The following is a 72,089-nucleotide window of genomic DNA, read 5'->3' on the forward strand; positions in this document are numbered from 1 at the left end:
TCATCTTTCACTCCATTCAGGCTTCCGCCCCCACACTCCACCCAAAGAATGCTCATTAAACTCACTAGTAGCCTCCCTGTCACCAACCCCAATGGCTGGTTTAGTCCTCATCTTACCTCTCCTTAAGCACTATTTTATAATGTTCAAAATTCTTTCTTTTTGTTAATACTTTTCACATTTCTCCCCTCACTTTCCATAGCGCACACTGTCCTAACTTTACTCCTACTTCTCTGGCCGCTGATTTTCCTGTCTACGTTGCAGGCTCTTCCACCCCTAACCACCCATTCATCATTGGCCCCAATGTATTCTCACTCTATAATTTCTCCCCAGGGATTTAACCAGTCTACACAACTTTACCGACTGCCTCAAATGGCTCTGAACATAGGCCTCTGCTCTGAGCTCCCAACTGCACATGCGCCATCTCTCCTTAGACATCTTAGAGGCAAGCTCCCGTGCACCGGGTTGGAGTCTTGTTGTTAGCTATTTGGGCAGAGGTGAAGGGGTAGAGATGCAGTGTTATCTGTGGATCAGGAACTCTTCCAAGGCCTATTTCCCCCTTGCTCAGCTTCTTAGGTAGCTTCTCCCCCATTATGGGGGAGATTCCGCTCCAGAGTCCTCCAAAGTATCTTCAGTGGTTGCCTGCATCTCTGACTCTGCTGTGCTCTAAATGAAGGAGGGGTCAGTTTCTGAAACCCATGCTGTGACTGAGGCATATGTTTCAGGACATCCTTAGACATCTCCTTAGGCATCTTAAAGGTGCACTGTGTCATCTGTGTCATATTCTCGGCATCAGCAACACTTGGGCCCTTTTGAATCAGTGTGTGTGCGTGCTCAGTCACTTCAGTCATGTCTGACTCTTTGCAACCCTGTGGACCATAGCCTGCCAGGCTCCTCTGTCCATGGGATTCTTCAGGCAAGAATACTGGAGTAGGTTGCTGTTCCCTTCTCCAGGGGATTGTCCTGATCCAGGGATCGAACCCACCAATCTCATGTCTCCCGCATCTGCAGGCACGTTCTTTATCACTAGCACCACCTACATCATGTCCAGTACTAAAGTCATGACCTCATGACCCATCCTATCTGCTAGAAACTGATATTTCTCTAATGTCATAGGGAATGATAGCTTCAGCCATTCAAGATTAAGTTAAAACCTAGGAGTCGCCTCTGACATTTCTTCTCCCTCAACCCCTACATTCAATCTGTTAACAGGTCTTGCATATTCTCTTATAATATCTCTCAAGTCAACCTGATTTTCTTTACCTCCTTGTTGCCTGTCCCAACTTTAGTGCAAGCTGCCATTAATATCATATCTCATGTGAACTACCCCAGTAGTCTTCTACCTGGATTCTACATTCAACCTGGAACTCACAAAGAAAAGTTTTTGCACAATATTAATCAGGATAGCTGCAAAAACCCTTAGTTAAACATTTGCAAATATAATTAAGCAATATATTGAAAAAGAACTGTACATCATAATTAGATAAGGCTTAGTCCATAAATGCAAAGTTGATTCAATATTCCAAAAATCTGTCAATGTAATCCACCCCATAGTAGGCTAAAGAAGAACACATATTGATTGATGCACAAAGGCATTTGACAAAATTCAATATTTGTTCATGGTAAAAAAAACTCTTGAATAGAGGAGAACTTCTTCAACTAGATAAAGAAGATTGTGTCTGATTCTTTGTGACCCCATGGACTGTAGCCCGCAAGGCTCCTCTGTCCACGGGGATTCTCCAGGCAAGAATACTAGAATGGGTTTCCATGACCTCCTCTAGGGGATCTTCCCAACCCAGGGATCAAACCTAGGTCTCCCTCATTGCAGGTGGTGTCTTTACAGTCTGAGCCACCAGGGAAGCCCATAGAAAATCTACAGATAATATTATATTTAGTGGTAAAAGACTGAATGCTTTCCCATAAGGTTGAGCATAAACAAGGATGCCCACTAGCATTACTCTTATTCATAGTGTGAGAAGTTCTAGCCTGTGGCATAAAGCAAGAAAAGGAAGTTTAAAAATATAGATCAGATAGGAAGAAATAAAACTCTTTCTATTTGTACATGACATGACTATCTATATAGACAATTCAGAGGAATACAGACATATTTTTTAAATCCTAGAACTAATAAATGAGTTCAGCAAGGATGTAGCCTATAATATAAACATATATAATCAATTGGACCTCTATATACTGGCAATGAATATGTAGACACTGAAATTAAAAAAGACAGTTTCTGGAAAAAAAACACAAAATATTTAGGCATAAGTCTAAAAAACATGTATAGGTTTCATATGCTGAAAACTACACAGTGCTTATGAAAAGAAATCTAAGAATTTCTAAATAAATGGAGAAATATGCCTTCCTCTAGACTGGAAGACTCAATGTAGTATATCTCCCAAAATTAACGTGTAAAGTGAAGTCACTCAGTCATGTCTGACTCTTTGCGACCCCTTGGACGGTAGCCTACCAGGCTCCACGTTCCATGGGATTTTCCAGGCAAGAATACTGGAGTGGGCTGCCATTTCCTTCTCCAGGGGATCTTCCCAACCCAGGGATCGAACCTGGGTCTCCAGCAGACAGACGCTTTACCATCTGAGCCACTAGGAAAACCCCAAATTAATGTATAGGTTTAATGCAAATGCTATTAAAATCCCATTATTTTTGGTCGTGTATATATAAGTAGTAGTATATTAAAAATTATATGAAAAGGCAAAAAAACTAGAATAGCAAAAGCAAAATGGATAAAGAAGAATAAAATAAGAGGAATTAGTCTACCTGATTTCAAGATTTACTGTGTTCCTAGAGTGATCAATGCAAAGAAATAGAGGAAAACAACAAAATGGGAAAGACCAGAGATCTCTAGAAGAAAATTAGAGATACCAAGGGAACATTTCATGCAAAGATGGGCACAATAAAAGACAGAAATGGTATGGACCTAACAGAAGCAGAAGATATTAAGAACAGGTGGCAAGAATACACAGAAGAACTATTTGAAAAAGATCTTCATGACCCAGATCACGATGGTGTGATCATTCACCTAGAGCTAGACATCCTGGAATGCGAAGTCAAGTGGGCCTCAAGAAGCATCACGACGAACAAAGCTAGTGGAGGTGATCACTCCACAATACTGAGGATAAACTAAAATGAAAACTAGAAAGTTTCATAAAAAATTAGACTTAGTTTTTAGGCAGTTTCTTGAAAAATTCAACATGTGACTATTACACAACCCAAACAATTGCATTCCTGAGCATTTATTTCAGAAAATATTAAAACATATTCACAGAAAAACATTTACATGAATACATTTAGCAGCTTCTTCATAATACTTAGAAGTGGAAACAACCCAGATGTTCCTCAGTGGGTGAATGGCTACACAGACTGCATGCAATGAATCACTACTCCGCAATGAAGCAACAACAAAAATAAAACTACTGATACAAGCAACAACTTGAATGACTCCTTAACAGTTCTAAAGAGTGAAAAAAAGCCACTCCCCAAATGTTACATGTATGATTCCATTTATGTAACATTCTTGAAATGACAAAATTATAGAACCCGAACCAGATTAAGCACATGCTGAGAAAAAGATGGAAGTGAGTGTGACTATAAAAATCAACGTGAGTGATCCTTTTCAGTGGTTGAGTCCTTTATTTTGACTGTACTAATCTCAGTATACTGGTGGTAACACTATACTTCATTATAATAATAATAATACAGTATATTGGAGGAATGAATGAAGGTTATATGTGATCTTGCTATATTATTTCTTACAAATGCATGTGAATCTAGAATTATCTCAAAATAATGTTAAATCTAAAATATCAATCTATAGTATCTCTTCCTATTTTCTAAAATATTTCAATAGCTATAATATTTAGAATAAAGACAAAATTAACTAACTTGGTATGGGCTTCCCTGATAGCTCAGTCGGTAAAGAATCTGCCTCCAGTGGGGGAGACCTGGGTTAGATCCCTGGGTTGGGAAGATCACCTGGAGAAGGGAAAAGCTACCCACTCCAGTATTCTGGCCTGGAGAACTCAATGGACAGTCCATGGGGTCGCAAAGAGGCAGACACGACTGACCGACTTTCACTTCACTTCACTAACTTGGTATGCAAGTCCTTTTTGGCCTAGAGTCATCTCTCCAGCCTCATCTTACGTCTTTCTTTTCTTGCTAATTGCACTCTAGCCACAGAAAAGTTGAAGCTTTGAAACTATTCTCTGACTCTCTGAGTCTTTGCACTCTGTTTCCCTCATCTGAAATGTTCTCATCCTTGCTTCCTTCCTCCCTCTCAACCATCATCTCCCTCTCAACCATTTTTTCTGAGCTCACTCCCGTGCTTCTTTCTTGGGAAAGGCTTCTCTGACCCACAGTTCTATTAAAGTTATTTCAATAATTGTTTAAAAAAGTGTATGACTCCCTTCAGAGTCTTGTGTATGCTGCATGCATTGGCTAGTGTGATTATTTGGTTGGTGTTTATTTCTGCTATTAGATCACAAATTCCACGAGCCAATTCTTGTTCACAAATACGTTCCTAGATTCTATCTTGAAATGTAGCTTTTTAAAATTATATTTTATTTTTAATTGGAGGATCATACATCACATGAAGCAGCTACAGGTATACATATGTCCCCTCCCTCTTAAGCCTCCCACCCACCTATCTCCCTATCCCACACCTCTAGGTTGTCATTGATCCCCTGTGTCATACAGCCAATTCCTACTGGCTATCTATTTTACATATGATAATGTATATGCTTCAATGCTACTCTCTCAAATCATCCCACTTTCTCCCTCCCCCACTGTGTCCAAAAGTCTGTTTTCTATGTCTACATCTCTGCTGCTGCCCTGTAGATAGGTTCATCAAACATATTTCTAAATTTCATATATATCCATTAATATATATTTGTTTTTCTCTTTTTGACAGTTCACTCTGTATAATAGGCAGTAGGTACATCCACGTCGGTAGAACCAATGCAAATGGGTTCTTTTTATAGTTGAGTAATATTCCATTGTATATATGTTCCATAACTTCTTGATCAATTCATTTGTCGATGGACATCTAGGTTGCCTCCATGTCTTAGCTATTGTAAACAGTGCTGCTATGAACGCTGGAATGCATGAATGTTTTCAAATTAGCATTTTAGTATTTTCTAAATATACATCCAGGAGTAGAATTGCTGGAACATAGTAGCTCTATTTTTAGTTTTTTGAGGAACATTCATACTGTTTTCCAAAGTGGCCGTACAACTTTATATTTCTATCAACCGTACACAGGGTTTTCCTTTCTCCACATCCTCTCCAACATTTGTTATTTATAGACTTTTTTGATGATGGCCATTATGTCAAGCTTGTTTTAGAAAAGGCAGAGGAACCAGAGATCAAATTGCCAACATCCTCTGGATCATGGAAAAAGCAAGAGAGCTCCAGAAAAACATTTATTTCTGCTTTATTGACTATGTCAAAGCCTTTGACTGTGTGGATCACAATAAACTGTGGAAAATTCTCAAAGAGATGGGAATACCAGACCACCTGATCTGCCTCTTGAGAAACCTGTATGCAGGTCAGGAAGCAACAGTTAGAACTGGACATGGAACAACAGACTGGTTCCAAATAGGAAAAGGAGTAACGTCAAGGCTGTATATTGTCACCCTGCTTTTTTAACTTATGTGCAGAATACATCATGAGAAATGCTGGACTGGAAGAAACACAAGCTGGAATCAAGATTGCCAGGAGAAATATCAATCACCTCAGATATGCAGATGACACCACTCTTATGAAAGAAAGTGAAGAGAAGCTAAAAAGCCTCTTGATGAAAGTGAAAGAGGAGAGCGAAAAAGTTGGCCTAAAGCTCAACATTCAGAAAACGAAGATCATGGCATCTGGTCCCATTACTTCATGGCAAATAGATGGGGAAACAGTGGAAACAGTGTCAGACTTTATTTTTGGGGGCTCCAAAATCACTGCAGATGGTGATTGCAGCCATGAAATTAAAAGACGCTTACTCCTTGGAAGAAAAGTTATGACCAACCTAGACAGCATATTCAAAAGCAGAGACATTACTTGGCCGACTAAGGTCCATCTAGTCAAGGCTATGGTTTTTCCTGTGGTCATGTATGGATGTGAGAGTTGGACTGTGAAGAAGGCTGAGCACCAAAGAATTGATGCTTTTGAACTGAGGTGTTGGAGAAGACTTTTGAGAGTCCCTTGGACTGCAAGGAGATCCAACCAGCCCATTCTGAAGGAGATCAGCCCTGGGATTTCTTTGGAAGGAATGAGGCTAAAGCTGAAACTCCAGTACTTTGGCCACCTCATGAGAAGAGCTGACTCACTGGAAAAAACTCTGATGCTGGGAGGGATTGGGGGCTGGAGGAGAAGGGGACGACAGAGGATGAGATGGCTGGATGGCATCACAGACTCGATGGACGTGAGTCTGAGTGAACTCCGGGAGATGGTGATGAACAGGGAGGCCTGGTGTGCTGCAATTCATGGAGTCGCAAAGAGTCGGACATGACTTAGTGACTGAACTGAATTTATCTAGCAATTTAACTAGCAATTTATCTTTCTTAAAAGGAGCGAAAATTAAGAAATTTCTTTAACTGATACCTGGTCAAGTGGCTGCACTGGGAAGAAATGTTAGAGTGGTAACATGGGGACCATGATGGGGCAGATGGATTGCTTATAGAAGCACCAACAATCATGGTTTTCTTCTAAATAGAGTAGCAAGACAACCTCTAATTTGTAATCTTAAATAGATTATAGATAAATGAAAAAGGCCAGTAATCATATACTAAGAGTAATCAACAACACATCAAAAATTGGCTACATAAGAACTCATTTGAAGTGAAGTCTCACAAAACAAGGCATGCAGCATTTTTCTTTTCATAACCTGCTTGCAAACCACCTGTGGTGATTTCAGAAAATACTCTATTTTTGGTTTACCAAAAATTCCAGTTACCCAAAGTGCCCATGTGGTTTGCCATACCTCTAGACACAGGTTTAATGTCTCTCCCTCTGTCTTGGCTAGTTCAGCATAATATAATCCTCCTTCAGAAGATGATTTTTGTTTCCAGTCAGAATGATGTTTGTACAGAAATGCTTGTTCTCTGGGTCATTTTTTCTTGGAGGTTTTACATCCTACCATGGTTACTAATGAAGAAACACATCACTATAACATCAGTGTCTGTGTGAGAAAAGGACCTCAGCTGATCCTGACCTTCCTGCCCAGTTGTATCCCCATAAAGCTAACCCCACTAGTTTTTCATTCACTTCAACGTCAGCCATGTGGTTCTCTGGGTTCTTGTCCCTGACAAGACTATGAGTCAGCCAATTTTGCCCTAGGCTCCATCACGATGACCTCCAGCATCTTTCAGATGGCATTCATTGATGAGAGAGTGATGTGAGATGGGGACCATGTGGCAGTTAGGTTCTATAAAGTGTATTAAGTTTGTTAGACAGCAGGCAACTTGGTAGCACCTCTCGAGCCCAGATATGCTTCTGTCGATGATGAGATTAGGGGCATCAGTGGCTTGGTAGATAGACAGCACAAGCAAGCTTTTAACTGAAAGACATTTATTTAGACAAACCCACAGCAAACATTATCCTCAATGGTGAAAAATTGAAAGCATTTCCCCTAAAGTCAGGAACAAGACAAGGGTGTCCACTTTCACCGCTACTATTCAACATAGTTCTGGAAGTTTTGGCCACAGCAATCAGAGCAGAAAAAGAAATAAAAGGAATCCAAATTGGAAAAGAAGAAGTAAAACTCTCACTGTTTGCAGATGACATGATCCTCTACATGGAAAACCCTAAAGACTCTACCAGAAAATTACTAGAGCTCATCAATGAATATAGTAAAGTTGCAGGATATAAAATCAACACTCAGAAATCCCTTGCATTCCTATACACTAATAATGAGAAAGTAGAAAAAGAAATTAAGGAAACAATTCCATTCACCATTGCAACAAAAAGAATAAAATACTTAGGAATATATCTACCTAAAGAAACTAAAGACCTATATATAGAAAACTATAAAAGACTGATGAAAGAAATCAAAGAGGACACTAATAGATGGAGAAATATACCATGTTCATGGATCAGAAGAATCAATATAGTGAAAATGAGTATACTACCCAAAGCAATTTACAAATTCAATGCAATCCCTATCAAGCTACCAGCCATATTTTTCACAGAGCTAGAACAAATAATTTCAAGATTTGTATGGAAATACAAAAAACCTTGAATTGCCAAAGCAATCTTGAGAAAGAAGAATGGAACTGGAGGAATCAACTTGCCTGACTTCAGGCTCTACTACAAAGCCACAGTCATCAAAACAGTATGGTACTGGCACAAAGACAGACATACAGATCAATGGAACAAAATAGAAAGCCCAGAGATAAATCCACACACATATGGACACCTTATCTTTGACAAAGGAGGCAAGAATATACAATGGAGTAAAGACAATCTCTTTAACAAGTGGTGCTGGGAAAACTGGTCAACCACTTGTAAAAGAATGAAACTAGATCACTTTCTAACACCGCACACAAAAATAAACTCAAAATGGATTAAAGATCTAAATGTAAGACCAGAAACTATAAAACTCCTAGAGGAGAACATAGGCAAAACACTCTCCGACATAAATCACAGCAGGATCCTCTATGACCCACCTCCCAGAATTCTGGAAATAAAAGCAAAAATAAACAAATGGGATCTAATTAAAATTAAAAGCTTCTGCACAACAAAGGAAACTATAAGCAAGGTGAAAAGACAGCCTTCTGAATGGGAGAAAATAATAGCAAATGAAGCAACTGACAAACAACTAATCTCAAAAATATACAAGCAACTTATGCAGCTCAATTCCAGAAAAATAAACGACCCAATCAAAAAATGGGCCAAAGAACTAAATAGACATTTCTCCAAAGAAGACATACGGATGGCTAACAAACACATGAAAAGATGCTCAACATCACTCATTATCAGAGAAATGCAAATCAAAACCACAATGAGGTACCACTTCACACCAGTCAGAATGGCTGCGATCCAAAAATCTGCAAGCAACAAATGCTGGAGAGGGTGTGGAGAAAAGGGAACCCTCCTACACTGTTGGTGGGAATGCAAACTAGTACAGCCACTATGGAGAACAGTGTGGAGATTCCTTAAAAAATTGCAAATAGAACTACCTTATGACCCAGCAATGCCACTGCTGGGCATACACACCAAGGAAACCAGAATTGAAAGAGACACATGTACCCCAATGTTCATTGCAGCACTGTTTATAATAGCCAGGACATGGAAACAACCTAGATGTCCATCAGCAGATGAATGGATAAGAAAGCTGTGGTACATGTACACAATGGAGTATTACTCAGCCATTAAAAAGAATTCATTTGAATCAGTTCTGATGAGATGGATGAAACTGGAGCCGATTATACAGAGTGAAGTAAGCCAGAAAGAAAAACACCAATACAGTATACTAACACATATATATGGAATTTAGAAAGATAGCAATGACGACCCTGTATGCAAGACAGGAAAAAAGACACAGCGGTGTATAACGGACTTTTGGAGTCAGAGGGAGAGGCAGAGGGTGGGATGATTTGGGAGAATGGCATTCTATCATGTATACTATCATGTAAGAATTGAATCGCCAGTCTATGTCTGACGCAGGATACAGCATGCTTGGGGCTGGTGCATGGGGATGACCCAGAGAGATGTTATGGGGAGGGAGGTGGGAGGGGGGGTTCATGTTTGGGAACACATGTAAGAATTAAAGATTTTAAAATTAAATAAAAAACAAAACAACAAAAAAAAATAAATAAATCCTTAAAGATAAAAAAAAAAAAAAGACATTTATTTAGAAACTGGCCTTCCCTGATAGCTCAGCAGGTCAAGAAACCGCATGTAATGCATGAGACAGAGGATAGGCAGGTTTGATCCCTGGGTTGGGAAAAGCCCCTGAAGTAGGAAATGACAAGCCATTCCAGCATTTCTTGCCTGAGAAATCCCATGGACTGAGGAATCTGGCAGGCTACAGTCCAATGGGTCACAAAGCATTGGACAAAACTGAGCAACTAAGCAGCAGGATTTAAAAATTGCTTTTGAATCATTTTATTTCTATTTTCTCTTATATTTGCTGCTTATTCTGATTATCTCCTATTATACTAAACTGATATATTATAATTTTTGTCTCCAAATTTACTCTTAGAAGTATACCCTGTTCCTAATGATAGTATTGTATTTGTTGGGGGTCCGAAACAATGGAACCAAAAGAATCCGAGCAGGCACATCAGATGTTGCTATTATACCTTCCAACACTGGATTTATCAGCCTGCCTTCATGGTATCTCCCTGGATCATATGGACTTTTCTATTTCATGTAAAGAGCCCAATTCCAGCTGCCCATGATGTATGGGCTTTGGCCTAGAGTATGAGCTCTCTGAGACATTAAGCCCTAGTTCTAGAGGTATGTATCAGATGTTATCCCAATTTCACTTTCTACTCAGAGTTGGGTTCTCTCTGTTTTTGCTCTTTGAAGATTTTGCTTTTATTTCTTTTTAAAATTACATTTATTAGTTTATTTGTTGTGCCAGGTCTTAGTTGCAGCATGTGGAATCTAGTTCCCTGACGATGGATTGAACCCAGGCCCCCTGCCTTAGAAAAGGAAGAAAAGAAAAGAAAGAAAGTGAAGTCACTCAGTCGTGTTGGACTCTTTGCGACCCCATGGACTGTAGCCCATCAGGCTCCTCTGTCCATGGAATTTTCCAGGCAAGAATACTGGAGTGGGTTGCCATTTCCTTCTCCAGGGGATCTTCCTGACCCAGGGATAAAACCCTAGTCTCTCGCATTGCAGGCAGACACTTTACCATCTGAGCCACCAGGGAAGCCCGGTGCCTTGGGAGCATGGAATCTTAGCCACTGGATCACCAGGGAAGTCCCTACTTTTATTTTTTAATCATATTATTATTATTAGATTTTTCTGGAATTTCTATGTGTTCAGAGTGAGAGTACAGAGTTCTTGCAACATTTCAGTTTTCTATCTGAACCAGAAGCTTAAATAGATGATCCCTTGATCTCAACTGCTAGTATCAGGAAAGGAGGGGCAGACTGGCTAAGACTTTATCCAGTCCCCCTGGGACAAATCAATGATAGTAATACCACACCATAAAGTAGAAACATGTTTGCCCCCTCTGTGAGTGACACAATCAACCTCCTGATTGTTGGGTGCATATCATTTACCACAGTGACGTGAAGGAAGGTTTTTATTATTTCTATTCTCCATTTAGATTTATTCATCTAAAAGTATCAAGATGGAAAATGCTCCGTTTATTACATATTCTAAATCTGACTTGCAACATGCTCAGAAAGACATGTCTCTGATCTTATATAACATTAAAATTTTTTGCAAAATGAGGAAAATAACCATCTTTAGACATAAAACTTGGATTATCTGATAGCTTGGATATCCATGTAACAAGAATGAGCAGCATGTTCCTATACCTACTTGATGATTAACGAAAGTATGGAAATAACAATACAAAAAAGATTCCTCTTAATAAGGTTTGCTGTAGATTTTGCTTGTTTTTCTTTGTTTTAGTCATTAGTAGTAGTTTCAAATGGAGAAGGCAATGGCACCCCACTCCAGTACTCTTGCCTGGCAAATCCCATGGATGGAGGAGCCTGGTGGGCTGCAGTCCATGGGGTCACTAAGAGTTGGCACGACTAAGCAGCTTCACTTTCACTTTTCACTTTCATGCATTGGAGAAGGAAAGGGCAACCCACCCCAGTGTTCTTGCCTGGAGAATCCCAGGGACAGGGGAGCCTGGTGGGCTACCATCTATGGGGTCACACAGAGTTGGACATGACTGAAGCAACTTAGCAGCAGCAGTAGTTTCAAAACAGCCTAAACAATTGGTGAATGGAAGAGCTGCAATTATATGAAAGGTTCTAGTCATCAAATTAGTTATTGTCAGGAGAATGGTTTCAATTTAACATTCCAGAGTCCACATAACTGGATATCATCTTGTCTATAAAAAGAAAACTCATGCCTAGAGCGGAAAAATGAGTGTTTGCCTAAGCACTTAGGAAACAGAGCCATAAACCTTGTACACATATAGAGATACCAAGATGCCTTGGGAACTATGGCAGATATTCATCGTATTCCTAAGGGGATTCCCAAGCCCATTCACATTGGCAGGCTCTTTGCAAAGCACCTATCATTTTTTTTTTTTCTGTTTTTATTTTATTTTTTTTTTAATTTTAAAATCTTTAATTCTTAGCACCTATCATTTAAACAAATTTAAGATCAACTTCTTAATATCTCATTCCTAAGAACTGAGAATTTTGTCCTCTATTTCTAACACAGCCTATGCATTTCTTTAATAACACCTAATGGCTTCTGTCTGCTCACTTTAATTTCAAGTGTGCTTAGACGAATGTACTGTTAGAAATTTAAATAATTCAGCAATACACATCAGGCAAAGAGTATACATGCACTATAAGCCTGTAATAACTGATGTTTGTAGAATTATTTTATTTTTTAAAACATCTGCTCATTTGGTCCTCATGGTAATACTATAAGGGTTAATTTTTAAATTTATTTATTTTTAATTGAAGGGTAATCGTGTTGGTCTCTTGTCATACATCAGCATGAATCAGCCATAGGTATACACAGGCCCCCTAAAGAGAGGGCGGGACACATGGAAAGTGGCATGGAAACACATGCAGTTAGCAAATGTAAAGCAGACAGCCAGTGGGAATTTGCTGTCTGACTCAGGGAACTCACACCTGGGCTCTGGGACAGACCAGAGGGGTGGGATGGGGTGGGGCATGGAGGCTATAAGGGGTTAACTCTTATCACTCAGTCCTGAAAGCTCAGAAGCCTCTAAAGCATTTAATCCACTAACATAATCTCCCACTAAATATTTATTGAATGAATGAAGTAGCAGGAATACTAATTCAGAGTTTCACAGACTTATTTGAATCCTGGTCCACCAACTTAAAATTTTTCCAACAGGTAAGTCCATTAATATTTCTGAATCCCAGTTTTCTCACTGATAAATAGAAATTAATGATACTTGATTCACATATGGCATTAATGAACTATGGGATGTGAATGTCTCTTGTACAGGATCTGGCACATGGTATGTACTTAATACAAATTTGTTGAATAACTGAATTTGCAACTAAGGGTTATCTGACAGTTGTAACTCCTCCATGTTTAGCCTCGGGTTGGTTACAATGTTTTCAGTTTTCTTCTATGCATCTAATAATTAACAATATGAATATTCTAGCCTTGTTCTCCTTCCTGGGGATCAAAGGTTTGGCTTTACCAATATGGCCATGAGAAGGGTCAAATATATGGAGGAATAAATTAAGTATGCTGATCTGAACACAGCTTCAAATAAATGTATTTCATGAATCAACTTCCAGCTACTATTGGTTATCTGGAGTATTGCACTGGGAACAATTCCAAGGACAGCTTGGTTTAACAGGGGAAAAACTCCCATGTGTCTTCAGCAATAATTGCCACGGGTACAGGAATCGAAGCTGTAACCTATCTTTGCCTTACTCATAATGGGACATTGCTATACAAAGAACTTTTGAGCCTTGTATAGCATGGGGAACTCTGCTTAATGTTCTGTAATAACCTAAATGGGAAAATAATTTGAAGACTAGATACATGTATATGTATAACTGAATCTCTTTGCTACGTGTGCTTAGTCGCTCATTCGTGTCTGTCTCTTTGTAACTCCATGGACTCCTCAGCCACGCTCCTCTGTCCATGGGGATTCTCCAGGCAAAAATTACTGGAGTGGGTTGCCATGCCCTCCTCCAGGGGATCTTCCCAACCCAGGAATTGATCCCAGGTCTCCTGTATCACAGATGGATTCTCACCGTCTGAGTCACGGGGGAAGCTCATATGTTAGTCCAGTGTTTGTCATATTAGGGTCCTTGGACTCCTGGGTGTCTGTGAAGTTCCTCAATTTCTTCATGGTAACTAACCTTAATTTTGTATTTTTCTTTCTGATGATACTAATGTAATATATGTGCTGGTTTACCTGAATGAGCACTTGAGTGTGGTGCTGGGATTTTAGTTTCCACATTGGTGTGTGTGTTTATAGCCATATGGATGCCAAATAGTCCTGCTTTAATTGACTTGTGAGATCAAGAAAGAAACAGAGGAGGATTTACTAAGTAATGAAGCGTTCAAGCCAAATGAGGTACAAGTGATCTCAAGGACCACTACACGGACTAACATTTCACAGTTGTTTGAATACAATACCGACAATAAAGAAAAGTCCCAGCAAAACAGCCCTTATATAGCTTATAGTAACATGCCATGCTAAATTAAAGAGAACAATGCAGAAGCAGTTATTAGCATATGGATATTGCAAGACAATGATTTAATTTCAACAAACATCATTTGTCACACAAAATTAATGACTTTCATTTGGATTGCATTTTTTGTAGTTTTGATTAATTTAAGGTATAAATCTGTCTTGATTTGAGTTGTATAGGAGCTATTAATATATGGAGCTTAAACAGTTTAATTTTATGCATATTTAAGTAATACAAAAATAATTCAGTTCAAATTTGGGAGTTCTAGAATTATGTTCCCTTTGTGAAGAGTATATTACTCCAGGTTAAGAAACAGTGCTATTTTCTTTTATTTAACAATTGACATTTGCTGTTGGTAACAGAGCAGATGGATAATTAATATATTTAGAATGTCTAAGTATTCTTAATTTACTATCACATAACAAGCATAGGAGCTCAGCAAACAATCTTAAAACCCTAACATTCCATCAGAAAAAAAGTGGCCCAACCTCTACAGAATTCTAAGTCCCTTTCTATTGTTTGAGAACTTAATTTGATTCATTTTCAACAACTGAAAAAGAACTGGTAATACATAAATGATTTCTAGTAACCATATGATATTTTAGTCTCATGAAAAGCTTCACAAGTTAGAAGCCATGGTTGTAACTAAAGGTTTTTTTTTTTTACAGCCAGAGTACTCTGAGTCAAAATTCCTAATGTGTTATTTATACCTGTGTGACCTTGGATAACATGTACTTCTCAAAGAACCTCAGTAAGATATGAAAACAATATTAGTACCTACTTCAGGCTGTTGTTATGAACATTACCAGGTGATTTATGTGAAATGATCCAGAAAAGAGAGTAAAGCATGGTTTTCTTTACTGTCCTTTTCTCTTTATGATTTGATAGAAAGTTTTCTGGACTAGGAGTAAGAGATGTGCTTCACTGTGGCTCTCATATAGTTTTGTGTAGCTCACTCAATATCCCAGGTTCCTCATCTGCAATATGAGGTTGTTAATCCAATGATTTTCCTACTTTCTCATGTGGCTAAATTGCTTAGTCCCCTGATATCTCCACGGGAAAGAACATATATCATTGAAATATAAGTCTATCCTATCTGATCTGAAATTCTGAGAGTCAATTGTGTTTTAGAATTCGGAAATGTTTGAATTTTAGAAAGGTTCACAGTATATATGCTGCTAAGTCACTTCAGTCGTATCTGACTCTGTGTGACCCCATAGACAGAAGCCCATCAGGCCCCCCCGGGATTCTCCAGGCAAGAACACTGGAGTAGGTGGCCATTTCCTTCTCCAATGGATGAAAGTGAAAAGTGAAAGTGAAGTCGATCAGTCGTGTCCGACTCTTAGCGACCCTATGGACTGCAGCCTACCAGGCTTCTCTGTCCATGGGATTTTCCAGGCAAGAGTACTGGAGTGGGGTACCATTGCCTTCTTCATCACAGTATATATACCAGATATTAAATAATAGACCCAACAAGATCTGGAGCAAAAACTTATAATCAGATACATCAGTATTTCTGCAATAAAAATATAGGAATAGTGATACAAAGTAGGATATATATAAAAAACTATAAATCACCTCATATTTGCTTATGCTGAGTGTTTGCTACTAAATGAGTTTTGTTGAAAAAGTTACACAAAACTTTCGGGTTTTCATAAGTTTTAGACTAGTTACAGATATATGTTTGTGGACCTCTGAATCTACTGTGTCTCTCACTGTCTAGCTGTGTGAAATCAAGTCACTCTGCCTCTACAGACCTCAGTCTCTTTATTTAGAAAATCAAAGTTTCAGTAAGATGTCATCTAGGGTTCCTTTTAAGAGTAATAGTCCATTCATTTTAAATGAAAAGAAACTGTGTGCACTATTAGTTTTCACTATTGTATAACTTAACTCATTCTTTCAATGAACAAATACTTATCAATACTTATTACACGTCAGCATGTTTCTATGTCTCATGGACCCTGTGGTGAACAATTCTGTTCTTACTGAACTTATCTTCTGGGTAGAAGGAAGCCTGACAAACAATTACAGATAAGTGAAAAAGATAGTCTCTAATATTGATTGATGCTATAATGAAATAAATGAGGATGGCATTATAGTGACTGATAGACAGTCTATTTCCAGTTCATTAGTTAGGAAGACATCTGTGGAGGTGACACTTGAGCTGGGATCTGAAGGATGAAGAGTCAGTTCCATGAAAATCGAGAGGCAGAGCATTCAGAAGGAAGAGATGGTCGAAGCCCAAAGACACGAAATAGGCCTGTGGAGCTAAAACATAGGAATCTAAGGAGAGAATGGCAGAAGGTGAAACTATAGGGAAGGGTAGGGGCAAGATGACGTTAGATTTCGCAGGTCATGGTAATGAAAGAATGAATGAAATAAAACTTTTGCTTTAAGAATGCTCATATAAGACCTAATGATTTCAAGAGACCTTACTCAAAACATGAGCTTAAAGCTCAACATTCAGAACAGGAAGATCATGGCATCCGGTCCCATCACTTCATGGGAAATAGATGGGGAAACAGTGGAAACAGAGTCAGACTTTATTTTGGGGGGCTCCAAAATCACTGCAGATAGTGACTGCAGCCATGAAATTAAAAGACACTTACTCCTTGGAAGGAAAGTTATGGCCAACCTAGATAGCATATTCAAAAGCAGAGACATTACTTTGCCGACTAAGGTCCGTCTAGTCAAGGCTATGGTTTTCCCTGTGGTCATGTATGGATGTGAGAGTTGGTCTGTGAAGAAGGCTGAGCCCCGAAGAATTGATGCTTTTGAACTGTGGTGTTGGAGAAGACTCTTGAGAGTCCCTTGGACTGCAAGGAGATCCCACCAGTCCATTCTGAAGGAGATCAGCCCTGGGTGTTCTTTGGAAGGAATGATGCTAAAGCTGAAACTCCAGTACTTTGGCCACCTCATGCAAAAAGTTGACTCATTGGAAAAGACTCTGATGCTGGGAAGGATTGAGGGCAGGAGGAGAAGGGGACGACAGAGGATGAGATAGCTGGATGGCATCACAGACTCAATGAACGTGAGTCTGAGCAAACTCCGGGAGATGGCAATGGACAGAGAGGCCTGGCATGCTGCGATTCATGGGGTCGCAAAGAGTCGGACACAACTGAGTGACTGAACTGAACTGAACTGAACTCAAAACAGAAAAACTTTAGCTCAAAAAGAGAGAAACTATAGCTCAGAAGAGAGAAACTTTTATTCTGTCTCAAGGAAAAGTTAAAATGATAATAGAATGCAATGATACCACATAAAAACTTCAGAGAAAAATCAAGAGTCATAAGAAATAAAATAAATGCAATCAATCGTGTATTGATCGGGGTGCTAAAGCAAATTGCTTCCACTCATCTCTTAGACTATTGTATCGAAACAAACCATAAATATTCTTCATCAGCAACAATATTAGAATAACTCTCTGGCAGCACATATTCATGTATTATAGGTTAAGTCCAAGATTCAGACAAACAAAAGGAAAAACAAGAAGCAATATTACACTGGAAAGATTCGGATTTTAAACATTGGAAGACATCACTTAAATTCAATGTAGAAAACTTCTCTTCTGCTCTTAATAACACAGAGCTATTAATTTCTTTCTAAAAACATTTTATTGTCCACTACTAGTATTTATTGAATCACATCAATTCCACTCTACAATTCTAAAAAATCATGAAAAATAAACCAGATTTTTAAATGGTCAGAACTCAAAAGATGGGGGCTATCATTGTGAAGCTCTATAAATGAAGCAGAGTTCACACAGCTTAGAAGAGAAACTGACATTCCAGAACCTATTGTTTACAATGTCCTATCTTCCTAGGGTCAAGTGGTGGGCAAGTGACCAAAAGACCAGATTCAAGCCCATCTCTGCTCTGCCACAGTTCTTGAAGGAATACCCTATACAAAGCTTTTCCCAGAAATCATGTGATTTCTTGAATTAACTTAACTCAAGGAATTCTGACCATGAATCTAGGATTGCTCTCAGCATTATAAACAAGGAAAACAAGCTAGTGTACCTAAAGTTAAAAATATTTAAAATTTGAGGCAATAGGGCTAAAACATATGAAACAATGATTGACACAATCTCAAATATATTTGAAAGCTTAAAAATGTGACTGTGAGTAAAATGAAGATTTAGGCCCCACTTTCTATGCTATAATAGCAACTGATCTTCTTATATGCCTTTGCTTAAAACAAAAGAATAATATATTTTCTCTCTTATGAAGACACAGTAAAAACAATCTTTCCAATCTGTGTTGTTATTGTTGTTCAGTTGGTAAGTCATGTCTGACTCTGCAATCTGTACCCACCAGGATAAAGACACACTGATAATATATTTAAGTTCTAGTAATAAAAGGATGTGTCAGCATCCTTACCACCTAAAGACCATAAATAGCACAGCCTGCTCAGGCTCCTGAAAGATGTTCTGAGAGTTCACACCCAATTCCATTAAGTGCTAGTCCCAACCTGATTTATATACGATTAGGAGATACACGTGTCCTTGGATTGTCCTCTCCCTAAAACATATTAATGAGCTAGTAAGGCAGCTCTACACTGCACCTTTCAAACCTTTTCTTCTATCATAATTTCTCTCTCTCCTACTTACATTGTCTAAAGGGAGAATAATTTCATTTATATATATGCTGAGCTCTCAACACTGACTCAAATGGATTGCTCCAAAATTCATCCTAGAACTTGACTCAGAGATCTATTTTGCAAGGTAATTCACTTATGGTCTGCCTCAAAGTCTAAATTTTGGCACGATGATTTATTCACATTGAAGGGAAAGAAAACAAACAAATAAGAAAGATGCTAATTGTTTTCTTCCCAAGGCAAAACATTCTTTTATTTACTTTTTAATCATGTACTGAGACTAAGACACATTTTCTCATGCATTTTGCCTCATGAAGAAGTTTCCAAATTAGAAAAATCTAGTCTCAAAAAAAAAAAAAAAAATCGCTGATTCTCAACATAGGCACTATTGCCATTTTGGTCAAGAAAATGTTTCATTGTGTAAGTTGGTCTCACATATTTGAAGGGTACTTATTTTCCTTGGGCTTTATCCACTAACTGCCAAGAATGTCTCCAGTCAGGGTGAAAACACACCACTCTCTTCCCACCTCCAAAGTACACATTTCAAAACAACTGCACAAGGTTGTAACGACCCAGGTTGAGAATCTTTCAGTTCAGTTCAGTTCAGTCACTCAGTGATGTTCGACTCTTTGTGACCCTATGAATCACAGCACACCAGGCCTCCCTGTCCATCACCAACTCCCAGAGTTCACCCAAACTTATGTCCATTGACTTGGTATGCCATCCAACCAGCTCATCCTCTGTCGTCCCCTTCTCCTCCCGCCCCCAATCCCTCCCAGGATCAGGGCATTTTCCAATGAGAACCTTTACAACTACCTAATTCAGAAATAAACAAATAGAGACAAGGAAATATTTGATGCTTTGCTCAAAGATACAGAGCTAGTAGATATAAAAATGTGACTTTCCATTTAATGTTATTTCTATTTTTCTCTGCAGAGAACTATTTCATAAAGTCAATCATACAGAGTAAAATGATATCTTGGGATGTAATCTAAGACTGATTCTACAGAGACATAATCCAAAGTAAAAATATATCTTCAAAAACTGATGAAAACATGTGACTTTTTACTGACTTAATGGACATGAGTTTGAGCAAATTCAGGAGACAGTGAAGGACAGGGAAGCCTGGCGCACTGCAGTCCAATCACAAAGAGTCAGACAAGACTTAGCGACTGAACAATAACAAAAGTAACCTATTTAAAATTAGATTAATAACGAATTGGAAAGAGTGAGAGAGCAAGTAAATATAGGTTAGAATGTTTTCTTGGACTTTAAGTAGGTGTATGAACTTAAGGAATCCTTACATGATGTCTCCAGATCCCAGTTTCTCCATACTAAAATGACACATTTGAGTCATATTATTCTTAAAGACTTGCCCTCTGTTAGAAATGCCTACCTTTATTCAATCTGTCTTATACTATACAAAGATAATTATGTGAATTTCATATTCTTACAAAACCCCTCTATTTATACAAATTTTTCTACTACAGACAGGGAGTAGTTTTCTGGTGAAACAAATAACCTAGGAAACAAGACTATATCATGTATATCCAATGGTACAATTCATTCCTTCATCAAACATTTGCAACTATGAGTATGCTTTATTGTTGCACATTGTTGGCACACATAGGAATTAGATACTTTCATTGATATCAAGGAAACCATAGCCTGATCAAGGGATTTTTAATATATATATAAACAAATTACTAAAAGGCAAATAAACAGGTATTATAATTATAAATATAGTTATTATACTAAGCAATACATTGTACTTACCACTAAACATTTATTTGCTGATTAAACAGATACATCATTATGGATATGAAATACTAAAATACTTTAGAAAGAATAATATTCTAGTTAATAAACAACTTAAGGTGATACAACATCCAATGAGCATTTACCCCCATAACTCCTGCCTTCTAAAGTGAACATAAAAATAATAATAATTATGGGTTTTAGAGTCAGAAAAAACTTGGACTGAATTCTAGCATTCCCATTTAGAAGTTAGGTGGCCTTTGACAAATTCCATCATACTTATAGCTTGAATCATCATTTTTAAAGTAAGGAGAATTGTTGAAAGCAATAAATAAAGTCAATCATATAAAATGACAAGTTCACAGAATGTTCTTATAAATATTAAGTATCTTTCCTTTTTCAGTGTGGAAAAATTTAGTCTTTCACATGCGTTCAGTAGTAGCATTTTTATGGAAGATTTTATTTTCCAAAAATACTTGTAATCTGTTTCTATTCCACATGCTCTTGTAGAATCTTGTCACTTTCCTATTAAGAAGTAGAGTCTATGTCCCCTTCTCTTGAACTCGGGCAGTCCTCTGTGACATGGCTCAATTAATAGAATATGATGAAAGTGATTCTATATTCAAGACAGTCTTACAAGGAGAGGTAGCTTCTGCCTAGCTTGCTCTCCCTCTTAGAGTATGTATCCTTGTACCCTAACAAACAACACATAATATTTTAGATGCCTTGATGGAGCTATGGTGGAAAGACTGCATAGAGAAATTACATAAACTTAGAAACAGCAAAAGAACCCAAGCTAGAAAAAGATATTCAACAACCAGATGAAAATGTTCAAAACCCTAAATGTTCTCATTGTTATTAACAGTCTAAGTCAAAGCACAGGATAACAATAAGAAATAAACAGCTCTTCTCACCTAATAATTTGAAAATTATCAGTGAAATTGCTTTAAATAATAAACAATAGGCATAAGTGAAAACTTGGAGAATAAAACAAAAATCTTCAAATATAAAAGGAAAGAAATACCCATAAGAGAAAAAAAGAATTTTGAAACAGAATTGTAAGCTTCCTATTCTTTAGTTCATATGTACCTTGCAGCTATTTTGTTAAGCTGTATTCACTATTGTTTTAGAAATGCAATGAAAAATATAAACTAATGTGATACACTGAGAGATAATATTTATGCAGGCAGAAGTAGGGAAAATACTGAATTATGAAAAAGTACCCATGTTGTTACATTATTAGAAGCTTAAAACACTAGAGCAGGTAATTTTTGTCCTCAAAAAAATTTGGTGGAAAATACACTAGGTTATTACTCATGATGTCAGCACTTTTGCCTAAATTAATTTATATATCAAAATATAGCTTCTCTTCAAAATACAGGACTCCAAAATCAAGAAACCTAGGTATTTTCAATAAAACAAATAAACAACAAGAACAACTATAATAAGGATGGACTGGGAGAAGTACTAAAAATTATAAATTTAGGAGTTAGGCTAGAGGATAAATTATGGCTTCATTCAATGCCATCTGTGTAGCCTTGGGCAAGATGCTTAACTTTTCTCAGACTTAATTTCCCACATAAAAGCAGTAAAATAATACCTTTACTCAACAGATTATTGTAAAGAGTAAGTGGAAAATATATAAAGTTCTTAACATAGAACATAGTACATATTTGGAGCTTAATGTTTGAGTTCCTTTCAAGCTATCTCTATAGACACAGACCTAGGCAAGAGTACTGCAGTGGATTGCCACTTCCTTCTCCAGAGGATCTTCCCAACCCAGGGATCAAACCCAGGTCTCCTGCATTGTAGGCAGACGCTCTTACTGTCTGAGCCACCAGGGAAATCCAGAAAAGACAAGGTGTAACTTAAAGATGACTTTAAGGGGCTTCCCTGGTAGCTAAAATGGTAAAGAATCCACCTGCAATACAGGAGATTCCAGTTTGATTCCTGGATCAGGAAGATCCCCTAAAGGAGGGTGTGGCAACCCACTCCAGTATTCTTGCCTGGAAACTCCCCAAGGACAGAGAAGCCTGGCTACGGTCCATGGGGTTGCAAAGAGTCAGACACAACTAACCACTGCACAGTGTGAAAAGATGACTTACTTTCACCAGAAACTTACACTGTGTCTAATTCACCAGTGAAACCATCTGATCCTGGCTCTTTTTCTACTGTTGAGAATTTCCGATTACTAATTCAGTCTCCTTATTTGAAAAGTTCGTTCAGATTTTCCATATTTCCACATGATTCAGTAAGGTGTATGTTTCTGGGAATTTAGCCATGCCTTTTCAGTTCAGTTCAGTTCAGTCGCTCAGTCGTGTCTGACTCTTTGCAACCCCATGAATCGCAGCACGCCAGCCTCCCTGTCCATTGCTAAATCCCGGAGTTCACTCAGAATCACGTCCATCGAGTCAGTGATGCCATCCAGCCATCTCATCCTCTGTCGTCCCCTTCTCCTCCTGCCTCCAATCCCTCCCAGCATTAAAGTCTTTTCCAGTGAGTCAACTCTTCGCATGAGGTGGCCAAAGTACTGGAGTTTCAGCTTTAGCATCAGTCCTTCCAAAGAACACCCAGGACTGATCTCCTTCAGAATGGACTGGTTGGATCTCCTTGCAGTCCAAGGGACTCTCAAGAGTCTTCTCCAACACCACAGTTCAAAAGCATAAATTCTTTGGTGCTCAGCCTTCTTCACAGACCAACTCTCACATCCATACATGACACTGGAAAAACCATAGCTTTGACTAGATGGACCTTAGTTGGCAAAGTAATGTCTCTGCTTTTCAATATACTATCTAGGTTGGTCATAACTTTTCTTCCAAGGAGTAAGCGTCTTTTAATTTCATGGCTGCAATCACCATCTGCAGTGATTTTGGAGCCCCCCAAAATAAAGTCTGACACTGTTTCCACTGTTTCCCCATCTATTTCCCATGAAGTGATGGGACCGGATACCACGATCTTCATTTTCTGGTTATCCAATTTGCTGGCACAATAGTCTCTCATGCTCTTTTGTATTTCTGTGGTATCAGTTGTCATGTCTCCTTTTTCACTTATGATTTTAATTATTTGAGTCTTCTCTCTTTATTTTTACTAAACACTTAAAGAAGAATTAAGGCAAATCCTTCTTAAACTCTTCCAAAAATTGAAGAGAAGGGAACACTCTCAGAATCATTCTAAAAGGCCACCACTATTCTGCTTGAAAAGCAGATAATTATACTACAAGGGAAAAAAAACCCTATAGTCCAATATGCCTGATCAGTATAAATGCAAAATTTTTCAACAGAATACCAGCAAACAAAATTCAACAGCAGACAAGAAGGATCACACACTATGATCAACTGAATCTTATGCAAGAATGGTTCAGCATATGCAATCAATAAATGTGATATGTCACATTAATATAATGAAAGATAAAAATGATATGATCACCTCAACAGATGCAGAAAAGCATCTGGTAAAATTCACACCCTACCATAATATAAACACCCAAGGAATGGGGTATGGAAAGAATATACCTAAACATAATAAAGCTCATATATGATAAATCCACAGTTAACATCATACTGAATGGTAAAAGGTTGAAAGCATTTCTTCAAAGATCAGGAGTAAGATAAAGGTGCCCACTCTCACCACTCCTTTTCAACACAGTCCTGGAAGTCCTAGCCAGATCAATTAGACAACAGAAATGTTTAAAAGGCATCTAAATTGAAAAAGAAGTAAAATTTTCCTTCTTTGCAGAGGATATGATCTTATATAGAGGAAATTCTAAAGATTTCATAAAAAACTATTAGAACTAATGAGCAAATTCAGTTAAGTTACAGGACATAAAATCAACATACAGAAACCAGTTGTATTTCTACACACTAACAACAAATACCTGAAAAAGAAACATAGTAAACATTCTGGGCATTTATCCAAAGAAAATGCAAACATTAACTTGAAAAGATACATGCATACTTGATTCACTCCAGCACAATTTACAATAGCTAAGACATGAAAATAACCTTAAGTTTTCACTGACAAATCAACACATAAAGAAAATATAGCTTATACATAAAATAGAATATTACCCAGTCATAAAAAGAATGAAATCTTTACATTTGCAACAACCAAGATGGACAATGAGAGTATTGTACTAAGTGAAATGAGTCAGACAAAAAGACAAATACCGTATCATCTGAATTACAAGTGGAAATCTAAAAACAATAACAACAATAACAACAAAGCTCACAGATACAGAGAAGAGTTTGGTGGCTGCCAGAAGTAGGGGTTAGGGGGAAGGTGAGATGGGCAAAGGGAGTCAAAAGGTATAAACTTCCAGTTATAAAATAAATAAGTCTAGGGGATATAATGCACAGCATAACAGCTATAGTTAATAATACTGTATTGCATAGTGGAACACTGTTAAGAAAGCAAATCTTAAAAGTTCTCATCACAAGAAAATATTTTTGTAACTATGTATGGTGATGGATATTAACTAGACTTATTGAGGTGATCACTCTGCAATATACACAAAAATCCAACTATTATGCTATACACCTAAAACTAATATAATGCTACATGTTAATTATAATACGTCAGTTTTAAAAAGAAAATAATACCATTCACAGTATCCTCAAAAGCAATAAATTAATTAAAAATAAATTTACTCAAGGAGGTGAAATATCTATATACTAAAAACTACAAAATTTTGATGGAAGAAATAGAAAGCAAAAATAAATGGAAAGATATTCTGTGTTCATGGATAGGAAGAATTAATATTGTTAAAATGCCCATACCATCCAAAGCAATCTACAGATTCAATGCAATTTCTATTAAAATGCCAATGGCATTTTCCTGAAATAGAAGAAACATTCTTAATAACTGTATGGAATGACAAAAGACACTGAATAGTTAAGACAATCCTAGAAAATAAGACTAAAACTGGACTGAAAAGTTATAGTAATCAAAGGTACGGTAGTGACATAAAAATAAAGACAGACCAATGCAACAGAATCAAAAGCACAGAAATAAACAATAATCCCTTGTGTATATGCATAATTTCTATTTGACAAAGGAGTCAAGAAACTCAATGGGAAAAGGATAGCCTCTTTAGTAAATGGTATTGGGAAAACTGGATAACAACATACAGAAGAATAAAATTGGACCCTAATCTTTTACTCCTCACAAAAATCAACTTAAAGTGATTGTAGACACTTAAACATAAGACTTGAAATCATAAAACTACTAGAATAAAAATATAAAATGAGATCATTGATGTTGTCTTGGCAATGATTTTTGGATATGATACTCAAAGCACAAGCAATAAAAGCAAAACTTAACAACAAACTAAAAAACTTCCATACAACAAAAGAAACAATCAACAAAATGAAAATACAGCCTACAGAATGGGAACGTTATTTTCAAATCATATATTTTATTAGGGGTTAATATCCAAAATATATAAAGAATTCATATAATTCAATAGCAAAAAATTAAATCAACAATTGATTTAAAAATTGGCAGAAGAATAGACATTTTTCCCAAAAAAACAATAACAACTGAGTAGTCAACAGTATTGAGGGAAGTATGGAGAAAAGGGAATACTTCTGCACTGTTGGTGGGAAAATAAACTGGTATAGCCATTTTGAAACAGTATGGAGTTTCTTCAAAAAGTTAAAAGTGGAACTATCATATGATCCACCAACTCCATTTCTAGGTATATACTCAAAGGAAAGAAAACAGAATATTGATACACCTGCACTCCTGTGTTCATTGCTGTATTACTCATGATATTCAAAATATGGAAAAACACAAAGTGTCCATAAGTTCAGTTCAGTTCAGTCACTCAGTCGTGTCCTACTCTTTATGACCCCATGGACTGCAGCATGCCAGGCCTCCCTGTCTATCACCAACTTCCAGAGTTTACTCAAACTCATGTCCTTTGAGTCAGTGATGCCATCCAACCATCTCATCCTCTGTTGTCCCCTTCTCTTCCTACCCTCAGTCTTTCCCAGCATCAGAGTATTTTCAAATGAGTCAGTTTGCATCAGGTGGCCAAAGTAGTAGACTTTCAGCTTCAGCATCAGTCCTTCCAATGAATATTCAGGGTTGATTTCCTTCAGGATGGACTGTTTGGATCTCCTTGCTGTCCAAGGGACTCTCAAGAGTCTTCTCCAACACCACAGTATAAAAATATCAATTCTTCGGCGCTCAGCTTCCTTTATAGTCCAACTCTCACATCCATACATGAGTACTGGAAAAAAACCATAGCTTTGACTAGATGGACCTTTGTTGGCAGTAATGTCTCTGTTTTTTAATATGCTGTCTAGGTTGGTCATAACTTTTCCTCCAAGGAGTACGCATCTTTTAATAAGCAGATAAATAGAAAAAGAAGGTGTCAGGTACACACAGTGGACTATTACTCAGCCATTAGAAAGTAGGAAATCCTGTAACTTGTACCATCATAGATGGACCATGAGGGCATTGCACTGAGTGAAATGAGTCAGAGAACAAGACTATATGATCTAAAACCTAAGTTCATAAAACAGAGTAGAATGGTGGTTATCAGGAACTGGAAGGGTGGCAGAAATAGGGATATGTTAGTCAAAAGGTAAAAACTCCCAGAAGACAAGTAAGTTTGGGGGCGGTAAGGTACAGCATGGTGATTATAATTAAGAACACCGCATTTTATCCTTGAAAGTTGCTAAGAGTAAATCTTAAATGTTCCCACCACAAAAAATAAACAGTAAATAGCGTGGTCATGTTTGTGTTAGCTAATGTTAAGTAGTAATAATTTTGCAATATATAAGTGTATGAAATAAACACACTGTACATCTTAAGCTTAGACAATGTTATATGTCAGGTACATCCAAATAAAGTTCGGGGATTGGGGAGAGGGGGAAGTAAAAAAAAACAACAACAACATTTATAGCTTCACCTGTGATATCTTAATTCAATCCCTCTCCCCAGCACACTCTGAAGAGTCACATGAGTCCTTTTCCCCAATATTTGTGACTCTACCCATGTGCAAGGGAGAAAGTCCTACCCAGACATTAATAATGCAGTACTTACTTGCTTCTTTCTTTGGTTTTTCAGCTTAGATTCCCATAAGAGATCAATAGGTAAGTAAAAGGATTTATACTCAAAAGCCTCACCCTGAGCTCTAAGATCTCTTGGCTCCATATATCTCTCTTGGTGCACCCCAATCCTATCTTGATTCCATAACCAGCATTCTCTACCTCTGTGTCAGGACTACTCTATGTTGCTGGAGAAAAACCAATGAATGAAAATCCAGTGAATTCAAGAATTCATTGGGAATTGCACCATACTTAGCCCCTGCCCCTGCTAACTTCAGTGGGGTCTCCATCACTGATAATGCATCCTGAGTCTTCTATTTCAGGCCTTCTCCTGTATTTCTCAGAAGGTAAACTACACTCTTTGAAGTTACAAGGCAACTTCCTGCTTCCATACCTACATATCCATCCACACCCACAATCCTATGTAAATCCTTTCTTCTGGATTCAGAACAATGCTATCTATCTTCTTCCTTAAAGACAGTTAAAACTTTTATTTTCTGAAAATTGATAATTTTTAGCCTCTAGTCAAAAGAGTGTCAGAGGACATTGGTAATGCTTAGGGAAATCACCAATAAGGCTGAAAATGACTGAAATGAATATTTGTCAAACTTACAAAAGGAGTAAATGCCAAAATCAAGTGTGAATTGACATTGTTTTTCAGATTGGCATATTTAAAAGTGTGCCCTTTTGTGACATGGTCCATTTTACCTCTGAAAATTCTTATTTACAACACCTACATTCATATGCCATTTTACAGTTTGATAAATCTAATTTTCTAAATACATTATCCTATTTGTAGTCATAAAATGTAATAGTTTATATTGCTCCAACACTTAATGTTTAAGTATAGAAGACTATCTAAACCATAAAATTCTATAAAGCAATTATCCTTCAATTAAAAAAAAATTTTAAAGACTCTAATAAAAAATATATTTATTTCAAAGAGAAACTAAATTGTGGTATTTTTTTAAGCCACCTCCACTTGCTGTGCCAAGTAGCTGTTTTCAACTGCCACCTATCATAATTTAGAGCATTAATTACTTGACCTCAAAACATGTGTAAGACACTGTCTTAAATTCAAGCATAAGATATTATGCTTGATAAAAGGGTGGAAAGAATATAATTTACAAATTTTGGCAAAATTTAGGTCTCCAGCTTCAATAAACTTTCCCAAGTAAGATTATGAAGCTCAAAATGCAGAGCTTGGCATTCAGAAAAACACTAAGGAGGTATACTAAATAACTAGCTAGTTTTCTTCTATGTCAAGAATTTTCCCCCAGTTTTGACCAAATGTTAAATGGAACTCCATACCATGAATTTACCTCTTGATAACCTTAAATTCAAAACTCTTTTAACACTTTATGGTAACTTATCTCATAACAATGTTACTTTATCGACTCTATGAAATGAACTAGAATTATGAATTAAGAATACCTCTGAAAAAGTACATTGTAATAAAACAATTAAATTTATGATTAAAAACTAGTTTATTTCAGAAAGCAATTTTAAATAATAAAAAAGTTTAAAACAAACTATAGGTAAAATAAAAAAAACTACAGGTAAGTATCATTACTAAATTACCATGCTGTTCTTACTGAAATTAATTCAGGATTATGTCATATAATAATTACATTGTCAATGTTCTATTCTTAATAGCCAAAATTCTAGAAGCTAGGAATATATAACTTGTGTAAGAATATTTTTCTTTGACATTTATTTCATTATCAGTCTCAGGCAGTAAGCTTCACTCAGGACATCAATCTATCAAAAACTGTGTGTTGAACATTTACTGTGTTATTGTACTATTTTTCCCTCAAGCTCTTAATAGTTCACTCCTTTTTTCACCTTCTGTTCTTCAGCCTCACAGAGATAGATATCTAGTGCCTTAATCTCTCCACTTTCTCTCACTTTACAGGTCCCTTTTGATCTTTTTCTTCTTATCCAGCTTGAACCTAATGGCTTTTCATTTGAACTATTGTCTCACAAATATCTTTGATTCATGTTAGTTCAAATGTATCTGCTCAGTAAAGCCTAAACCCTCAGATCAATGCTGTAACTGCTCTTTCCACCCAGATGCTGAAGTTTTGTGGGAAAGGGAATCACCCTGTTCTGCTAATAGTAAATTCTACATAGTCTTAGCTTTCATAACCAGTTGGGCACTATCTTTATCAGCTTTCTCTCTCATTTCCCTCAAAACAAACAAGCAAAAAAAGGTTTCTAAATCATTACCATCTTCCCCCAAGTTCTTAATCACCATACACGCTCATTTTGACATGGTAGAAAGTCCTCTCCCTTGCTGAGAACACTTGTGGCCATTAGCTGTGTTCTCTCTGCACACACACACCACACTCAGACCTGGAAAGCGAATGGATGGCCACAGTCAGCCTCATCATACTCCCTTCCGTATTCTCTTCTGTTTTCCTCTGCCTCTCATATTAGAGGCTGGCAAACTATGGCCCATGAATCAAGTCTGGCTTGCTGCTTGTTTTTGTAAATAAAAATTTTGAAAGTAGCATGCCCATTTTTTTTTTACATATTATTTATGGCTGCTTTTATTTTATAATGACAGACTTGAGTGCTTTCTACAGAGACAACATGGCCTGCAAAGCCTAAAACATTTATTATCTAGCACTTTACGGAAAGTTTGCTGCCCTCTGATTTACATAGTCAACATCTTCCTCTATCTGGATCTTTTTATTTAGCCTAAAAATATGGCCCATGTCTTTTCTAGTCTAAAAGCGTTTGTTTGGGGTAGGGAAGCATTAGCTCAAAGTCTCTACAGTGAAAGTGAAAGTCACTCAGTCGTGCCCGACTCTTTGCAACCCCATGGACTATACAGTCCGTGGAATTCTCCAGGCCAGAATACTGGAGTGGGTAGCATCTCACTTCTCCAGGGGATCTTCCCAACCCAGGGATCGAAACCAGGTCTCCCGCATTGCAGGCGGATTCTTTACCAGCTGAGCCACAACACTCTGCAGGCATATACCAGTTTCTCTCTTCTCTTCTCTTTCTAAAGAAACAAACAACACTCAGGAAAACTGGCGCATTCTCTTCCTTTACATTTTTCATTTGTCCCTTTGCCATGTAATCTGACTTTTGCTCATACTCCCTTTTTGAAATTAATCACACAATATTAATGATGACCTTCTACATGTCAAGCTTTAAAAAATTAACTTTAATAACCCATCTTTAGGTATTTTCCCCTTAAAACTCTGTAACCTAATATTCTTAACAAAGAGTGCTTATCAGGGTCATCTCTACAGGCATCCACACCTATGTCACAAACCAGAATTACTCTTTACCACATTTTATTGCGTCTCAGGTAAGGGATTAATAATACTATTCCAACTGGGGAAAAAGTAGTCAAGTAACTGGAACAAAATACTGCAGAAAATAAGAGAAGAATACCTAGCCTAGATATCTGTCAATATACAATCTCCATCCTGACCATACAGGGTGCAAACACATACTTGCCCTTGCAAGACACGTCCACCTTGACCACACTTCCTTCTCTCTCTTCTGAGTTATTGTCATCAATTAACTAATAAAAAATAAAAAGAAAAAAGCTGACCAAAGAAAGTCTAGGACATCTTGGAGAACGAGATTTCTTTTCCATTATCTCCTGGAATGAAGAATAAAGACATGCTGCTGCTGCTGCTGTTGCTATGTTGCTTCAGAGGTGGCCGACTCGGTGTGACCCCATAGACAGCAGCCCACCAGGCTCCCCCATCCCTGGGATTCTCCAGGCAAGAGTACTGGAGTGGGGTGCCATTGCCTTCTCCAGAATAACGACACATAAGGAACAAAAAGCCTTGTTTCTTTTAAAAAATTGACACTCCCACAGATTAATGTCATACATGTATTTGGCAGAGATGTGAAATACCCTTCCAAGGATCTAGATAATTAATCAAAATGTTCACTCCTCATAATGACATTTGGTCTAGGATATGTTCATAAAAATTAAATCTCTATACCAATAATACATGCACACTTATTTCATATGTGATTTCCATATTTTTCAAGCTGAAATGAGAGAAAGCATAGTGAAGAAACATTATGCGCTTCTTTTTGAGGTAGGAAGGTGAATAGTCAGTAGGAAATTGAAATGATTAATCAAAATTTCTATTTCTCATGATGTTGACTGGTACAGGACATGCACACAGAAATTTTCTATTTAAGTGGCCATAAAAACAAAAAAGGACACACAAATATACAAAACCACTGACATATCAACCAATAAGGCTTCAGCAATATGTGAACAGTGACCTTCCTGATGTTCAAGCTGGTTTTAGAAAAGGCAGAGGAACCAGAGATCAAATTGCCAACATCTGCTGGATCATGGAAAAAGCAAGAGAGCTCCAGAAAAACATCTATTTCTGCTTTATTGACTATGCCAAAGCCTTTGACTGTGTGGATCACAATAAACTATGGAAAATTCTGAGAGAGATGGGAATATCAGACCACATGAACTGCCTCTTGAGGAATCTGTATGCGGGTCAGGAAGCAACAGTTAGAATTGGACATGGAACAAGACTGGTTCCAAATAGGAAAAGGAGTATGTCAAGGCTGTATATGGTCACCCTGCTTATTTAACTTATGTGCAGAGTACATCATGACAAATGCTGGACTGGAAGAAACACAAGCTGGAATCAAGATTGCCAGGAGAAATATCAGTAACCTCAAATATGCAGATGACACCACCCTTATGGCAGAAAGTGAAGACGGACAAAAAAGCCTCTTGATGAAAGTGAAAGAGGAGAGTGAAAAAGTTGGCTTAAAGCTCAACATTCAGAACACGAAGATCATGGCATCTGGTCCCATCACTTCATGGGAAATAGATGGGGAAACAGTGGAAACAGTGTCAGACTTTATTTTTTGGGCTCCAAAATCACTGCAGATGGTGACTGCAGCCATGAAATTAAAAGACGCTTACTCCTTGGAAGAAAAGTTATGGCCAACCTAGATAGTATATTCAAAAGTAGAGACATTACTTTGCCGACTAAGGTCCGTCTAGTCAAGGCTATGGTTTTTCCTGTAGTCACGTATGGATGTGAGAGTTGGACTGTGAAGAAAGCTGAGGACTGAAGAATTGATGCTTTTGAACTGTGGTGTTGGAGAAGACTCTTGAGAGTCCCTTGGACTGAAAGGAGATCCAACCAGTCCATTCTAAAGGAGATTAGTCCTGGGTGTTCTTTGGAAGGAATGATGCTAAAGCTGAAACTCCAGTACTCTGGATACCTCATGCGAAAAGTTGACTCATTGGAAAAGGCTCTGATGCTGGGAGGGATTGGGGGCAGGAGGAGAAGAGGACGACAGAGGGTGAGATGGCTGGATGGCATCACTGACTCGATGGACGCGAGTCTGAGTGAACTCCAGGAGTTGGTGATGGACAGGGAGGCCCGGCGTGCTGCGATTCATGGGGTCACAAAGAGTCGGATACGACTGAGAGACTGAACTGAACTGAACTGAAGAGGAAAATATTCTCTTTATAGCTTCTAAATGGTGAGAACAGATTGAGTAACTATCTCTATTGACATATGCTTTGACTTCTAAAACAGAACAAAGTCAGATTTAAAAATCTGGTGGAAAGACACATATTTCAACTTCTACTCTGTATCTATACCAAAGATATGTGAATCTGTGCCTCTAAGTAAATCACCAATTTCACAGAGGAAAATTCTTTAAGAGTAGATCAGATTTATACCCTTTCCATACCTCTGCCTTCCAGCCTTTCATTCTCAAAATCATAATTTTATTGGGATACTTTAACATGCATCATTATGCTCTGTTGATCCAAGCAAGTAAACTTAAGAGTTAAAGAACTGTAACAATACAATTAATAAGACAGACTTAATAAACAAAAATAAATTTTTTATCTCACAGAAAACATCCCTTCTTTTAACATATTCATTGAACTCTACTAAAGTTTATTACTTGTTAGACCACAAAAATCAGTTACTTTACAATAGAAAACTCATACAGGCAATATTCTCTGATTGCAGGACTTCCCACGTAGTGCCAGTGGTAAAGAACCAACTTGCCAGCACATAAGGAGACAGGGGTTATCCCTGGGTCAGGAATATTCCTTGGAGGAGGGCATGGCAACCCACTTCATAGAACCCCTTGGACAGAGGAGCCTGGATGACTACAGTAGTCCACAGGGTCGCAAAAAAGTTGAACATGACTGAAGCAACTTACCATGCACACACAATAATTTAAAAGTGAAAATTAAGAACTAATACATAGGAATAAAATTACACAAGGGTAGCCTTTCAAAATGAAGAAAAAATTTGAAACATTATTAAAAATTGTAACTTTGCATGATGACAGAAGGTAACTAGATTTATCACCATGATTATTTTAAAATGCATAGAAATAAATCATCATGTTGTATACCCGGGAACCATCATTGTATCACAGATCAATGCTACTTCAAAAACCAACCAAATAACTCTTAGAAAAAGAGACCAGATTTATGGCTAACAGAGGTGGGGAGCGGGGTGTGTGGGAAACTGGACAAAGGCAGTCAGAAAGCACAAACTTCGTAAAATAAGTAAGTCCTAGGGATGTAAAGTACAAAATGATTAATATAATTAACACTGCTGTGTGTTATATGTGAAAGTTATCAGGAAAATAAATCCTAAGAGTTCTCATCACAGATATTTTTTCTAGTTCTTTAATTTTGCATCTATACTACATGATGGATGGCCACCAAACTTACTGTGGTAATCATTTCATGATGGATGTAAGTCAAATCAATGTGCTATACACCTTAAACTTATACAACCCTGTATGTCAATTATATCTTAATAAAACTGGAAGAAAAATGTTATATAATAGGAATAAAATGATTATTCCCGGCCATTTAGAAAAACCATAAAAATGGGAATATGATGTATGACTTTTATGGAGTTCTTTTAAACATAGCCAGAGATAAGTTAATAGGCTTAAGTGATTATTTTTTAAAAAAGAAAATAAGATGTATTTATATTAAGATGTTAAAAAAGTCACTAAAAATAAAAATAAAATGAAAAGAAGAAAATCCCAAAAAGAAAGTCAGAAACTAATGGAAACATAGAAAACTGATAAAGAAATAAAGCACTAGGTTCTTGGACTAGATAATAAAACTGACAAATGTGTGGCAAATGTAATCAAGACAAAAAAAGAGAGATCGTAAGTTTCAGCACTAAGGAAAAGAATATGACCACAAACACAAAAAATGATATGTAAAACTATAAGAGAATTGTGTACATGTTACTGTCCCCATAAATATAAACAACAATAAACGTAAAGTAGGCATTTTGCCACCAGATTAAAGACTTGTGTTTGAATGCAGACAAGGCAGTGCAATAGTTACATAATCTTAAATTCCCTAATGGCTGTAAACCACATTTCATCCATCTACGAATGGGAACTTAAACTATCCAAAATTAATAGAACTGTTTTGAAAAGTATTGCTTATGTTATTGTCATCACTGCTGTCATGACCTCTTCATCCTCACTATTAATACTATCTCTGATTAATGCTTAATATGTATCTAAACAAGTTAAAATATGAAAGATTTGCTTTTCTATTCTAATCCATATTTTAATCACTTCATAACAACCAGGCTCAAAACAGGCTGTTTATTATTAATTTTCCACTGAATTGCAAGTATTGGCAATACTCATTACTTCAATAACATATCCTCTGGGCCAAGGGTGGGGAGAGTAGAATCTTACCTGATTTACAAGACCTATAAGGGTTCATAATGTAGTGCTTTTAGAGTTATGTAATTGTCATTAAATAAATACACAGGCATCAAATTTACGAGAAAATGAAGAACATGAGGTAAACAAATTTGATACAAGAAAAGTCAGGAATATTTTTTTCTCATTTTTATTAGTAAACAGGAAGGCCTCATATAAACCTACGAGATCTGAAAACAAGAAGAATGTTGTCCTTTTAAGTTCATAAATCTTCAGTTCAGTTCAGTCGCTCAGTCGTGTCCGACTCTTTGCAACCCCATGAATCGCAGCACGCCAGGCCTCCCTGTCCATCACCATCTCCCGGAGTTCACTCAGACTCACATCCATCGAGTCAGTGATGCCATCCAGCCATCTCATCCTCTGCCGTCCCCTTCTCCTCCTGCCCTCAATCCTTCCCAGCATCAGGGTTTTTCCAATGAGTCAACTCTTCGCATGAGGTGGCCAAAGTACTGGAGTTTCAGCTTTAGCATCAGTCCTTCCAAAGAACACCCAGGACTGATCTCCTTTGGAATGGACTGGTTCGATCTCCTTGCAGTCCAAGGGACTCTCAAGAGTCTTCTCCAACACCACTGTTCAAAAGCATCAATTCTTCAGTGCTCAGCTTTCTTCACAGTCCAACTCTCATATCCATACATGACCACAGGAAAAACCATAGCCTTGACTAGACGGATCTTTGGTGGCAAAGTAATGTCTCTGCTTTTGAATATGCTATCTAGGTTGGTCATAACTTTTCTTCCAAGGAGTAAGTGTCTTAATAAATCTTAGCATGAGACAAATAGAAAACCATTAAGACTAGATCATATATATATATGAAACATATATACACAGAAAATGAAGATTGAACACCAAAAAATTGATGCTTTCATATTGTGGTGCTGGAGAAGACTCTTGAGAGTCCCATGGACTGCAAAGAGATCAAACCAGTCAATCCTAAGGGAAATCAACCCTGAGTACTCACTGGAAGGACTAATGCTGAAGTTGAAGCTCCAAACCTTTAGCCACCTGATGTGAGAAGCCAACTCACAGGAAAAAACCCTGATGCTGGGAAAGATTGAGGGCAAAAGGAGAAGGGGACAACAGAGGATAGGATGGTTGGAAGGCATCACCAATTCAATGAACATGAACTACGTATATATATAGTTATATATATAGGATGGCATCACCAATTCAATAAACATGAACTATATATATATATTATATATATAGTTTTCCTTTGGTTTTAATGCAGGTTATTACTGTCATAGCTACATTAAGTGAAATAGTAAGATGTAAAATTAAATTTTGAACTTCTGATACTATCTTATTTTAGGCCAAAATAACAATCACCAGCTTAAAACTTGTGTAATGGAGTCTATCAGGGGCAAAAACAAGTTGTTTTGTAGCGTAATTGCAAAATGCCAAAAATAAAATACCATTGACCTTTGAACAAAAAGAAGATTAGGGGTACAGACCCTCCACACAGAGCAAAAAGGGGTTTAGAGATGCTATCCCCTTCACAGCTGCAAATCCATGTATAATTTATAGTCAGCACTTCTCATATGCAGGCTGTTCCTATCTAAGGCTCCTCATATCTCTGTTTCAGAGTCCACAGATTCAACCAATCACAGGTCAGGTAGCGCTATAATATTAACAATTGAAAAAAATTCACATATAAGTGTATTCACGTGTTCAAATCTTTGTTGTTCAAGGGTCAACTGTAAAGCAAAACCCCAGAAAACAAAAACTGGTATCTAGGCTTACCCATCTTCTCAGAGCAATCTATTTATACATTATACACACCTTAAATTCATTAACACAATAAATATTTATAGTGCGCAAAAAAATCCAGAGCTTAAAATAAATACAGACACAAACAGCTCAAAGAGCTCAGTCTGAAAGTTCAGAAGAAGAGTATAAAGATGAACAATTACAAAACTATATGATAGATGTATGCTCTATCTATATATCTATTCTGTGTCTATGACAGAAATACACTGATAATACTAGTAATTTATTGAGCATCAACTTAAGTTTCTGGACACTTTATAATTTTTGACATCCTCTCTAAACCTTTCTGTTAAGGATTATCATGGCCGAATTCAAGTTTATGGAGTTTGGATTGGTAAACTGGTGAAGGCCTGATCAATATTTTCATTAAATTGAGACATCTGAGAAACTATCAGCTTTTGAAGTGAAAACAGAATGCACTGGTCTAAGGCTCTGAACTTGCCACATCTTGGCTTCTTGTTCTGAAAGCTGCCACTAATCAAATTGGTCTTGTTGATTTCATTAAGTTTGGGGGGAGATCAAATATGATAATTTGTGACAAAGTTATTGAAAAGAAGACAATATTACACCATTTATAAAATGAGATACAAGGTCACAGAGATGAAGGTCTGCAGGAGTTTTAGAACCTAGGTCAAGCAACCAAAGAACCAGGAACTAGGACAGGATGGGAGATGGATCTGAAACAATTTTACTTATGTAAAACAGTTTAAACATTACAGCCTTTGCAAAACAGCCTCAAGGTAAATGGCACTGAAACTATGGTTTTTCTATTTTATTTGTGCTACAGTAACAATTAAAACACCAGCCAAGTAGAAAACTATTTAATTTTTCCCTCTTAATTCAATCAGCAAAGACAAAGAATTTACATAATGTAGGCCCCCAAAGCAAAATTTTCCTTCCATAGTATATTCCTGAGCCCAAAGAAAATGAATAATTGCCTTGACTCCTCACTGCATCTTGTCTATGCATCCACCATCTGCCTTTAACATGCAGAAGAGTCACTTGTAGTAAAATAAAATCATCTAATTGCTTTATAAGTAATTTTTTTCCCTCTCTATTCCTGTTGCTACCCTCTCTACACATTAGCTTAAGTTTCCTGAACTTACTCTCTTTGGAACTCTGACTTTCCTGCAAACATTTCATTCTAAGTTTTGTTTTAGGCTTCCTTAACGTATTGTCATAAATTCAGATCTCTCAAAATGTCTGCAGAAGGATCTGGAAATACTCTTTCCATGGGGCAAGAGGATTCTGTCAAAACAAATTATACACCAGAAACTAGAGAAATAAGAAAAATTAGACAGCAAAATATACCACGGATTTAAAAAAATAATAATGTTTACTCAGTTTCATTAAGTCATTACTTTGAAAACCACCACAGTACTCACATGCAAGCAACTTTTAATTATTCGGTCCTAAATTAAGTCCATATTTAGTTGTGAATTAACAACCATTGAGAAACATTTTAAAAGTAAATGCATTCTGTAACTGTTGACGGATTTTCCACCGTGTACAGAACACACACACAGACACCCACTATACCATGACAACACCACATCTTTTGTATATTTAAGTATACAAGGAATATTGGCAAATTCATTTAATACAGAGGACAATAAGAAATTTCTTCCCATTGATGCTTCAATTCTGAACACATAATACTATTGACATCTGGCCTCAGGCCCTGACTAGAGCAGTTATCATAAAAAAATAATGTTGAAGTTTAGCTTTCCTCAGTGAAATGTTAGAATCACAAAAGTCTAATAAAGCTTCGTATATGATTAAATGCTAGTATTGTTGTAACTGAGGCCAGACCACTTTGATACAAAATAATAATTTAAGAAATTTAGTTCCCCTAAATGAGGAAAACTATAACTTTATTGAAAGACACAAAATATGTAGAGACATAACATATTCTTTAATATTACTTAATACAATTAAAATGTTCCTCATTACCAAATTAAAACATAAAGCTAATTCAACTCTAATTAGAATTGCAAAAATACTGGACAAAATCATTCTGAAATTCATAAGAATAACTCTTTGGTAACTGCAGAGGACATCTGTAAAAGTAGGCAAAGAAGAGGGTTTTGCACATTTCAATATTAATCTTACTCAAAAGCTACCTTGCTTAACTAGTATGGAACAAAAGTATATCCATAGAACAAAATTTAGAAATAGTTCCAAATGTAGGTCGGGATTCAACGTATGATTTGATGTGAATTCCACCCTGGACTGTGAAAAGATAATTTACTCAATAAAAGTTTTAAACACACATAGCTATCTATTTGCTATAGACAAAATAAGATACTTCACACTTAATCCAAAAAGAAATTTAGGATGATTTAGTGATCTAAATGTGAATAATAAGACAATGAAGATTTTGGAATAAATGCCTGAAGATATTTTTATAACCTTGGTGGCATAGAAGACTGTCTTAAACATAGTTAGAATCCAGAAGTGAAAAGAAAAATTAACATTTACACATTTAACTACATAAAAGTTAAATTTTTCTGAGTTTAAAGTAAAAAGCAGCAAAAATCAGGTCAAACTACAAATAACAAACTGAAAGAAGCTAGTTCTCAAACTTACAGTAGTTCAAAATAGTAAGAGTCCTAATACCAAGAACAGGGCAAGTTAGAAAAGAATACTCTAGAAAAACAGACAAAAGATATGAACAGAAATTCTGTAATAAAGAAATTATGGCTCCCAAGCACAATTATAGCAAGATATGTGAATTAAAATACTATAGTACTATTTCACACTTAGTAAAAAATTTGAAAACATTAGCTGCATCTAGCATTCTGAGAAATGTGTAGAAATGAAAACTTTCATACAGCTTTAAAGTCTTATTGAAGGACAATCTGATAGTATCTTTTAATATTTAAAAACAAGTACACTGACCTTGCAGTTTCATTCCTAGGAATATGCTTTATGAAATATTTTCCTATAAGCACAGAGCTGTAATTCTATGTTCAATATGATATTGTTCCCAGTAGCAAAGCATTATAAATAATATGTGTTTATTAATGGAGAAATGTTTGAATAAACTTCAGCTTGTCCATATAAAATAATAGGTAGCTACAACTAAAAGAAAGCAGTAGGACTAATGACTTAAAAAGAGGTCTATGATATAATAAATATATGAATAAAAAGTTAGAGAATAGCAAATCTAGTATGATCATGTAAATTTTAAGTTTTTTTTTTTTTGAAAGACTATATCTAGTGAAGAACTGGGACATAAAACTGTATAGAATTTGAAAACACATATAATATATACAAACCTTAAAAATAATGTTATTAGATGAAAACTATTAATGTCAGAGTATTGAATTATTTGCATATATTCATTTTCCTTTATCCAGAAGCAGTAGACTTAATCAAAAGTTATTAATATTTACTCCTGTAACAGGGACAGCAAATACTTTAGTATTAGCTAAAAGGTCTTAAAATTATCAGAGTTAAGGGCAGGGGCAGCACATGAAAGTACAAAGCAATTAGTTCAAGTTTTAATTTGTTGGAGAAATAAATATCTACTAGGAAAAGATCACTGAAATTCACCAGGTTATCACTAATTTTTTTAACAGATCCAAGATGATTTGGGGGTCCAATCAACATTGGAGAAACATCTGCTGTGAAAGGCCGTGGTTAAAGTCAGAACCCTTATGATGTCTGTGGCAGATGATAAATCTGTACCCATTCAATACTGCAGGTAAACAATGCAGGGCTTACCACGCATTCACATTTCTTCATTGGCAATTACAAGACAGAAACACAGAAAAGAGTGCTCTAACTTCCAACAGAACTTTAGTTTAGATTGCAAGATGAAAGAAGTTTGTTAAAACTGTTAAGAGACCTACACAAAATATAATTGTCTAAATATGAGATTCAGGAGCCAGGTCTAGAAAATATCAGAAAGGAGAGTCAAGTTACCATCATTTGTGAGGCTCCTGCAATATGTGAGGCACTGGATTGTAGGCCTATGCTTATCTTTTCATTTGATGCTTTTTAAAGGTTCACTTACTCGTGGATCAGGGAGGTGAAAGGGTATTTTTGTTTGCTTATTTATTTTATTGCATAAGTATGTTAAGTTGGTAAATAAAGGATATTCAATTTTTTTTTTTTTTTTAGTTTGTTTTGATGTTATGCTTCCTCTCACTAGTGACTCTTTTGTCTAGCTAACTCATTAGTTTCATAGTGTATTCCTTTGCCTTTCTTGGAATTTCTAGTATTCTATGGTGTTACCTACTGACAATGCTAAGTTTCCCAATATTTAAAAGTTATACTGCTTATGCCATTATTATGTCTTACTGCATTAACTGAAATCATCAAAGCAATGATGACTAATAGTAGAAGTGATCAGTTTAATTTTTTCTGATTTTACTGCTAAGGCTCTAAAAATTTTACAGCTAACTCTACTGTTTGCTGTTGTGTTAAATAACTGGTCTTCATCACAGTGAAAAAATCTCCTTTAATGCTATTTTATATCACATTTTAAAAAATCAAGAATGGTCCCTTTTTAACTTTTTAAATGTAGTTGAGTGTGTAGTTGTTTCACCTTTCTTATTCTTATTACTGTGTTTTTTGTTTTCCTAATGATTGGCTAGTACCTTTATATTTTATGTATTTTCCAAAATATTTACCAGTTTTACTATTGTTTATATTTATGATATGTTACTGGTTTTTCACTTTGTTTCATTTATTTTCTCATATTGATTTCACCTTACACTGATATTTACTAATTTTTTCTCATATTTCATTTTTATTCATTATTATTTCTTTTCCTTTTTGGTGTAAGTTTAGCTTTATTTTCAATTTTCATTTTTTAAGAGTAAAAGCATTTATGTTTACAATTTTCTCTGAGAGCAGCTTTAGCTATACCATAAGTTCCTACGTAAAGTGTTATCCTTTAAGATTTCTGGGTAATCTATAATTTCAGATTTGTTTCTCTTTCATTTTTATATATAATGGCTATTTTTTAAAGTGTTATTTCATTTTCCAATAATTAAGGCACTTTGTTCGTATATTTCTTTGTTTGGGGCTTTGTATTATTTTGTTTTATTTATTATGCTATTTTCCTTTGGCCTTGAAATCAAATTATCAGACAGTAATATTGCTTTTAGTTTGCTATTACCTGATATGTTACTTGCCTACACTTTTGTTAGGGAGGAAATACTATGTCATTTTCTTTAAGATAAGTTTATTTGTAAACAATGTATAGATGAATTTTATTTTCTAGACAAATCTTAGAGCTTATCCTTCCTCCCACAGGGTACTAATTCAACCCACTCACATTAATTTTGGCAACATATATGATGCCTTTATCTTTTTTCATATTTTTTATATTTGTTTTTTCATCCTTTCTTTTTTCTGCTTCCTTCCTTTTGTTTTCCATTATAGTCCAGGAACTGTACCATACATCTCAGTTAAATATAAATGATCTTTATTCTTTTAGTCATCATATTAAACCTGTGGTCACAAAGAAATAAAATTGTAGCCACACTTTTCTACCAACTGAATACTATTCCTCCATTTTCTTCACCACCCAACTCTTATTTCACTAAAACAATTTAGAATTGGTGTCTCTCTTTATTTTTTATTTATTTTAATTGGAGACTAATTACAATATTGTATTGGTTTTGCCATACATCAACATGAATCTGCCACGGGTGTACACGTGTTCCCCATCCTGAATGCCCCTCCCACCTCCCTCCCCATACCATCCCTCTGAGTCATCCCAGTGCACCAGCCCCCAAGCATCCTGTATTCTGCATTGAACCTGGACTGGCGATTCATTTCTTATATGATATTATACATGTTTCAATGCCATTCTCCCAAATCATCTCACCCCCTTCCTCTCCCACAGAGTCCAAAAGACTGTTCTATACATCTGTGTCTCTTGCTGTCTCACATACAGGGTTATCATTACCATCTTTCTAAATTCCATATATATATGTTAGTACACTGTATTGGTGTTTTTCTTTCTGGCTTACTTCACTCTGTATAGTAGGCTCCAGTTTCATCCACTTCATTAGAATTGATTCAAATGTATTCTTTTTAATGGCTGAGTAATACTCCATTGTGTATAGGTACCACAGCTTTCTTATCCATTCATCTGCTGATGGACATCTAGGTTGCTTCCATGTCCTGGCTATTATAAACAGTGCTGTGATGAACATTGGGGTACACGTGTCTCTTTCAATTCTGGTTTCCTCGGTGTGTATGCCCAGCAGTGGGATTGCTGGGTCATAAAGCAGTTCTATTTCCAGTTTTTTAAGGAATCTCCACACTGTTCTCCATAGTGGCTGTACTAGTTTGCATTCCCACCAACAGTTTAAGAGGGTTCCCTTTCCTCCATACCCTCTCCAGCATTTACTGCTTGTAGACTTTTGGATCACAGCCATTCTGACTGGTGTGAAATGGTACTTCACTGTGGTTTTGATTTGCATTTCTCTGATAATGAGTGATGTTGAGCATCTTTTCATGTGTTTGTCTTCTTTGGAGAAATGTCTGTTTGGTTCTTTGGCCCATTTTTTGATTGGGTCATTTATTTTTCTGGAATTGAGCTGCAAGAGTTGCTTGTATATTTTTGAGATTAGTTGTTTGTCAGTTACTTCATTTGCTATTATTTTCTCCTATTCCAAAGGCTGTCTTTTCACCTTGCTTGTAGTTTCCTTTGTTGTGCAGAAGCTTTTAATTGTAATTAGGTGTCTCTCTTTGTATTTTGACTCCCGAGAAATATTTGAAGCAAACTTTCTTGAAGCTATACATATTTCTGAAAATAAAATGTGATTAGAGCAATTCCTATTGTTTTAGAAAATGCTCTCAAGTTTATCAATGTTGAAATAGAGCCTAACTTCCTTCCCAGTGTTCATTCATTGTTGTTCCAACAGTAATAATGCAGGAGAGTACACAGAAGACTCTTCCAGACAATTTCCTTTCAAACTTCTCAGTTCATCATTCATTTTCACCCAAAATTTTCTGTTTGTTTCCCTGCCATGTTTTATGCAGTTTGTTGAGTGTTTTCCTTAACTATGTAGAGAGAAGCATTATAGATAATTTTCATAAAACCAACATTGTATCTTTGAAATAATGAATTCTAAAGAAAGAAAACCACTTGAAATCTCTTATTTGAAAGATAAATATTTGCCAAATAGGAATGTAATCTTAAAGCAACTCTCAATGATTGTCTGCTTGATGCTCAGGTTATATATTATTTCATTAGAGTATTACAATCTTTCTACTTTGTTCTTTATTATTAAATAACTAAAAGCAAGACTATTCAAAACTTCAAACATGTTTTATCTAAGAGGCATGAAATTATGATACTCATTTCATCAGAGGCACTGTTATTAGATATCCATTTGAGTGATTAAAAGAAATTATACTCCACCATTTCTAATTTTGGGCTTCCCTTGTGGCTCAGCTGGTAAAGAATCTGCCTGCAATGTGGGAGACCTGGGTTCAATCCCTGGGTTGGGAATATCCCCTGGAGAAGGGAAGGCTACCCACTCCAGTATTCTAGCCTGGAGAATTCCATGGGGTATAGTCCATGGGGGTCACAAAGAGTCAGACACGACTGAGTGACTTTCACTTTATTTCTAATTTTAACCACCTACATGGATGTGTGTTTTAAAAATAAGTTTAGAGAAAGCAACGATAAAGGAAAAAACTGGAGGAAGACCACACAGTGAAACAGTCAGAAGGAGGCAACCCCTGCTTACTTTTAACTCAGAGAGTGATGGGTGATAGAGATGCCTCAACAGCCTACTCAGGATCAATTTCCTCACAAGGCTATCTCTAATGCCTTAAGAGCATCTGGCATCACATGCCCTATCGAATATGCTAATAACCAAGAAAAGAAAGCTTTCTGAATTTCACACATTGCATGCCAAATGGAAAGCAAATCATGCTTGATCTTGCAAAATGCAAAAGCAATAAAAACAATACTATTTATGTGTGTTTCAGTGTATAAATCTCCCAACAGATAAACACTAACTGGGTTGTGAAGAAAGTTATAAAATAAACAATTGAGGTTATCGATTTCATTACTGCAAAGAAATCCAGGTCTGTTAAATTTTAGTATTTTCAATGGAGAGAGGCAAGTTTCTCATTAAAAGATTTCACTTGAAGACTCTGATTAAACTACAGAGAATATCCCTTGAAAACCATCCTTAGTCAGAGACATCCCCCTGGAAATACAAGCTGTTATGTGCTCCTTATTATGTTTCAAACAGTATATCCTAGAAAAAAAACTTCATACCAGCATTGGGGAAAAGTTAAAGAGTAGAAAATAATTTTATAAAACTGAGATCACCTCTTTGCCAATTGACAACATCATTGCTTGATTTTGTGGTTCAGTGGTGGTTTACTTGCTAAGTTGTGTCCTGCCCTTATGACCCCATGAACTGTAGGCCACCAGGCTCCTCTGTCCATGGGATTTTCCAGGCAAGAATACTGGACTGGGTTGCCATTTCCTTCTCCAGGGGATCTTTCTGACCCAGGGATTCAACCTGTATCTCCTGATTCTCCTGCACTGCAGGTGGCTTCTTTACCACTGAGCCACCAGGGAAGCCTGATTTTTGTTGTTACAGCCCTCAGATCCTGTGGCAGCTGGAGACTCGGCCTTTTAGGGAGTCACAGTAGAGTGAGGAAGTCCTCCAGTGAGCTCCACACAGACTCCTAACTGTTTGACCTTGGAAGAATCATTTAATCACTCCGAGCTTCAGTTCCTAAATGCCTAAGGGAAAACCATTTGAAATATTTCACTTAAAGGAGGAATATATGGCAAATAAGTATGAAAGGGTAAGAGCAATACTTAACGAGTATTTGAAGTTTAGATGATGTATTATTTGACTGGAATGTAAGAATCTTTCTATTTTTTCTTTATCAGTAGATAAGTTAAAGATTTTTTTTTAATCAAACATATTTTACTGTGGTAAGAAACTTTAATTCTTATTTTATCAGAGGTTTTACTCTTCACAGATTTTAGTTTAATTGATGTGAAGGACTTTGGAGGTTTATTGTTTCCATCTCTAGGCACAGGAGAAAGCCCTTGGGTCCAGCTAATATTGTCCTGAAGAGTAGCAGATGTTCTCAGTTTCAGGCACAGAACTGAAGATGCAGAAGCAAAATACTCTGAGTTTTCAGGTCCCAAGGTAAACAGTATGAAGCATGATACTAAATAATCTGATGATAAATTGGTAAATGAGAAAGGTAAGCCAAGATAAAATACCTAGAGTATTTTAAATAAAGAAGTCAAGTCAGGGAGAGATATTTTGAAAGCAGAAAGAAGGTGAGGGCTGGCAGAATTCCTAAGGAGTTCATTCTGAAGAAGGGAGAACGGCTCTTCATGAAGGTCTCAGAGTCCGGTCCTGAAAACAGAGTGGGGCAATGTCCAGGGAGAAGTTAAAATTGCAACAGGAACATGTCCTTGCCTTTTCCAAGCCTTCTTGTAATCTACATCTTGTGACTCCCCTTTCCTGAGGCTTTAATTTCACAGCTACCTTATGGTCAAATTTCTGCCTTCCCCTTCCCAACTAAAGAAGAAATATCCCTTGCAGTAACCTTAATAAGAACTTCTTATCTCCAATTATTCTTTTATTTCCCTGTGCTATCCATGTTTGTTTGTTTGTTTTTTATCACTGGAATTCTACATATATTAGGGCATCTGTATTTACTTTAAAGTAAACTTCTAGGCCTCAAGCCAAAAAAATTTCAGTTTCAATGAGACAGCCACTAGAAAAATAAAAACAAGTCTTTCTATCGATATGGTATTTTCCTTTCTGTCTCTCACAAAATACAGAAGCTGCTTTAGGGACATGTCTGCCCCTTCCTCTAATCCTGGCCCTGTGGTTTTGTTTGACGGTTTAGCTAATAGCAGTCAGCCAGGTAATCTTTTACCCTACCTGTTTAGAATACTTGGCTAACCTCAGAGATAAATGGATTTCCTTAGATCTGGTTGGAATCTTACAAATACTTTCAGAATCACAAGTAGAAGGTGTTGATGGGAAGCCAAACACTGCTGCTAATGAAGTATAATTGCTTTATAATGTTGAGTTCATTTTTGCTGTACAAGAAAGTGAACAAGCTATATATATATTCATATATCCCCTCCCTCTTGAGCCTCCTTTCTACCTCCCTTCATCCCACCGCTCTAGGTCATCACATAACTCCAAGCTGAGCTCCCTCTAGAAATTTTTCGAAAAGTGTTAGTCACTCAGTCATGTCCAGCTCTGTGACCCCATGGAATGCAGCCTGCCAGGCTCCTCTGCCCATGGAATTCTCCAGGCAAGAATACTGGAATGGGTTGCCATTCCCTTTTCCAGGAGTCTTCCCAATCCAGTGATTGAACTCAGGTCTCCTGCATTGCAGGCAGATTCTTTATTGTCTTATCCACCAAGGAAGCCTCCTACAACTCTGTTAAATAGCACTATTTCTTTACAGACAACACCAACCAACCAGCTCACTCAAACATTATCTGTATAAATTGACCCTAAAAATTGATCAGGATCTGCAAACCCCAAAATGGTCATTATCATAAAAATTTTTTAATTGGGCTTGATGAGGCAGCTGTCAACTCAATAGCTTTGATTAAGCTAACAGTGTTGTCTTGAATTTTGCTAAGCTATCCACCTCTCATGCATATTTGGCTTTCAAATGTGTAGAACAATCTTAAAGTAAATTTCTTTACTCTACTTGAGCTTTTTAGGTCTTTTTGAGAATAAAGAAGGTTTTGAAATAAAAAGTTGATGATTAGAACACAGGTTTAAATATTATCTCTGTCATTTTCTAGTTATTTGATATTTGCCTTTTTCTGTATGATTTACTGCACTTAATATGACAATCTCCAGGTCCATCCAGTGTTTCTATCAATGGCATTATTTCTTTCTTTTATTATGGCTGAGTAATATTTCACTGTACATACATGTATATTATATATACATATATGTGTATGTATATGTGTGTGTGTGTGTGTGTGTATATATATATCCATTCATCTGTTTATGGACATTGGTCTGATGGACATTTAGGTTGTTTCCATGTCTTGGCTGTTTTAAACAGAGCCACTGCGAACACTGGGGTATGTGCATTTTTTTGAATTAAGAGTTTAGTCCAGATATATGCCCAGGAGTGGGATTGCAGGAGCATACAGCAACTCTAGTTTTAATTTTTTAAGGATCCTTCATACTGTTCTTCATAGTAGCTGCCCCGATTTACACTGTACGAACAGTGTACAAAAGGTTCCTTTTTCTTCACACCCTATGCAACATTTATTGTTTGTAGACTTTTCAGTGATATCAATTCTGACTGGCATGAGGTGTTATTTCATTGTAGTTTCAATCTGCATTTCTGTAATAATTAGCAATATTGAACATCTTTTCATGTGCCTATTGGCTATCTGTATGCTTTCTTTGGAGAAATGTCTATTTAGATCTTCTGCCCATTTATTTATTTATTTATTTATTTTTGCTTATTTTGTTTGGTTTGCTATTAAGCTGTATGAGCTGTTTGTATATTTTGAAAATTAATTCCTTGTTGGTGGCATCATTTGAAAATATTTTCTCCCAATCTATTGGTTGTCTTTTCATTTTATTTATGATTCTCTTTTCTGTGAAAAGATTTATGTGTGACTCAGTCCCATTGGAGAAGGCACTGGCACCCCACTCCAGTACTCTTGCCTGGAAAATCCTATGGGAGGAGGAGCCTGGTGGGCTGCAGTCCATGGGGTCATTAAGGGTCAGATACGACTTCACTTTCACTTTCACTTTTCACTTTCATGCATTGGAGAAGGAAATGGCAACCCACTCCAGTGTTCTTGCCTGGAGAATCCCAGGGACGGGGGAGCCTGGTGGGCTGCCATCTATAGAGTCACACAGAGTCAGACATGACTGAAGTGACTTAGCAGCAACAGCTGCAGTCCCATTTGCTCAATTTTATTTCCATTACTCTAGGAGATAGAGCCTATATATATATATATATATATATAGCTACAATTTATGTCAGTGAGTGTTCTACCCTTGTTCTCCTCTGGTAGTTTTCTGGTTTCACCTTTATATCTTTAATCCATTTTGAGTTTATTTTTGTATATGGTATAAGAGAATGTTCTAATTTCATTCATTTACATGCAGGTTTTCACAGCACCAGTTATCACAGAGAGGGAGTATCTTTTTTCCCACTGTATATTCTTGCCTTTGTCATAGATTAACTGACCGTAAGTGTGTGTGTTCATTCCTTGGCTTTCTGTTCTGTTTCTCTGATCTAAATGTCTGTTTTGTGCCAGCATCGTACTGTTTGATGACTGTAGTTTTGTAGTGTAGTCTGTAGTCAGGGAGCATGACTCTTCTAGCTCCATTCTCCTTTTTCAAGATGGTTTTTGCCATTTGGGGTCTTTTGTCTTTCCATGCAAAGTTTGAAACTTCTCCTTCTAGGTCTGTGAAAAATGTCACTGGTAATTTGATAGCAATTGCACTTAAATCTATGGATTGCCTTGGGTAGTATGGTCACTTTAACAACATTGATTCTTTCCATCCAAGAACACAGTCTATCTTTCCATCTGTTTGTGTCATCTTCAAAACCTTAAGTAGGTTTATTCCTAGATATTTTATTCTTTTTGACGTGATGGTACATGGGATTGTTACCTTAATTTTTTTTTCTGCTATTTTATTTTTAACACTTGGTTTCTTAATAAATGAAAGACTGAAGGCAGAGTGGTTCATGCTTGCCAGCTCATCTGGAAGAGTTTAGCAGCCCTTTACAGCTAGGATAAATGATTTCTGTTACTATCAACCAAACTACCTGAGTGTAGTTTTAGCATGCATCCACATGCCATCAGTTCCTGGTCTTTGCTGTCCTAAATTCACTGGATAAGGAATTATACAACCCCAAATATCACTTTGCTAGGTCTCTAGAATTCTGGTATGGTAGAAAGTGAATCGGCTTTGTAGTTAGGCAAATCTGAATTCGAGTACTAGCTCCATCACTCATCTGACCACCAGCAAAAGTTTTACCTTCTGACAGTCGGTTTCCTTTTCTATAAATTGGGGGTTAACATGCTTAGCTCAAACTTTTGTAGGTATTAATTAAGGGTCTGATGCTTGACTTAAAGTTAATGGGGTGAACCTCATCAGTTCTTTGTCATTGCTTCAGATAAAGATTCATCTATATGGACGTGATATCAGGAGAATACAATGACAGCACAGTTTTGTGAGCACTGGGTCTTCTTATTACAAATACTGTTTGAACAATGCATCCAGGAAAAACTAATCTGGGTGGTATCTTAAAATGTAAACCCACCCTTTAGAGATAAAATCAAAATGTGTTATTTTTGGCATTTATTAATTCCTGATTAAAGCAGCTTGGAAAAATAACTTTAACCCAGTTAAAATATATGAGAATCTTAAAATTAACCTAAATTTACTGGTGAGGGAAAGGAGTTTCTAAAATAAGTAAAGACATATTAACCTTGTTCGTTAATATAGACTGTATATTTCTGTCTGAATACATAATAGATCTGAAAATGTCAAAAAATAATATAGGTCAAGTCTGGGTATATGGTATTTTAGATATAATCTGGTTAAGGAGTCAAACCGGGTCCTCAGTCAACAAACATACGTGAAACAAAATTGCTAGGCTCCGAATTAAATCCCTCCAAAGAGGAATTTGGATTCCTTACTTGTCAATGAAAAATCATGTCAAAGCAGGTAAGTATTTTCTGTGTCAAGTCTGCATGTTATGACAAAGAAGCAAATCAAGAACAAGAATGCTCATGGGATATGACGATTTCAGACGTCATGATTCATTTCTTACTTCAAATAGCCTGGAAACTGGGATAACTATCAGCCATATCCTTCAGAAGAGTAAAAGATTCCTTTTTCATGCAAAAGGGAAAAGTGATATCTACTGATCCTTCAGAGAACTAGAGAAATAATGGATCTTGTCTTTTTGAAGATCCTTGAGATATGTGAAATCACTTTTATGTGAAATCACCAAGTCACAATTTTTGTTATAGAAGAAACGCAACCACATTTTAACAGCAAGATAGTATATTTATTATAAATAGTAGTTGCTGCTTGTTTTTTTCTGAATTATGCACATGCATTCATTCAGATAATTTCATTTAAGCCTCATAATAACCTTGTGAGAGAAGTATTGCTAGATTACACAGACAGATGAGGTAACTGAGGTACTGAGATGTTAAAGCAGAAGGGAGTATCAGTGTTCACACCCACCTGTGTCTTTTTCTGTATCACATTCCTGACTGTATTACGCATTATCTAGAGCCACTATATCCCCCTTACATAAGAACCCAACAAATTATTGCTTGGGAACACTGTTACTTTTAAGTGTTGTTTTAGTTAATTTAAAATACTTTTTAATACTTCAAAAGGAAGGTGTCAATGAGGTAAAAAATTTAGAGAAAACAGCGAGCAAAAGAACTATGTTAAAAGTTTCCATAAAGTAGATGTCGCTACTCTGCAAGTTTCAGGTTGAATGAAGGTTGTGGAACTTAGCTGGACAAAGCCCAATTAAATTAGACATTCGCCATATGGTTAGAAAACCAAAGTAGTATCCAGTGTGTCCTTTAGGTTAAAACATAAGAACTTTCCAATGATAAAAAAAAAATAGCATTTACTTTGCCCAGTGCCCCCTGGAACACCTGGGAATTGTGTGAAATTTGACAATTAATACTTGTTAATTCCATAATATCACTGTAAAAATAAGGCTAGATATATATTTACATAATTCTTTTCTCTCTTTTGTAACCTTTTTCCCTCTTTTAAAAATCACTTGTAGAATGATTTTAAATTAAGTCATCATTTCACGTTCTATTAATAGTTGTATATTGCTTGCCCCCAAATATTGGAATTTTTGCTCTCTCCTTGCTTGCTGTCAAGTTTAGGTTTATTCACAGCAAGAGGTCTCAGCATGGGGACTTTTCTCCTAGTAATTCTTTCTCTATCAGGCTTCAGAGGCATTTATGAAACACAGTCAAAGACCTATCTTCATTTCTAAACAAGTTCCACTCAAATGCCAAGATTCCCTGAATTCTGGGAAAGTCTGCCATTTCCCAGAATTAACCTGAAATACCTTACATCTAATTCAGGCAGTTAATCAGCACCAACCAAATAATGAAATAGTTCTTTACTCATCATATCTAAATATAAAGCAATGTAGCACTGTTATTATGAACAAGATCTTGGGCTTTAATCCCTTCTCCACCATTTCTTAACGGTATAAACTTCTATAGGTTGTTTGGCATTTCTGAGCCTGTTTTCCTCATCTATATGGATATTGATAGCACCTACTTCATGGAGTTATTAGGAAGATTAAATAACATATTGTATATAATAGCACTCCAAGCATGAAATCTGCACCACAGTAAGTACTCAATTAGTGTTAACCATAGTGGTGATGATGATGTTTAAATTAGCATAAGAAACAGATGTTACATGGAAGAACGCTGGAAAATGGAAAAAATGCAACAATTTGGGTTTTCTTAATCACCTTAACTCATTTTATAAATATATTGCAAGTTCCCTGAGGGTATGTAACACTTCTTATTTGACCTTGAATCTCCAGTATTTATCACAATGCCTGGAAACTGGTAGGCATTCAGCAAAGGTTGGTTGAATGAATAAATTCTCATGCTGCTGCTGTTGCTAAGTTGCTTCAGTCTTGTCTGCCTCTGCGCAACCCCACAGATGGCAGCCCACCAGGCTCCGCCGTCCCTGGGATTCTCCAGGCAAGAACACTGGAGTGGGTTGCCAATTCCTTCTCCAATGCATGAAAGTGAAAAGTGAAAATGAAGTCGCTCAGTAAGTGTCCGACACTTCGTGACCCCATGGACTACAGCCTACCAGGCTCCTCCGTCCATGGGATTTTCCAGGCAAGAGTACTCATAGGTGTTGTCTAATTCTCCTTGGCAGTACTTAGAAGTTCAAAGAACAAGAGCTATGCCTCTCTGAATTCCCTCTGGAAGATGATAAGATCACCCAAAGAAGGGGACAGGACAAGGGGAAAGCAGGTGAATCAGTGTTCTAGAGCAAAATCCTGTTGTATATCCCCAATCCAATATATGCTCTATAACACTTCTTATTTTGAAATTTCATTCAGTTTTCAGCTTCTGAGACAGCTCCACGGACCACGTACTTGGAAAAAATTATACATTCTAACTCTATGAGAGACTAATCCTCAAAAAATTACTGGATAGAATTTTCCCTTTGGAATCTACTAAGGATGAAAATAGTTGTTGAATTTTCCTAAAGATGTCCATATTAATACACTGTTTAACCACTTCCTGTATATATTCAAGTCAAAGTACAACAAAACAGTACAAACAATAATACATGGTTCAAACATAACACAAATACCTATTTAATTGCCCACTACACCATGTGATATCATGCTATTCTCAGTGCAAGACAGAAGTACAAGTCACATCTCACTATGTGTGGTTTAAGCCACGACGTCTACTCATGGGTCAACGGTAACTCAGCAATGCAACGATCTTGCCAAAGGAACATTTCAGAGGGTGACCAGAGGTTGGTGCTTTCTCTAGAGGAAACTCTCATAACTTGAGTAGCAACTGACACACAAGCTCACACAACACATTGCGCAGCTATTGCTCTGCCTTGTCAACTTTCAGAAACTTACTATGTTATGCACACTATCAATCTCATAATTGGTATCTATTTAGAAACAAATTTACAGCCTGTCTCTCAGACAGTATAAAAGTACTAGTGCCAGAACTATTTTAAAAACTTTAAATATGTTTGTTTCTCTAATCCTCATTTTTCAATCTCTATTTCATCTTGCCCTCCAGCATACAAACTCACTAAGAGGATTATATAAGGTTCTAAGTACAGTGCCTGAAATTTAGTTAGGGCAATTAAGTAGGAAAAACTATTATCCCTATTTCATAGATAAGGGAACTGAGAGAAAGAGATTTTTAAAATTTGTTCACAATTTCCCAGCTAGTAATAGGCAGATTGGCTTGGGTTCTTAACTATTATATTTCCTCTCGGCTTCATGGCATACATTTTTAGGGAGTATCTCTTTTTCAAGGTAATTCTATGTCCCTAATTTTATTTTTATTTTATTTTCATTTTACCTAGAATTTTAAAATTACTTCTAATGTCCTGAGGGCTTCCCTTGTAGCTCAGTCAGTAAAGAATCTGCCTGCAATGCAGGAGACTCAGGTTCGATTCCTGGGTGGGAAGATCCCCTGGAGAAGGAAATGGCAACTCACTCCAGTATTCTTGCCTGGAGAATCCCATGGAGAGAGGAGCCTGGCAGGCTACAGTCCACGGAGTCACAAGAGTCGGACACGACTGAGCAATTAAACCACCACCACTAATGTCCTGAATATTCACTGGAAGGACTGATGTTGAAGCTGAAACTAATGATTTGGCCACCTGATGTGAAGAACTGACTCACTGGAAAAGACCCTGATGCCGGGAAAGATTGAAAGCAGGAGGCGAAGGGAATGACAGAGGATCAGATGGCTGGATGGCATCACCTTCTCGATGGACATGAGTTTGAGCAAGCTCCAGGAGTTGGTGATGGACAGGGAAGCCTGGTATGTTGCAGTCCATGGGGTCACAAAGAGTCAGACATGACTGAGCAACTGAACTGAACTGAATTAATATGATCTTGTTAAAATTAAACATATCTTTATGCAGAACTTAGAGGTCTTAAATAGCTTTTATTTGTGTAACAGTGGTATAGTAGCAGAGATATAAAATGTAGGAAGAGCCAGATTCCTTTGAGATGTGGAAACTGATTAGGTTTTCTTGCCACTGGTAAGAAAAAGATACTTACTATGGAAATAAGTGCTTCTTCATTGCTAGATTTTATATTTCCGAGTTTCTGCTTGGTCAGCCTATCTGATGCACTGTCACTAATGCAATACACTAAGCATAGAACTTTGACTCTCAGGCTTATTTCACTCTTCATAAAATACAGAAAAGGCATGTCAATTTCATGGAGATGTTGTGAGGATTAAACAAGGCAAAAGAGATTTTTAAGCAGGAGAGTGAGGTAATCAGCTTTGCATTTTAAAAGAACACTCTGGGCCACCACAGAGGAACTGTATTTAGAGAATAATACAGGAAATAAAAAGTCAGATTCAGAGATAAGTGACCTCAGTGAAAGACGAGGCTGATTTGCAATAGGGTAGTGACAATTAAGTTGGAGGGAAAATAATGGGTATGCAGTTGGACACTTATATATGGAATCAACAACATTTAATGATTACATGGAGTTAGGAATAGAAAAAAGAAAAGACTCTAAGTTTCTGATATCAGCAACTGAGTAAATCAAGGTACCAGTTACTATCCTTGGGATAACTGAAGGAAGAACACACCTCACTGGCAAAGAATCAGATTAAAAATTCAGTTGGAAACATGTTGAGTTTGAGACTACAAGGTGTGATATCAAGTATGCCACTGGATAAATGAGTTTGAAGCTCAAAATATGTATGTATCTATAGCTAGATATACTTGTTTGGTACATTAGTAATATTTCAGGCCATGAAAATAAATGAGATTTCTTAGAGAAGATATAGCTTGAAAAGAGAAAATAGGACCTAGCTTTGGGAACTTCAAACTCTTGTTTTACAAGTTTCTAATAGGTATTCAAAACTCACTTTGCACTAGGCATTATATTAAATGTATAACAAAGGTTATCTGAATCACAACAATCTAATTTTAGTAGAAACTAAAACTTTAAATGGGTTAGGTGATCTACTTAAGGTCATGTAGCTGGTAACTGAAAAAGCAGGGCTTTGCTCTCTGAAAAATGACTTAGTCTAATATTAGAGGAACTGACAAGACATTAAATAAAGTATATGAAACTCAGAGAAGAGTGGTTGATACATGTTGGGTACCTGTAAGTTATGCTTACTGTTACTCATTTTTTAATATGGTAGGAAGTAAGCAAAAATGGATTGATCATGTTCATAAGAAATCTATCATGCATTGTATAATTACCTGCATATATGTAAATGTTTTATCATCCCAAATAGATTGCTAGTTTAAAGATAGATTTAAAGTCAATTAAAAAATATACAAAGTTCAAATAATACTCTGGCATCAATTGAAGATATTTTAGAAAACAAAGAAGGAAAATAACCAATCAGATCTCAAAGCAAAATCACATTTTTTGCAACCATTCTTAATATTTAGTACATTTTCTGTTTTCTATAAATAGAACTTTTCTGAAAAATAACTGGAACCATATAAAACATATAATTTTATATTTTTCTTTTTAAAACTTGACATTACATGATAAGCCTTTTTCTATTTATTATAGAACAACATAATAACGTTCATTCCTATACTAACAGATTTCTCTAGTTTAATCATTAGCTTCTTAATATACATTAAGGCTATTCACAATTTTAAAACACTGTACATAATGCTGTTATAAGTAACTTTCTCTGTTTCTCTCTCCACCTCTCCCTAACATCTCTCTCTCCTTCCCTCTTTTCCCTTTTGGTTTTTAACATTATTTACTCAAGATAGAGTAAATACTAATTTATTAGAGTAAATACTAATACTAAATACTAAATAATTTATTAGAGTAAATACTCTAATTACTAACTAAAACATATGTAATTTATTCTAGAATCTTACACATGTTATACTGCGCTTACTTTTATTCCCCACAGTGTCTTATACAGAGTCACACATAAGTAGGTGCTTTATAAATATATGTTGTTTAAATGACTAAGAAAATAGATGGGAAAACTTCAACAAATGATTATTGTCACACTGGTTTAATCTATTAGCATAAATCAAATTGACAAAGTAAGCATCGTTGTAAATGTGAAACAAAAGAAGATCCATGGCAAAAGAGAAGTATAATGAACCACATGGGCTTCCCAGGGGACACTAGTGGTAAAGAATCCTCCTGCCAGTGCAGGCGTTGAGGGTTCGATCCCTGAGCCAGAAAGATCCCCCGTAGAAGGAAATGAAAACCTGCTCCAGCATTCTTGCCTGGAAAATCCTATGGACAGAGGAGCCTGGCGGCAACAGTCCAGGGGGTTGCAAAGACGGAGCGACTGAGCACACAGCACATAATGATATACAGGCACACAGAATGCTGTAATTTAGATGCTTGGTCTCTGATTTCTAGTTTAAAGACCTTTAGCAGAACAAACAATACTCGAGCCTTCTTTACAATTCCTTACAAATGGGGGAAAAAAACCAATATTCAAAATAACATAATTAAGTGGCTTTTCATGAAATATTTTAAAATAAATGTTAAAATCTACTTTTAAAAGTTCTATGTTTAATGGAAAAATCACATGTAAAGTATTGGTTTAACGCAAAATGAAAATGAATATTCAATTTCCCAAATTGTCTTCTCCTCCTATCAGTTCCTCACAACCTAATCATACATTCTCATTGGTATACAATATTTTAATCTTAAATTCAAAGCTCAGTAAATCAGTTATATATTCAGAATATCTTGAATGAACACTGATCATATTCCAGGCATTGTACTAGAAACTATTCTAAACTAACTGCAAGTTCCTAAATGCCCCCAGCCCTTTCTCCTCCGGACCTCTATACACACACTGCCACTCGGCTCCACTCCTCTTGTTTAAGTGGGTAACTCTTACTTTTCTTTCACTTTAAGTTTCCATTAGATGTACTCTACTATAAAGCTGCCCCGTTCACACCAAGAATGTGTTAGATGCCTCTCATGTTGTGCTACTTCAACGTCTGTGATTATTCCTTATCATATTATGTCATAAATGCCTGTTAACTTTTGTGTCTCCTTCTCTAGACTATAAGTGCCTAGAGGATCGATGTTCTTATAAATTAAGAGGATTCAAATTATCTTGATAATGTACTCTCTTGTGAGTGTGTTTTGCTTATAAATGTTAACTGTCCTGAGACTAGCTGGTTTATATGACTCAGTTTCATAATTATAATTGCCCCCTAGTTTCCTAAGCATTATATTTATACCTCTGATTTAACTGAAAATTCCCTGGGGTCAGGGTTCTTGTCTTAACCTTCTTCTGTAACCTCCAGAGTGCTAGGAGAGAATTCTCATTAATTAATTATTCATGAGTGGTCACGCTGGACACAATCACAACTCTAATACAACCATCACTGGTTTATAGTTTATAGAAGCCCAGTTCACTGGAAATATAACAACATGATTCAAATGCTTCTCTATGAACCAGGAATTTGATGGCAAGGTAAGTGGTGTAACCCACAAGAAAAGCAATTTCTCAATATTTTCCAAGGAACCAAAAAATCCATAATTCAGAAATCTGCTTTCTCAGATCTCTCTAAAAACATAATCTAAAACCCATAGATTACTTACTATTGTCAACGTAAAGAAAATGCACAACGCGAGAATTGCAAGTTACATTTGGGGCAAAATGAGGATGGCAGCCTGGGAGACAGCACCTCAGATAGCTATATGGGCTCATAAAATTAACACCTGAAAATATCTAACTACCTGAAGACCTGACTTGTCAGTTTCTCCCCAAGTACAGAGTGCCTCATTTCTGCCCTCCACCCTGAACTCCTTTCAGCGGGTATTGAAGGTCATCAGCTAGAGCAGTACGTTATTTAATCCTTGCAGAGGTAGATGGCAAGTGCAGATTTGTAACTGACACTATTTCCATGAAGATGTCTGTAACAGTTTTATTCTTTTAACAGTTAAAGCTTAACCAAATGGAAGATGACTTCTTTCCCACATAGTATTTTTCTTCCTATGTTCAGATCCTAGTTGATATAAGTCCTGGCCTTTCTCTGCCCATTAGTTCACCCCACCCTAAATGAGGAAGAAGAATGACTCACCTGTCAGTTTTGGCAAAAAGTAAACTAGGCATGTTTAGCCCACGTGCACCCTTCTTCCTCTTGGGAGCAAGTGGGCCATAGAGAGCATCTTCTCCCCAAGGGTACAATCTTCATCACTGTTGAGATCGGTTATTGTCCATGACTGGTTGTAACTGGGGAGAAGGTAGCATGAAGAAGAAGTCTGCATAATTGCAAGGTTTAGTGAGAGACCCAGCTGGCTCTTATAGTAAGCTCCATGTTCCAACCTGGGCTTAATCAGTAATAAAGGTAATATTTTGGCTCCATCTGCCACTCTTTTGTTTTATTTCTTCAATTATTCAAAGCCCAGGCAGAGAAGAGGAATGCCATTTATTGGCTCCCTTCAGAGAGCAACAGATGGGAATATGCAAAAGTGAAAATAGCTTTCCTGTTACAGTAGTGAAATATAAGCAATATTTTCTTTCTACTTTCCTAATTTTCATTATTTTGTTATAGCATTATTTTCTTAAAAGGGGTTGCAGGAAAGCTAATGTGACAACAAAAAATCAAAATAATTTCTGTACTATATACATATCAGTTTAATCATTTATCACACCTGCTTGAAAATAATTGGGCTGAATTTCAAAAGTAAAACAATAAAAACACACAAAATTTTAAACACACACTAAAAGTGCAAAAATATGTGTCTACTTTTAAAGTTCAAAATGTCTGAACTTAGGTGCTATGGATAGTCTCAGATTTTCAAAAGGGAAGATGAAATGTGATAATTCTTCTTTAACAGTTCCAGAAGGGAAAACTTTTTGGAAGAAAAAGACCACTTCTCTTAGAGATATCTGTTCTTCTCAGCAGGATTTTAAATATCATTATCACTAGTTGGCAGAGAAAGGCTCCAATATGTCACTGGAAAATATGTCCCTACATGAAGCAAATGACAGCAGAAGAAGTTTGGTCTCAAACCAGACCTGCAGTTTGGCTTCCCTGAGGCTCAGGTCTGGTGGAAGAGCCAGACTTCCATCCTAGAACTCATCTCCCACAGCTCCTCTGCTTTCTCCATCTCATTAGCGCCCATAACCCCTCTTTCTGTGTCTTGAAAGTTTGACAGCTTCAGTTCACAGGATCTCAAAGAGAATTTACAAAAGTGTAACCCAATCCCTTCTACATTAAAAAAGAAACTATTTGCTGAGAGCTGTGTATTTACCACAGGGAAGGGGCTTTGGGCGGAATCCGCTTAGCAGTATACTGACATTTGTCATACAACACTCCTTTATGAAATAAGTCTCAGCAATTTTATTTTGCATTCTGATACAAGAAATACAATTAAATACATTTGAGCAGAGCAATGGAAATATGAGAATAGGCTATAAACCTTTCAGATAGACAAGTGATTAGATTTTCTTGACTGGTGAAAAAAAATTATGAAAATATACCATATCCTGGCTTTTGAATTTTTATTTCACATTTTTGCTCTTTTAATCTGGTAGGCCATCCCTAATGTAATCCATCAAGGAAGCCATTTTTGACTGCAAGCATCAGCTTCATCATCTATGAAATGGAGACAGTATTTCACAGTGAGGTTTAAACTAGGCAACTAAAGAAGGCTGGTACAGTGCATACCTAACAGAAAAGATCCCAAAGTTCCCATTATTATTTTACAATGTATAGGTGGCTTACTTTTGACCATCATATTAATATGAATGATTTCCATAAACTTCATATAACCTAAGTGCTACCCACTTGCATTTCAAATCACTTTAAATTCTTAACTCTTTTTCTACTGTATCCTTAATATATGGAGAAAATATATGTGTAATTACCTACATGTCCTCTTCTTCTCTTGAAAACTCACAGTGTATCTTGGCATATTAAATGCTCAGAGAGGCTCTGTAGTAGAGAAATGTGCCTTTTTGTGTGTGGTTGTTTACATTTTATAAGAAGGTCTATTATAGTATCTCCTTGGTTACTTTTCCATAGAACACAGTAGAAAACAAGACACTAAAATATAGGAAGAGTTAAAGTTTAGTGGCAGGACTGTAGGTGATTTTTGTTTTCTGCTTTTATCTTTTTCATAATTTCCCCCTAAATATTAAATTTCCATAAATTTACAATCAGATAAATCATTATTTTTAAAAAAGAGATATGTGGTACTAAGACTATATTTCCCAAGTGTTTGTTATCCTTATATCTCTGTCCTTGGATCTTAGTATCTTAGTTTCCTCATTGAGTATCTTGGGCTTTTCATCAGTACGATGGACATATCATTTTCATAATACTTCTCAGGGTAAACATCTTTAAAAGCCAGTGCAATGAAATGATAATAAACAGAAGCAGCAGAGCATTTTGCTTTTAAGACTCCTTTAAAAATTTAAATCCAAGAGTCTATACACACAGCCATTATACTAAAGAATGATCAATTTGACTTTTCCAGGTTGAGGCTTTCTAACTCTGACTTCACAGCTCTTGGAGTGACGAGATTTAGCCTCTGTGAATACTTGTGCTATTTCTCAGCTGTGTGATCTAGAATATAATGTATTGTGTAATCTCCCTGAGGATCTATTTTCTTATCTGCAAAATGGGAACAAGGTCACTCATGCCTTAGTGTTATTAACATAACAAAATGGGATAAGTCTCTGTGGAAATGCTTTGTAAGTGGAAGTACAAAATTCTGTATAGAAATTATTTTTTTAAAAAATCCTCTCCTTTTAATATCAGGCAGAAAAAACTAAATGAAAAACACAATGCCTCATGGTAACACTTGTATGTCTTAAGTATATGTCCTAAGTACAGTCTTGCAAAAAATCACCAGTAGGTGTTAGAAAGACATTTCTTCTCTAACTGAAAGACATCCTGACTATTAATAGGTGAAAATGTAGTTTCTACTAAGTGAGATATTTGCTCTTATCTCCATGCACATCCCTACCCTTGTTGCCTTAGAGGTCACTCTCCACTTTCATTCATAGTAAAATGTGCAAAACGTGCCTTGGTAATAGTCTAGTAACTTATTTTACTAAAGACTGATGATAGTTTTCTCAGCTTCCAAAGTGCTTTCTCACTTCTCATTAAGCAATACCTTTTCCTGACCTTTAATACATAATACAAAGCAATTTTTTGCTTTTCCAATGTAAAAGCACCTACTGTCAAACTGTCAGACTAACAATGACTAGATTCTAAGATTAACGAATGTTAATGAGAAAACCAGCAGTCTTTCTCCTCTTAATCATCTTTTGCAACATTCATCTTCCTTACAGCATGCCAAACCATAAGCCTAAATTCCTCGGAAATGGGTATATCCCATAGGCAACACAGGAAATACCCAGGAAATCCCACCAAATTAAAGGAAGGATGGAGAAGAAAATATCACTTACTATCATGGATTCTACTGCTAAGGCTGACCAGAGAGAGGCTTTGCGATGCCTTCGGAATATGCAGTCACACACTGTCTTTTCTATTCTGCGGATTCCACAGAAAATGTGAGAAATGACCTTTAGACTTTTCTATATTAATTAGAAAATATAAAGAAGTTATAAATATCTATCAATAGAAAAAAAGTTTTATGTAAATTAAGGTCATTCTATAAAGTGGAATTTTAAGGAACCATTAAAAGTGGTAAGTGAAAACTCCAACAAAATGGAAACCAGACTTCTATGGGAGAAAATCAGGATAAAAATTGCCTGTGTATTACAGTTAGAATTATATATAAATGCATAAATGTAAGATAACAATCTGAAGAACATGTAGAAATGAATGTTTTGTCATTTTCTCTGTTGCTACTTTTATAATACTTAATACCTAAAGATCTTCCCCTTATCCAGTAAAATTAAATAAAGAAGTTAAACTACTATGCTTAGGATTAAAATTCCATGACCCTATACTACAATGATGTGCATACATATAATAGTTATTAATAATTCTATATATTAACTATACTTAAGGATTTTGCATGCACTGATCTTTCCCTATGAATGTACTGTGACAATATTAAAGAAGAAATCCATGTGTTTTACCCCCTTTCAATCCTCTGCAACACTACTGAGCGTACTACAGAGAAAGCTAATTAGATGAAGGGATTCAGGGTATGCAGCTTTCATCCTAGGGTGACTTTTATTATTGACAGTCCCCTGGTATCCTAATTCGTATCATATTTCAGAAGCCAGATCATAATCTTGTTTAAAAACGGAATTAGCATATTTTAGCAGCATTGTTTGTTTAATGTCTGTATCCCTAAAGAAGTTAATTTTCCACGTGGGTAGAGCTGTACCTGCTATATTATTAGACTCTATTCTATGTCTGCAATATGGAAGACTAGCCACAAGTATTCACTGTACCACTGACTCTAAGTTTTTAACCTGAGCACTACTGATGTTCTTGTTTCCTGTTGTGTGTATTCTGGGGGCAGGGGACAGTGTATGAAGGATGTTTAGCAGCATCTCAGGTCTTTCCTCACTAGATCCTACTAGGTTCTCCATAAACATGTAGTAATTGTAAAAATTACCAAAAATATTTGGTTGTGATACACAAGTGGTTGCAGAAGTGCTGCCAGTACTTTCTCATGGCATGCAGTGTCAGATGATGTAAGCAGGAAAGTGAGCTAATATTTGCAAATAACAATCACTGCCATCCCACTTGGTGGGTTTAGGCACCCACCAGGTACCCACAGTTTAAACAATTTCTACAAAGTCTTGCAGTGGCTCAGTGGTAAAGAACCTGTTGGCAACGCAGGAGATGCGGGTTCAATCCCTGGGTCAGAAGATCGCCTGGAGAAAGGAATGCCTAACCACTCCAGTATTCTTGCCTGGGAAGTCCTATGGACAGAGGAGTCTGGAAGGCTACAGCCCACGGGGTTGCAAAGAGTCAGACACAACTTAGCAACAACAACAAAGGTTTTAAAGTGTCTAAAGAGAGCAGCAGCAGCAAAGAGAAATAAAGTTTGTAACTTCAGAGAAAAAAAAGGTGGAGGAAATATAATAAGCCTGGCTATTTCAAAAGACTATAGTTAAAGGATTATAACAAGACAAAAAAAGTCATTAACTGACTAATATCAATTTACTGCCAGATGTCTAATCACCATAATCACCTTTTTATACATAATTCACCTACTGCGAACCTGCACACCTATGGCGGGAACATCTACCCATCAGGAATTGTTAGGAGTCTCTCCTCACCTTAGATACACATTCAGCCGTTCCAGTAATGAGTGCCCACAACCTTAAATTTTGGCAGATAAAGATCTTTCAGCAATTCCATCCTTCATGGGAAAACAGAACAGATCTGGTATTGTCCTCACATACACACTACAGAAATACCATACCAAGGGTAAAAAGGTTCTTTTTTACTGTATTGAGAACAGAGAAAGAATTAACAAGGCATGTTTAAAAACATTCCTAATAGAGGTCTATCCTAAAGCCCTGTCTGGCCTTATACTCTGGTCATGGGGGCTAGGTATGCAGAATAAAACATCTAGACTCTTCTTTTCCTAACCCAGAAAACAGCACTTTGGACCTAATGAAGAAGGCTTTGTCTTTCCTTTCTTTAGGGCTTATCTAAACCATCAAACTTTCCAGAGTTAAAGGTACCTCCCAAAACAATGTTAAGCCAGAGCTGTTTCACCTCCAAAATTGCAGAGAGAGGAACAAGAAGCAAGCAGTTCCTTTCCAAAGGTTTCTCAATCCACTCCTCTCACCAAAGGCTTCAAACTCTCCCTGAAGGAGGTGGAGGAAGTTTTGTTCAATATGGGATCACTATTTATAAGAAGTGTGTTTTGTGAACCCTCCTCTTAGAGAAAGTATTAAGAGGGAATCAAAGATGTTTAACAAACAAAGCTTATGCGTGCTCAGCTGTGTTCAACTCTTTGCAACCTCATGGACCGAAGCCCTCCAGGCTCCTCTGTCCATGGGATTTTTCAGGCAAGGACACTGGAGTGAGTTGTCATTTCCTTCTCCATAACAAAACAACAGACATAAAATAATGTTACTTGTTATGCCCCCAATGACGTGAAAGTGTTAGCTGCTCAGTCATGTCCGACTCTTTGCGAATCCGTAGACTGTGGACCACCAGGCTTCTCTGTCCGTGGAATTCTCCAGTTAAGAATACTGGAGTGGGTAGTCATTCCTTCTCTAAGGGATCTTCCCGACCCAGGGATTGAAAGTGGGTCACCCTCCTTGCTGTCAGATTCTTTACCATGTGAGCCACCAGGGAAGCCCCTGTCCCTAATATATTTTAGCATCAAACTGTATCATCACTGAATTTCCACCTGGATTTCAATCGTGTGTAAATGTCAAAAACTGACTCATGCTTTTTCTACTTATCCCAGTAACTTGGGGTAAAGTTGAGCATTAGCCTCTTTTTGTTCAGCATTAACATTGTTGAGAGGCTTAATAGGTTTCTCTTTTCTGAGGTAGCCTGGCCCATGTACCCAGTGAAAGGCTCAAGCCGTGAGTGGCATCATCAATGCCACAGTGATGAAGTGAAGACAGCCAAACACCAGTGCACCATGAAAAACAACAGGAGGTTTCAGTTACCAACTCTGAAGCAACTGTTGTGCTTCTTAAAGAAGGCAAATGCATTCAGTTCCTATTATTTCCACATTTTTCAGGCAAATGCAGGCAGCTGTTTCTGGACCTCCAGTCATGCCTCAGAACCTTAACTGGATGTTAGTAATGATAATTATTACTTTGTTACTAGTTTCAGTCCAGCAATACTGACTTGACTCTATTAGAAGAAATACATATTTGCAGCAAAACCAGAGATACCTATTTTTAACTCTGCAAAAAAGTAGGCCATTGACATTTCCAAGGAACATCAACTTATCCACTTGTAGATACATATGCCATGTAAATTCTCCCTTAACATAAAGCTTAATAAATTTAAAATGTAGTTCATTCAGTAATTCTTCAATTCACTCATCTTACAAATTGTATGCATGTTTAACTATGTGCCAAACACCGTGCTAAAGACTAGTAATGAAAAAAATTGACGCAATACTCTGCTCTAATTACAGCAAGGAATACAGGTAGGTATGGCTGACAAATTAGACCTGGGTTCAAATTCTAATTCCCAAGTTTATTACCTACATAAAATCAGCTAGTTTTTCTAAACCTCTGTTTTCTAATGGTTAAAATGAAGCTAATCATATCTTTCTCAGGGCTTATGGTAACATAAGGAATAATTATATTGTATGTGAAAGTAATTAGGTAGAGTTAGCACCTAATAGCCACTCCAGTACTCTTGTCTGGAAAATCCAATGGACGGAGGAGCCTGGTAGGCTACAGTCCACTGGGTCACTACCAGTCGGACACGACTGAGCGATTTCACTTTCATTTTTCACTTTCACACATTGGAGAAGGAAATGGCAACCCACTCCAGTGTTCTTGCCTGGAGAATCCCAGGGACGGGGGAGCCTGGTGGGCTGCCGTCTATGGGGTTGCACAGAGTCAGACATGACTGAAGCGACTTAGCAGCAGCAGCAGCACCTAACAGACAGCCAGTAGGGCTTCCCTGGTAGCTTAGATGATAAAAAATCTGCCTGCAAGGTGGGAGACCCTGGTTTAAACCCTGAGTCAGGAAGATCCCCTGGAGAAGGAAATGGCTACCTATTCCATTATTCTTACCTAGAGAATTCCATGGATAGAGGAACCATGGGGTCACAAAGAGTCTGACACAACTAAGTGACTAACAGTTTCTCTTTTCAGACACCCAATAAGTGTTACTAGCCCCTCAAACCATCTGCTAACTCATGCTTTTTGAGTATCATTTGGGAACTCAATAGCTTTTGTGCTATAACAGATCAATCAAAATGATTAATAAGCAATACACTTAAAATCATAAATAATTAATGTCACAACAGCTAGAAAAAGACACTTCTCAGGAGAAGAAATTTTAGAATGGTTAGAATGTAGTTCTCTGGGATCAAGAAGAAAAGATTGAGCATGCTTGCTGTAGGACTGAAAATCACTATGCAAAAAAAGCAAAGACGACATTCCTTGATGTTGAAAATATCATTATAAAGGCCAACGAGGTATAATGAAGGTTTCTAAGTGACAAGAATCAGATGAGCATGGGAATGAATGGAAAAATGAACAAACACTGTCCTCGGGAGTTCACAGTCTATTTCCCAATATGAAAATTACATTCTATAATATAAAAATGAATCTTAATAACCAAAAACGGTTGTTTTTGAAATCATGGTAATCTCGGCCTTTGAAACTTAAAACCTACAAAGAACTTAAATGTTAACTGACAAAACAAATCATTTTAAAAAGAAATATACGCCTATGTGGGGCTTCTCCGGTGGTAAAAAATCTGCCTGCCATTGAAGGAGACACAAGAAACACAGGTTCGATCCCTGGGTTGGGAAGATCACCTGGAGTAGGAAATGGAAGCCCACTCCAGTATTCTTGCCTGGAAAATTCCATGGACAGAGAAGCCTGGCAAGCTACAGTCCACGGGATTGCAAAGAGCTGACACGACTAACTGACTGAGCACATACACAGGCCTATGTGAAGAGACATACTTTTTATACATTTTTTTAAAAAAATGGACAATATTTGTTCATTTTAACCAAATAAACAAAAAGATTTGGTAATAACTTTATAAGATATATTGGTGAATGTTTTGATTTACTTACAATTATTTAACAGCTGTTACAATGGGACTTATCTACTAGTATGCAAATTACTTAACAAGGAGCACACCTTTGAATCATCATTCCTTTGTGTTGCTGTGAGAAAACTTTTTAAAAAGCAAAAGTTCATAAGCTTTCCAATTATCATTTTGGGACAGCTAATAATAGCAATGTAGAATCTTCAGAAATACACTAGCTCTAGCTGCCTGTGACCTCTCAGGTAAATGGAATTCCAAAAACCTTCCTTCACTGTGTGTTCCTGTGTTTAGTTATCTTTGGAGTTTAGAATCACTCTCTTGTATCTAAGTAAAGACCTCCTTGAATCAATTTATTCAAGACTCTAAATTACATTCTACTCAGCTGTATTGATTCCATTACATTTAGCTTTAAAATTTTTTATCTACATTGTCCTTTATATTTTTGTTTGGCTTTATCCCTAATAAAAATAAGGAAATGAATCAGGCCTAAGTTCTAGTACCAATGCAGTGATCTAGCAGTGTGACTCTGAGTAAGCCACTTCACCTGTATGGCCACAGTTGTTTCTTTGTAAACTGACAGAATTGAACTAAATCATAATTGGGATGCCTTTCAATCCTGTCATTCCGAGATTTCCATAAGGCTTGATGAGTTGCCATCTGCTTTAGTAGTAGGGAAAAAAGATTTTCAAGAAAGAGGTTGCAGATTGTAGTACAGGCACTGCTAACTTGGAAAAACTGTGCCACCTCTCTGAGAATAATTTAGCTCATTTCTCAAATAAGCATAATTATGCCTGTCCTCTTACTTCACAGGGTAGATGATTCAGTGAGATGAAGATTCAGTTCAGTTCAGTTGCTCAGTGGTGTCCGACTATTTGTGACCCCATGAATCACAGCATGCCAGGCCTCCCTGCCCATCACCAACTCCCGGAGTTCACTCAAACTCATGTCCATCAAGTCGGTGATACCATCCAGCCATCTCATCCTCTGTCGTCCCCTTCTCCTCCTGCCCCCAATTCCTCCCAGCATCAGAGTCTTTTCCAATGAGTCAACTCTTCACATGAGGTGGCCAAAGTACTGGAGTTTCAGCTTCAGCATCAGTCCTTCCAGTGAACACCCAGGACTGATCTCCTTTAGAATGGACTGGTTGGATCTCCTTGCAGTCCAAGGGACTCTCAAGAGTCTTCTCCAACATCACAGTTCAAAAACATCAATTCTACAGTTTGGTAAAAAAGATAAAATTTATCTTTACCACTCTTTTAATACCTGGCAAATATAGGTAGGGGAAAAGATATTAAGTAGAAAAGCACATATTAGAGAGTACAATTGAGGGAGAATCACAAAAATCTGGATCAATTAGCTAATCAAGGAGAAATTAATTTATCTCCCAAATGCCTGACACACATTTGAACATCTTAACAGCATTAAAAGTAAAACAAGTTAAGTTTGACATCTGAGTATAATAATTGGAAGAGCAAAGAACAATGGACTTGATTCTAACACTATTTTTTTTCATAAATTAGATGAATGAATGACTTTGAGCAAATCATACTCTCATGTTCTTTTGTCAAAAATGGACACTTAAACTTATATAACGGAGAAGGCAATGGCACCCCACTTCAGTACTCTTGCCTGGAAAATCCTATGGATGGAGGAGCCTGGTAGGCTGCAGTCCATGGGGTTGCTAAGAGTCTGATACGACTGAGCGACCTCACTTTGACTTTTCACTTTCATGCATTGGAGAAGGAAATGGGAACCCACTCCATTGTTCTTGCCTGGAGAATCCCAGGGACGGGGGAGCCTGGTGGGCTGCCATCTATGGGGTCGCACAGAGTCGGACACGACTGAAGTGACTTAACAGTAGCAGCAGCAGACTTATATAATCACATCTAGAAGAAAATTTTTCTTCATTATATATTTTATTTTTAAATACATATTTTTTAAAATTGGAGAGACAGAGGGAGAGAGAACTTCCATTTTTGACTATGATGGACTAGTTTATAAATTCCAAATCTCCTGTTGGGAAATATTCAAAAGGCTGTATTATTACTTTTTTTAAAAAAAAAAAGGTGTTTGAAGTCTTCAAAGAGCCACCAAGGCATCCAGAACTTGAAGGACCAGAATCCCTGAGAGAAGAAAACTTTGGTGGGCTCAATACTTCTTTTCTCCTCAAAGCATTTTCCTATTTGTAACCAGGAGGCTGAGGAACCAAACAGAAAGCTGTGCAGAAAATATCTGCTGAGTAAAGTGTTTGGCAATCTCAAGAATAAATGGAGTTGAGGGTTAAAATAAAGCTGGGACTTGAAGATTCAAGATTCTGCAGTAAAGGAAAGAGCAAAGAAATAAGGTTAGTACTGTGTGCTATTTTTTCCCTCAAGCCAATGCCTCAGCAGGACAGGGACTGAGACTAAGAAATTGAGACGAGAGAAGCTTCTGAGAAGCTAAGCAGAATTTTAACAATCACACAGTGCTGGGGAGGCAAAAATTGGGCTTCAAGGCTCACCAATGAGGGAATGCAGTGATAAACATCATAGGGTTAAGGTTAGGGTTAAGGTCATGGATAGGAACAGAGGCAAACTGAAAACAGAGCACCTTCATAAAAACTAAAACTTTGTCCTCTATTCAGCACAGTCCGTAACTGGGTGAAAATTATAGACGCCCAATCTCCCTATATGTTAAAAGCAAAAGCTAATGGAAGATGATGTCATTCAGATTATCTATAATTTCTCATATATAATAATGGTCACTCATGGCAAATAGATTGGGAAACAATGGAAACAGTGACAGGCTTTATTCTCTTGGGCTCCCAAATCACTGCAGAGTGTGACTGCAGCCATGAAATTAAATGATGCTTTCTCCTTGGAAGAAAAGCTATGACCAACCTAGATAGCATATTAAAAAGCAGAGACATTACTTTGTCAACAAAGGTCTGTCTAGTCAAAGCTATGGTTTTTCCAGTAGTCATGTATGGATGTGAGATTTGGACCATAAAGAAAGCTGAGCACCAAAGAATTGATGCTTTTGAACTGTGGTATTGGAGAAGACTCTTGAGAGTCCCTTGGACTGCAAGGAGATCAAACCATTCAATTCTAAAGGAAATCAATCCTGAATATTCATTGGAAGGACTGATGCTGAAGCTGAAGCTCCAATATCCTGGCCACCTGATGTGAAGGACTGATTCACTGGAAAAGACCCTGATGCTGGGAAAGATTGAAGGCAAGAGGAGAAGGGACAACAGAGGATGAGATGTTTGGAAGGTATCACCAACAGACATGAGTTTGAGGAAGCTCTGGGAACTGGTGATGGACAGGGAAGCCTGGCATGCTGCAGTCCATGGGGTCACAAAGAGTCAGACATGACTGAGCAACTGAACTGATTCAATAAAAACTTAATATCCTGCTAATAAACAAGAATAAAAGAAAAAGTAGAAAACAGAACATACCCACAGTTTATCTAGATATTAGAGTTCTTGGAAATGGTACTTGAAGTAACAATGGTTGATATGTTTAAGAAAATAAATGGTACTTTTAAGATGAGTTAATTTCTATGTATATACAGTATATCAAATAAAATGCATTTAAAAGATAATTTTGAAACATGAAAAGGTAGAGAATTTCTCCAGAGTACAGTACATATATGAAATTCTCTCAGATTCAGATAATACTATAAAACTACAGTAATCAAAACATCATGGTTCTGGCAAAAAAAAACCTGACATATGTATCAATTATACAGAATAGAAACACCAGAAACAAACCTATACACTTATGGTCAATTAATCTTCAACAAAGGAGAAAAGACAGTCTTCTTCAGTAAATGGTGTTAGGAAAGCATGACAGCCACATATAAATCAATTAAGTCAGAATACAACCTAACACCATACACAAAACTAAACCCAAAATGACTTGAAAACTTGAATATAAACAACCATAAACTCCTGAGAGAGAACACAGGAAAAATATTCTCTAACATAAATAGTACCAATGTTTTCTTCGGTCAGTCTCCCAAGGCAACAGAAATAAAAGCAAAAATAAACAAATGGGACCTATTCAAACTTCTGGGCTTTGTACAGCAAAGGAAACCATCAACATAATACAAAGACAACCTACAGACTGAAAGAAACAATTGCAAACAATATGCCCAACAAAGGTTTGTCTTCCAAAATATGCAAATAGCTCAGATGACTCAACAACAAACAAACAAACAAAAACAACCCAATTAAAAAATGTATGTGCGTGTGCTCAGTTGTGTCCAATCTGTGCAAACCCACAGACTATAGCCCACCATGCTCCTCAAAAGCATTTTGGAGTTTCAGCTTCTGCAGCAGTCCTCAAATGAATATTCAGGGCTGATTTCCTTTAGGATGGACTGGTTGGATCTCCGGGCACTATGGCTTTTCTAGTAGTCATGTATGAATGTGAGAGGTGGACTATAAA

This window comes from Capricornis sumatraensis, chromosome 8, assembly GCF_032405125.1.
Source record: "Capricornis sumatraensis isolate serow.1 chromosome 8, serow.2, whole genome shotgun sequence".
NCBI classification, from domain to species: Eukaryota; Metazoa; Chordata; class Mammalia; order Artiodactyla; family Bovidae; genus Capricornis; species Capricornis sumatraensis.